The 72,089-nt window shown below is 35.1% G+C and overlaps 1 pseudogene; it reads right to left on the bottom strand.

The window, feature by feature from the left end:
* Positions 1-13,265: 13,265 nt before the first annotated feature.
* Positions 13,266-46,930, bottom strand: LOC100427248 (tubulin beta chain pseudogene; annotated as a pseudogene).
* Between the last annotated feature and the right edge of the window lie 25,159 nt (positions 46,931-72,089).

Genomic DNA, 72,089 nt, shown 5'->3' with positions numbered 1-72,089 from the left:
AAGAATCCATCCTATCTATTAAGTATAAACACATGGCAATACAAAGAGATTATTTACAAGCTTAATTTAGGCATGGGATTAGCAACATTCTGATACTTTCCATCAGTGCAACAGATAGCCCCTAAGAAAAAACTAGGTGACAACATGGGTGGTTAAAAATAAATGAAGAATAAAAGGACTTTTAAGGAGGAAATAAACAGCTTTTACCACTGCACCCTATTCAAAGGACTAATAGTTCAGAATCTGGCTGCAAATAAAACAGGTAAAGGGAAGTACAATTTACTTACGGTGAATCTTCTCCAGTGGGAATCAGAAATCCCTATTCCCAAGTGGGAATAGAAAATATCTGGCAGGTGCTCTGTGATTTTTAATGCTTTACATTCCCAGTCGTCTTTATTCTACCCTGGATTAGCTAAATGTCATAAATATATTGGCCCCAAAATGGAAGTTTCCTACTGCTTATACTAAACAAAGATGTTATGTAATAAAGAGAGAAATTAAAACCATATTCATTTACAATTGTTTCTATAATTTTAGTATAAATAATATACAATGGAGGATTGAAGAGCTTCCTGAATCTGTCTGTAGAGGTCATGTAAACTTCCAAGGAGATATCAATATTGATATGAGATTTAAAAATAAGAATGTACTTTAACTTCAGACAAGTAGGGTCTGCATAATTCAGATAGTGGAAGTATCAAGTTCAGGGCACAGAATCTACAGATATAGAATGTTTTGTTTGTTACAGATACTTAAATATTACTGGAATACATAATGCAAAGAGGCTATAAGCAGCAAAAATGTGATTAGAAGTCAGCAAAGGCTTCCTATACTTCACTTTCCCCATTTGTAAATACAGGAAAAGTAAATATGGGAAAACACTATTCCTTATAGTGTTCAGTGTTAAACCTTAAATGAAGTAACATTTATAAGTTATAACAGTATGTAAAAAATGTTAAGCATTTTTTGTTAATAAAATCAGAATACTTTTGAAATCATATTCTATAAAGGATGCATTTTTCATGTAGTCAGTAAATCTAGCATTTCTGTTCAGCAGAGTAATAAGTTGAGATTTGTTGTATATTAGGCAGTTTTACACTGATAGTTGCCTAGAATTCAACATTTCTTCTTTTCTCATTATGTATGTACATTTTGTTCATTATTAAATAATGCCATTTAAATTGCAAAAATGATGAACAGTTTAAATTCATCATAATTTCTAGTGTGAGGAAAATGCATTCCAGTGCATAATACTAAAAGTGTGATAGGAGAGTAATATAACTAATCAAAATTAAATAATAATTTATGTACTAATTTTTAAATGTTTTAACATTAGAATACATTAAAATTAATGTATTTTTTCTCTAAGCATATCTCACTATTTAAGCTATGCAATGAACCATTAGTGACATATATTGTACATTGATCCAGTAGATTCAATTAGCATGCAAGATAAATATGCATATAAAACACTATTTATTTATTTATTTAGTTAGTTAGTTTTTTGAGACAGAGTCTTGCTCAGTCGCCCAGTCTGGAGTGCAGTGGTGCGATCTCGGCTCACTGCAAGCTCCGCCTCCCGGATTCCCGCCATTCTCCTGCCTCAGCCTCCCAAGTAGCTGGGACTACAGGCGCCCGCCGCCACACACGGCTAATTTTTTTGCATTTTTAGTAAAGACGGGGTTTCACCGTGTTAGCCAGGATGGTCTCGATCTCTTGACCTCGTGATCTGCCTGCCTCGGCCTCCCAAAGTGCTGGGATTACAGGCGTGAGCCACTGCGCCCGGCCTTAAAACACTATTTAAAACAGTAACTATGGTGAAATTACACTATTATAGCCCTTCAAAATCTTGCCTCTTTTCTAGTGACTAAAGTAGTATGGTGTGTGCGTGCGTGTGTGTGTGTGTGTAAAAATGAATAAATATACGAATTAACAAATCATCTGGAAAGTTCCTAGTTTTTTAAAAGGATTTTTGGTCATGTTATAGATTCAATGTAGAATGAGTTTGCTTTTCTTAAAAAAAATGTGAATTGCTGAATATTAAATTTCACTGGTCAATACCAGTTACCAACTAATGTAATGAATCATTTTCTTTAAATATATCATAAAGATAAAATAGACTTAAATAAAACCTTTCAATTAATCCAGAATTATTTTCTTTTCTCTGTAAGATTAACTTTTATTTTCTAAAAATAACAGAATAGATTTTGCATCAGCATTTGGTTGGTTGTAGCCTCTGGGGAATTAGCCATATCATTCCAGAGTATTAGTTTGGAAATAGAAAAGACTATTTTTTTTTTTTTTTTGGATCCTGTTAAAATGTAGAGAGCTAAAATGTAAGAAGGGCAGAATATTTAATGCATATGATAAACTCCTCTTTGACACAAAATTAAAGAGTAGAAAAGTTTATTTTAATGAAATTGGCTCTTATTGCCATCTGTTTTTCAAATTACTTTAAAATACACTTTTCAAGATCATACTACAAATTGCAGTGCAATCAATTTGCACTTAATTTTCCTCTTTATTTCTCCCTGCTTTATACATTATCTAAAGTAAAATAGAGTCTAATTCCAAATCTGAACTCCCAAATTTATTTTCTGTTATATATTTTTAAAATATCATATATACTCACTTATTTTATTTACTTCCAATCACTTTGTTGCAAATATTGTTTCTTTAAATTTTTGATATCTATGAATCTCTGGGAACTTGATCTATTTACTGGAATTTAATAATATATCCTAAAGCTTGCTGATTAACAAAATAAAATCAGTAGGATATGGATAGGTTGTTCCAACCTCTCTATATCATTTTCAACCCCCCTTTTATATTATCTCCTGCCTGTGATAATGTTCTCAATCCCCTCCTTCTATTTCATGACTCCCCCAAATCTTTTTTTTTTTTTTTTTCTTTTTTGCAGTCCAAAATACTAAACACCAATCTCCATGGCTCTAGCATACACATGCTCTGAGCTTTCCACATAGCTGAATCTGGTTAAAATAAAAATAATACAAACACTTTTTTTTAGTGTTATCTGAACAATTTATTTAATATAATTTTCTGGAAACTCTAGAGTTGTGGCACTACTCTGTGGAAACCAGACCTTTCTCATCAAAATAACACTTTGCTAAGGAAAAATAAATAGACTTCCACAACATAATTGACAGGGAGAAAGACAAAGATTATAGTGCAAGGCACAGAAAAGACAACAAAATGGAGACAGTTCTGCAAAATGACATTAAAAGCAAGGAGGAAAAACAAACCACTATGCAAATTGGGGGAAAAGATGAATAGTTTAAGAAAGAGCAACAACTGATCTGTTTTTATTTGAATAAATAGGTTAGGTTATATGTACACCATTTTTATACATTAAAAGATGTGATAATTACATATAATTCCTTTACATTCTTTTACATTTATGGATAATTCCTGTTACTCTTATGGGTATAATTCTTTCTAAAATAGAAAATGATTTGTTCTAAGAAATTTGTTCTAACATAGAAAGTTATTTGTTCTTCAATATTTATAATGCTACTGATTTCTTAAAACTATAGACAACTTAAAAACATTTTAGTGACTTTCATTGTTTCATTGCATACAGGGTATTTTTATACCTTCATAATCTTATACGTAAGAAGTATGATTATAAAAAAAGAAAATAATTTGCTTCAATTTATTTTTACCTTGGAATTCCAATGAAATATAAGAGTTTACCTTAGTTTAGAATCTCACTATCTTCTAGAATCCACTCAGATAAAATAAAAGAATGAGAAGTAACTACATATTTTTCAGTGAAACAAGAAATTAAATATAAAATAAAAAAAAAATCAAACTGTTGTAAACCCCAAATAGCTGCTGTTTAAGAACAGCAGTAGCTTGAAATAACAGAGTATATATGCAGCCACTAGAGAAAATTATCGTGGGAAGAATAGAGAAGAATGGTAACTTGAGATGCATCCTGTATGAGTTAGATGTTTTTTTCTCCACCCCTGTCCATAGGCCCACCAGAAGCAATTTGCCATCAGCTTTCAAAGCCAGCAATACACCTTTACTTTTCTAAATCAGGAGTATGTAAACTCTCCAGCTCTAAGTCATAATCTTGTTTACAGAAATTTTGATCGCTTTTTACTTCTGTAAGATATAAAACTGGTCCATTACATAGGTGACATTATGGTGATTGGACCTAGTAAGCAAGAAGTAGAAACCACACTGGACTTATTGGTGAGACATTCACATGTCAGGGGATAGGAAATAAATATGACTAAAATCCAGGGGCCTTCTACCTCAGTGAAATTTCTAGAGGTCCGGTGGTAGAGGACCTGTCAAGATATTCCTTTTAAGTGAATAAGTTACCACATCTGGCCACTCCTACAATCAAGAAAGAAACACAATGCCTAGTGGGCCCATTTGGATTTCGAAGACAATGCATTCCTCATTTGTGTGTGTTGCTCTGGCCTATTTATTGAGTGACTCAAAAGGTTGCTAGTTGTGAGTGCAGGAGAAGACTCTGCAACAGGTCTAGGCTGTTGTGCAAGCTGTACTGCCACTTGGGCCACATAACCAAGCAGATTCAGTCATGGTTGAGGTGTCAGTGGTAAATAGGGATGCTGTTCGGAGCCTTTGGCAGGTCCCCATAGGTGAATCACGGGGGAGGGTACTAGGATTTTGGAGCAAGGCCCTACCATCTTCTGCAGATAACAATTCTCCTTTGGAAAGACAGCTCTTGGCCTGCTACTGGGCCATTGTAGGAACTGAACATGGGTCACCAAGTTATCAGGAAATCTAAACTGCCTTTTATGAACTGGGTGCTTTCTGACCCACCTAGCAATAAAATTGAGCATGCAGAGTAACATTCCATCATTGAATGGAAGTGGCATATATGTGTTCAGGCTTGAGGAGATGCTGAAGGTACAAGTTACACAAGGAAGTAGCCCAAATGCCCATGGTCCTCATTCCTGCTACCCTGCCTTTTCTTTCTCAGCCTGTACCTATGGCCTCTTTGGGAGTTCCCTATTATTAGTTGACAGAGGAAGAGAAGACCAGGGCCTGTTTTACAGATGGTTCTCTATGACATGCAGGCACCACCTGAAAATGGACAGCTGTAGCTCTATGGTTCCTTTCTGGGACATTCCTGGAGGACAGTGGTGAAGAGAAATCTTCCCAGAGGGCAGAACGTCAAGCATGCACCTTGTTTTGCACTTTGCCTGGAAGGAAGAATGGCCAGACATATGATTATATACTGATCAATGAGCTGTAGCCAATGGTTTGGCTGAATGTTGAGGCACTTGGAAGGAGCATGATTGAAAAATTGGTAACAAAGAAATTTGGGGAAGAGGTATGTGAATGAACCTCTATGAATAGTCAAAAATTGTGAAGATATTTGTGTCTCACGTGAATGGTCACTAACGGGTGACCTCAGCAGAGGAGGATTTTAGTAATCAAATGGATAAGATAACTCATTCCATAGACAGCACTCAACTTCTTTCTTCAGTCACTTCTGTTATTGCTCAGCGGGCTTGTGAGCAAAGTGGCATGGTAGAGGTTATGCATGGGCTTAGCAACATGAAGTTCGACTCAATAAGACTGATCTGGCCCTGGCCACTGCTGATTGCCCAATCTGCTAGCAGCAGAGGCCAACACTGAGACACAGATATGGCACCATTCATTCTTCTGGGTGATCAACCAGCTACCTGGTGGCAGGTTGATTACATTGGACCACTTCCATCATGGAAGGGGCAGCAGTTTATCTTACTGAATAAACATTTCCTCTGGATATAGATATGCCTTTCCCACATGTAATCCTTTTGCCAAGAGGTGCTTACAAAAGGCAAAGGAAATACAGAATGGATACTAGAAGAAGGTAGTTATTAAATACCAGCTGCAACCATGTGGCTAATTAAAGAAAGGAGGATGGTAATTTTTATGAGTATTTCCTCCTTATTTTGTTAAGAATAAATTTGTGCATATACACACCTGTATTAAGCAGATATCTTTGTTTTATTACCTTTATTATTTTTTATTATGTAACAAAAATTTATTGATTTCAAATTAGCATTTAAGTATTGTTAATTTTGGCCGGGTGTGGTGGCTCATGCCTGTAATCCCAGCACTTTGGGAGGCCAAGGCGGGCAAATCATGAGGTCAGGAGATCGAGACCATCCTGGCTAACATGGTGAAACCCCGTCTCTACTAAAAATACAAAAAAAATTAGCCAGGCGTGGTGGCAGGCGCCTGTAGTCCCAGCTACTTGGGAGGCTGAGGCAGGAGAATGGCATGAACCCGGGAGGCAGAGCTTGCAGTGAACTGAGATTTGCTACTGCACTCCAGCCTGGGCAACAGAGCGAGACTCCATCTCAAAAAAAAAAAAAAAATATTGTTAATTTTATGTAATCATATTTAGGTTAGTGTATTTTTAGTTGTATGAAGGATACTTTTATTATCTTAGCAGAATTATGACCTTATTATTGTCTTAAGTTGGATATTAAGTATGATTTAAGAGGATGTGTACAGGTGCCAAGCTGTCAAGGGACAGACTTGTAATAGTTAATATTAGATATTGACTTGACTGGACTGAGGGATGCCTCGATGGCTTGTGAAGCACTGTTTCTGAATGTGTCTGTGAAGGTGTTGCCAGAGGAAACTGGCATTTGAGTCGGAATTCTGGGAGAGGAGGACCCACCCTCAATATTGGTGGGCACCATCCAATGGGCTACCAGTGTGTTAGAACAAAGCAGAAGGAAAAAGGAGGTATAAGCTCACTTGCTGAGCCTTCTGGCTCTCTGTCTTTTCATGCCAAATGTTTGCTTGCTCTCCTCCTTCTCATGTTATTTGGCCTTTGGACTCTGGGACTTTCACCAGGAGCCTCCTAGGTGCCCTCAGGCCTTTGGCTTCAGACTGAAGGCTGCACTGTTGGTTTCCCTAATTTGTGGGCTTTTGGACTTGGACTGCACCATGCTACTGGCTTCCGCTTTTCCCAGCTTGCAAACAGCCTGTTGTGAGATTTCACCTTGTAATCGTGTAAGCCAGTTCTCCCTAATAAGCTCCCTTTTATATATACGTATATCCTATTGGTTCTTTCCCTCTGGAGAACCCTGACTAATGCAAACCACACATAGCTGGTGTTTAAGAACTGCAGTAGCTTAAAACAGCAGAATTATATATGCAGACACTGTAGAAAATTTTAGTAGGAAGAACAGAGAATGGTGACTTAGATTAGAATTATGACTAGATTTAGATAACTAATTAAATCTGATTAAAATGATTAAAACTGATTAAATGATTAGAGTTAGGTAACTAAAATACCCAGCAAATATACCTTCCCAGAAGTCTCAACTTATAGTGGAAATTACTTTGATCAGATATACAATTAAACTACATGCAAGCACTTGCCGGGAAGGGGGAAGAAGGGATATAAGCTACTGTGGAGTGCCCAGAGATGGTTAAATTCAAGAACATTAGTAAAATGCACTTTCTAAAAGTGAGAGGATAGTTTTAGAGGCTGGAAATTAGTAGGAGCTAGTAAAGCAAAGATATAGTTAAGGCCTCATGAGATAAGTCATTTGGAAGGAGGTTAGGTTTCTATAGGTGTAAGAGGTGTGGCCAGGTAGAGGTACACTATGTGTGTGAATGTATACACACACATATGTGTGTATATGTCTATATCTATATATCTGTATGCATCAGAGTAGCCACCATGGAGGGAGATTTTTAGTTAAAAAAGCTAGAAAGGAACTTTGGACCACTTTTCAGAAGAGGATAACATACATGAAAGTGACTCTTCCGCCTCTACTAAAAAAAAATACAAAAAAATTAGCCGGGTGTGGTGGCACATGCTTGTAACCCCAGCTACTGGGGAGGCTGAGGCAGGAAAATCGCTTGAACCCCGGAGGCGGAGGTTGCGTGAGCCAAGATGGCGCCACTGCACTCCAGCCTGGGCAACAAGAACAAAACTTCGCCTTGGGTGGGGGGAAAGCAGAAACAAAGAAAGTACCAAGCAAATGGCAGAAGCGGAAGAAAATTTAACCAAAAATTTCATGATGAAATTAAAACCAACAAACTTAATGAAGAGAGCCCATAAAACACACAGAAGAATTCAAAGAGACAGCCAAACAACAAGTGAGTGTGCTGCACATAGGAAATAGCAAATCTTATAAATGAGCACTAGATTAGGAGGCACACAGAGCAAATAGATACCAGACAAAGCACAATAAGAGGCAGAGAGGATAGAAATGAGAAAAAGAAAGAAAATAAGGCAAAATTAAGGAGATGCTTCAAAATCATTTAAAATGCTAGAGGACTCCAGCATAGAAAATGTACTGTAATTACAGTTGGAATCACTATAAAATCAAATCAAAGATACAGCCACCTTGTTTTGTCCTTGGTCAGGTTTTTGGAATCTGTTTGAAGCAAAATCTGCCCATTAAAAAGAAAATATAATCTGAGCTTTAACAAGCATATACGGTTTTTAAACCTACACTAACAACATAATTTATACAAGTTCCGTCACCCACAATTAACTCATGACCCCTTGGTGTCAACGTCCTCCCCAATTCCTGGTTTCTGGCAAACACTCATCTATTTTTAATCCCTATAAATTTGCCTGTTTTAGAGGTCATATAAATAGAACTTTATAGCATGTGGTTTTTAGAATCTGGATTCTTTCACTTAGCATAATGCTTTGAAATTCGTCTATGCTGGATGCAAGTATTAGTAGTTCATTTTTTGTTGTTGTTGCTAATTAGAGCTCCATTGTAAGGCTGTATCACTGTTTATCAACTCACTAGATGAAGAATATTTGGATTATTTCCTGTTTTAATTATGTACAAAATCTCTATTATCGTTAGCATACCTGTTTTTCTGTTAACATAAGTTTTCATTTTTCTTCAAGAAATAGGTATTTCTTAAGTGAGATGGGTGATTACATTTAACCTAGCAAAAGAGAAAAAAACTGATAGCCAGGATATATAAAGAGCCCCACAAATTAGTGTAAGTAAACAAGCCAGAAGTTTAATTAGGCAAATAATATGACTAGACTTTTCAGCAAAGAATGTATGTGTGTGTGTATATGTATACATACATATATAATAAACACACATATGGGTGCTCATTAGGAGGCTGAGGCAGGAGAATGGCATGAACCCAGGAGGCAGAGCTTACAGTGAGCCAAGATCGCACCACTGCACTCCAACCTGGGCGACAGAGCAAGACTCTGTCTCAAAAAAAAAAAAAAAAGTGTGTGTGTGTATATATATATATAATTTAAAAGACTGAGAATATTAAATGCTTATAAGGATGTAAGCAACCTGAACTCCCATCAACTGATGCTTGAAATGCAAAATGGCACAGTCCCTTCAGAAAACAGTTTGGCAGTTTCTTCTAAAATTAAACATACACTTATTATATACTTTTTGTGATTCAGTTGGTTGCACAACCATATAATTTAGAAATTTAAAGAAGGCATCATTTATTATATAACTAAATACAATAAAATTATGAGAAATAAATCTGGCAAAATTGCAAAATCTACATTGATATGATAAATACATAAAGACTTATGCAATATTTATGGTTAGAAACTCTTATAAAGTTGTCAATTTCTCCCAAGTTGATCTGTAGTTTCTGTGGAACTGTTACTAGCATACCTAAATAAATTTTCTAGGCCCTAGAATCTGAAATTGAAATTTGACTCAAGATAAGCTAAAATGCATCTGAGGAAGCACAACAGTTTGGAGGTATTGCCCTATTACAGATCGAGACTCACTAAAACATTGTAGAATTGCAAATAATGTGGAATCACACAGAGAAGACAGATCTATTAATTTAGCAGAATAGAGAACCAATCAAACATATATTTACACTTATCTACATTTTTTTATGGCAAATATTGTATTACAGTTCAGTAGGCAAAGAGTTGAATATTCCTGAAAATAATGCTGGTATAATTAGGTGACCATTAAGAAGATCTTGCCTGAAAACTAAACAAAAACAAATCTGTTTAGACTGGTTAAAAAATTAAAATTGGCCAGATGTGGTGGCTCATGCTTGTAATCCCAGCACTTTGGAAGGCTGAGGCAGGCGGATCACCTGAGATCATGAGTTCAAGATCACCCAGGCCAACATGGTGAAACCGCATCTCTACTAAAAATACAAAAAATTAGCCAGGCGTGGTGGTGGGTGCCTGTAATTCTAGCTACGCAGGAGGCTGAGGCAGGAGAATTGCTTGAAGCTGGGAGGCTGGGAGGCAGAGGTTGCAGTGAGCCGAGATCGCGCCATTGCACTCCAGCCTGGGTAACAAGAGTGAAATTCTGTCTCAAAATAAATAAATAAATAAATAAAGTAAAATAAAATTAAAATTAAAAGTCAAAAAAATAAAGCTCTTAATAGAGTACAAGGGACAATAAACTTATTAACTGCAGGTTGGAACAATTATTCAAGTAAGAAAATATATAATCTATAAATTAAATGATTTAAAAATTTATCTACTTTGATATCAGTAAGTTCTGCTCATCAGAGACCACCTAAAGAATGATACAAGGCAAAACACAATTTATAAAAAATGTTAAGATATAAACAGAGTAAATTCATAAATATCTCCTATGAGTCAATGAAAATAAAAAAAGGAATTATATGAAAAAAGGATTTATATATAGTGCCTATTGAAAAGAAAATAAATTGTGATATTTTAACAAAATGAAATTCTGTGTACAACATTAAGAGAAAATGAACTGTAGTAACATAAATCAACAGATATTTTCAACAACACAATTTTGAAAAGAGAACATGTTCAAGGACTTCATACACTATATAGAGCTCAAAAAATAAGAAAATATGAAAAATCTGTTTTTTGAGAATATATGCACATATAATAGAATTAAAACTGTAAAAAATAAGGCACAGGCTAATCATATCAACCTGATTAGTAGTTACTTCATGAGTTTTGGAGAGTTGGAAGGTGAAACAATTAGGAAAAAGACATGTAGATTAACACTATCGGTGATATTGAGAGAAGAGGAAGGAAGAAACCAGTCAGGCAGGCAGTTAGGGTGGCTCCTTGGCAAAAGTCCTTCCAACCAAGAACAGCCTGAAAATCAAGCTGCAGGCCTCAGATAAGAAAGAGCGCGTGTCCTTGAACTGAAAGGCCTATTTTGTGAGCCCAGATGAACAAATTCCACTTCTCTTTTGGACACATTTCTCTCTCTTTGGTTCATCTTTGTCTTGCTTCCTCCATATTGGTCCTTACCTTTCACTCATTTTATATATGTCTGTCTCCTGTGATTGTGGGCCAAATCTTTATTTGCATAAAGCGTAATGTCCCATCAGCCCCTGATTGGTCCCGGGCCAAGACCCTGGGCCACGCCTTCACTTCAGCTCCTGACTATTCCTGGGCCAAGGTTCCAGGTCAAGCCTTCACCTCTGCCTCCAATTGATTCTTTTCACTATCATGTCTTCTGAGTGCAGGCAGACCAGTCAGCACACTCTTCCCCTGTCCCACTCTGTAAAAACCCCTGAACTTAGCCCTGCAACTGGCAAGCCACTTTTTGCTGAGAGCATTTCTGTCACTTAATAAATTTGACTCTGCCTGACTCACTCTCTGGTGTCTGCCTGCCTTATTCTTCTTGGTCTTGGGACAAGAACCAGGAGTTTGCCAGTTGTGAGTGTAACCAAAATCAGGAGTGAAAAAGTTGCAGCAACATCCATTAATTTCAGTTGTTGGTGTTTCCCAGGTTACTTCCAATATGTTCTTTTTCTTATTATACTTAACATTTATATAATTATGTAAAGTGATTAAATGAAATATGCTTTGGCTTCATATCATCCTTAGTGAAAATATCAAGGTACAATACACACAAAGGGCATAATTTATTTTTAATACTAGTAGAAGATTACTCAAAAATTTATATTTCAGATAATCTTTTAATAATGCCAAATGTTGTATCTCATTGCTACTTTTGATATTTCAATTTAGATTGCCATTATTTTTATACCAAAATATGGTTGAGAAGAACACTTTAAAGAGGAGCAATACAACTGTATTAATTTTTTTGCTTCTTTTTATCAGTATCATCGTTACATTGAGGCCTCAGTTTCTAAACAAGAATCATTGAAAACTACTCATCTATTATATAAGGCCAAATTTCAGTATTGTAGACAATGGAACCTATAGTCAATTGAAGCAGCCTTAGTGAGAGAAAAGAAGCATGATAAATTTCCACTGCAATTGTCTATCTTGTAGATCTCTCACTTTACTGTTATTTCATTTCAAATGTTAGTATGGCCGTGGATTCACCTGCTACTATCAATTAATACATTACTCATTTATAAAGTTATTGCCTTTCTTATTCCCTAGATAAAAAGATAACTATAAATAAGATTTTTAACAATTTATTTTTAATCCTCAACAAATCATCTTGAGCACTCTACTCTGGAGACCGTTGATACAGCAGGTTGAACTCTTTCATTTATCAGAATATTTTTACAATTTTATTTTTATTCAGCCTTCCTCTCTGCCTTCTTTTCATGTTTAAGAACTGAGGGTAAATATCAACTCGGTAGATGAACTTGTGTGACGACACTAAGTCTGGGTCTTCCAGTTTTGCTGTGATTTTCATAACACCTTGTTTACTTGTCATCACATTTCAAAATCCCAAATTATTCATTTTTAAAATTTTTACCCATACTTTGTCTTTCTAATTAGATTACATAATATGTGAAGACTAAAACCATGTTTAGTTTATCAACTTTTGTGTCCATAGGACGTAGGTCAATGCTTGCCACATGGAAAACATTTATTACCTATTTATTGGACATAAATAATTGAACAAAAACCTTATTCCCACTGGGAGTACACTCAAATTTCTTAAATTAGCTAAATACTCAATGACATAATGGCTGGATTTTTAAAATGAAATTTGACCTTCCTTATGGTCTAAGTAAAATTTGTGATATAGATGAGAAATGACCCAATTTTCTTTAATTAGAGCTCGTCTATAAAATTATTTATGGGGCAATTGTATATGCAATACCCTATAGTTATCTTTAACAAAAAGCATAACACACTTTATATTTTTCAAATAACCTTCTTTTTTTTTTCTATAAGAATGCTTTATTAGGCAAAACCACATACTATGAAAATACTTTAAAATGCAATGAGTTGTGAGGTAAAGACATGAAGAACAAGTGCATAGGGAGACATGGCTATCCCAGAACACACTGTAAGTAAATAGAGAATCCCCATACTCCTACTATTTACCCAGTAACAGAAGGATCTAGGCTACCTCCTCCTCAGCACACTCCTCAAACTCTATCTCCTCCTCAAGTGTGGCATCCTGGTAGTACTCGTGGTACTCAGACACAAGGCTGTTCATGCTCTTCTTGGCCTCGGTGAACTCCATCTTATCCATGCCGTCACTCATATAGCAATGCAGGAAGGCCTTGCACCTGAACATGGCTATGAACTGCTGCGAGATGTGCCTGAACAGCCACTGGATGGTCATGTTATTGCTGATGAAGGTATCAAACATTTTTAGCCCCTGGGGTGGGATGTCACAGACAGCTGTTTTCACATCGTTGGGGGCCAATGAGCAAAGTAGATACTGTTTTTGTTTTGAACATTGAGCATTTGCTCATCCACCTCCCATGTGTACATGTGGCCTCTGAAAATGGCAGGCACTGTTAGGGAGGAGGGTCATAAGCAGCTATCATATTCTTGACGTCAAACATCAGCTGAGTGAGCTCAGCCATGGTCAGGGTACTGCTGACTGCCCCGATGGTCAGTGGGGCAAAGCCGGGCATGAAAAAGTGCAGGTAGGGGAATGGGACGATGTTCATGGCCAACTTCTTCAGGTCAGCATTCAGCTGGCCTAGGAAGCGCAGGCAGGTGGTGAACCCATTTATGGTGGCAGATACCAGGTGGTTTAGGTCACTGTAGGTGGGTATGGGCAGCTTGAGGGTTCTGAAGCAGGTGTCATAGAAAGCTTCATTATCAGTGCAAAATGTCTCATCTGCATTTGCCATGAGACTTAGAGAGTGGCATTGTGGGGCTCTAGCATGGTGTCTGACACCTTGGGTGAGAGCAGAATGCTGAGTGTGCTTATGATCCTATTTAAATGCTCTGAAAAACTATGATGAATTTACTTGTATAATCAGAATTCAGATAGAAAATTAAGACAGCTGTTTTGTTTTCAACAGAAAGAAAAGTAAAATAAATGAAAAAAGGGAAAAAGGCATTTTTAAACCACCTTTGAAATGTTCTTTGCTCTACGTCGAAATTCTTGTTTTGAGATTACTTAATGACTGATATTTATTGTTTCTTTGGCTTTCATTAATATTGCTATTGTATGTGGGTAAACATTGTCTTGCTATCATATTAAAGAGTAGATAAAGATTACCAAGTATCTGCATTCTATAAACACAGATTTGTATACATAGTGCGTATATATGGAAGTGTAATTGCTCAGGGAACTTGTTAATTATAATTTATTTTTTATGAAGATTAAGATAAATGTATTGTATCTGTGTTTACATCAAATACCTTGCTATATTTCATAACTGGCATTATTGATTTCAAAACCAAACAATTTTTTGGGGGGTAGAGCATCTCCTGTATATTGTAATATGTTTGGTAATAACACTGGGCCCTATCTGTCAGATGCCAGTAGCACTCTTACCCCAAAATGTGACAAGCCAAATTTTCACAGATATTGCCAAATGTGCACTGTGGGGCACAATTGTCTCTAGGTGACAATAGGGGGGTTAATCTATATCTATATTTGTATCTATCTCTGTGTATTCATCTATGTCTGTCTATATATCCATCCATTGGATAAAATTATAAATGTAGAAGCAGCTTACTTTCATTTATTTCTATTTTTAATTTGTCTCTATTTCTTTACTGTGTTCTATTAATTGTTGGTAAGTGGAGGTCAGCAAAATGTAAAGTTAAATTCCTCATGTCACAAATTTGCTCAGGTTTACTCATCTAGGTACACACTAAAATAAGTTTTGAGCACTAACTCTGCATAAGCCACCATTATAAGTTACAAAGATACTTTAAATATTACTAAGAAGTAGTTGTTCCAGTCCAGGAGTTTTTAACATAGTGCAATTGTTTCTATCACTTGTCTTTCCAGCACCAGTCAAGGTGTATGTAGTCTAACAGAAGGATGAACATTTTAGACATATTTAGATCAATACATTTTAAACTTAGAATAAATGCCAGTATGTAGGGAAACTACCTGAGAAAATATAAAAATATAGCTTTACTTTTTCTGAATATTCGTAATAAAGAATTTAAAAGTTAGACTCCTTGAATATTATCCATGTTGCAATTGTGTTTGCATTGCCTCTGAAATGTGGATAGGCTATTCTACATACTGTAAGATCCACATGAGCAGAGACCACATCTGCAATGTAGTCTCAACATTTTAACTTCAAGATCTGAACCAGGCCTTATACATAGAATATCCTCAAAATTTCTTGAATGATTGAATGCATGGATGAGTGAATGAATAAATTAAAACAATATTCAACTTAAAAGAAACTGAACTGAAAAAGAAAGGAATATTTCTACAGCTCTTAGAAAATATAGTTAAAGATACAATTTCCTGTGAAAATTATTGAAATTCAAACAATTTCAAATCCCCCCAAAAATGTTTTTATATCTGAGAAAAGATTTTATAAAAAAAGAATTAATGCAAAACAATTGGCAATTTTCTGTAAGTTTTATACAGCTATTTGACTTATACATGAAAGGCTCATAAATGATTTTTTAGTGTACTGTGATATAGTGATTTTCACAAATGAAATAGTAATTATAAAATGTCAGAATTTTTACTAATTTTGTAGTTTTATTATAATTGACGAATAATATTTCCCTCTTATTGTTTTACCCTTTTAAAAAATATAGTATTTTCATTTGCCAATTTTCATGGGGCTAAAAATACAAAATTCAGCTACTGTATCATCCGTAGTCATCAGCTCTATCATCCTCAAAACAAATTTTATACCAAATGATTAAAAATTTATTGTTGAATAAATAAATTCCTTCCAAACAGAACTAAACTATGTTGAAATGAATTATTTCTTATGCTTCCTTGTTCCTGGAAAATTTACATTAAGTAGATTTTTACTTCTTCTTACTACCCAAATTCCTTCCATTCTTCTCAGCTTCTATTTCAGCATACTCAGTTTATTAACTTCAGCTTGAAATTAATATGTTAGATTGCTTAATTTGGATATTTCTTGCTTTTTTTCCTTGTACTTGAGCATATTCATGGTTCTTAGCTCTTCCACTGGGAAACATCAATCTAAGGTCTTATTATTTGAACATTGCAATATCGGTGCAATATTCTGGTCACTTTAGAAGTCAGTTTAAAACTGACTTCACATTTCAATCATTATATTTCAGTATCTCTGCATTATATTGTTCACTTTAGAAGTCCGTTTACGACTTTTCCATTGAGAAAAATAAACTGTATTTTCAAGGAGTCAAATAGCCAAAAAGGTAAAACAGCTATAGCTGAAAAGTAATGGAGATAAATAGTCCTTTACATTTTATTCTGTGTAAAAGTGTTCATTCAATTAATTAGAAAAAAAAAAATCAATGTTTACAACATATCAGGATATAGATACAATTTAACTGATTTTATTCCAAATTACAAAGTCTAAAAATATTGTCATTGTTGCAATTTACCACTAATGAAATAACACATTTTTTACTTTTTTTTTTTCTATTTTCCCCTTTCCTCCTTTCTTTTCTCTTTTTCTCTGAGTGTATTACCTCATGGGATCACATCCTATAGACATTTGCCACAAGAAAACACCCGTTGTAAAGGACTGCTTCCTCTTGTTGCCTGCAGTTCCAACACATGTTGAGTTTGTCTGCAGCGTTAAAGCACTTTGTTAAAAAACATTTAGGACTTTCTTGTGGGCTTCAATAATTTCTTATATAAAAGACTTACTATACTATACTTCAGAGAAATCAGAAAATGAAGCAAATGCATTTAAACCACTTAGCAAGAGTCAGGTTCCTCCCAGCCCTATCACTATGGCCTAAACCAATAGAAATTCATTTCTCACTCTCAAAATGTCTGATGCAATTATTGTGCCCTTCCTTGATTTATAACTGGATAGTCTGGACCATTTGTGTCTTAAAGGTAGTGTTCCACTAGGAAATAGACAGGGATGAGACATGCACATATTACTTCAACTTAGATGTAACTGGTCACAGTTAAGCCCATGGTTCCAAAACTTCTACAAAGATGACTGAAATACACAGCAATAGCATATCAAATATTTGGCTTGGACTGTCAATGCCATATAGGGTTACCAAATTATGAATAAAATTTATGTATTAGCAAATTTAAAATTGGTTTTAAACTGACAGTAAAGTAAAATAGCATTGTTTTAAAGAAAATATTGATCTCATTTGTATATGTGTTTGTGTATGTAATACAAGGATGCTACTATCATGATGTTTCTCAAAGTTCTTTGGGATCAAGTTTACTTTCAGCTTATTGCACACTTATCCTTATTACGTGACCAAAATCACCAAGATGGTAGAGAAAGGAACAAAGTAATAGAGAGAAAAGTATGAATGCCAACTAGATTTTAAGAAAGTTTATTCAAACTGTTATATGACATTTGCTTTTCATCCCACTGTTCACTGTCTTGTCACATGACCAAATCAAGAAGCAAAAGGGTTTTGCAAACATTGTTAGCTATAATTTCTATAATTATGTAGAGGTAGAAATAGAAACATAGGAAAAAAGCAATCTCCATCACTATTAATCATAAAGTAGTAGAAAATGCAGGATCAAATTTTAAGAGGCAGGAAAATCAAGATATAAAGTTTTAATTTCTGAAAAGTATGAAACTTATTATAAGATATTCATTAACAAAAAGAATTTTCATATACTATGCAAACAACTAAAGATGTTTATTCCTTGTATTTTCTTCTGTGAATGGACCTATGTTTTTCTTTGAGTGAGCTGATAAGTGGTATACATACTTAGAATTCATTAATTATTTTCTCTTAATCTTGAAATTATCAATTTCATCTATGTATTTCATTTTACTTCTGCATTTTATTTTCTGTACTTACTCTTTAAAATAGGGAAATACTTATATAATGGCAATCTTTCCTTTCATATGTTTGTATAAATCTGTTTTTTGAAAATAGTACTGCTTTTAAAATAACATTACAATTCAAAACCATTTGAATGTCAAGTTCTTCTTTTAAATAATGAATGAAAATATTTTTAGTTGTTGTTAAAAGGTTACATTTCTGTAAGAGAATAAATAATGTTGATTAGCAGTCCTTTGTTTTACAAACATATGACAGATTGATTACAGAAAATTCACGTAAAAACCTGCTATTTTTGTTATTATAGTTGAAATTATGACAGAAATCCTATTTTGTTGCTTTATTTTCAAAGGACAATAAGTCCAGAAAGTCATAAAATTTGTCAAAGTTGTAAAGTGACATGTGAATGTAGAAATTCTCTTGCCATTACCTAGCACTTATCTGAACCAAGAAAAGATTTAAGCACAAAAACAATAGAGAAAACATAAATGATGATGATGGTAGTAAATACATGGAGCATTTAATTTCCTTTAGGCACTGTGCTAAGCATGTAAAATATATCAATTATTTTAACACATTGCATATGGTGGGGAAATTAAGACTTCTGTTTATGTATGTTATATTAAAGCATATATAAGTAATTTTTTCAAATCCCACAGCTAATAATCAAGAAAAAAAATGAATGCGTTTGAAGACCAGCTTAGAAAATATGGTGAGATCCCATCTCTATGAAAAATTAAAAAAATAGCCAGCTACTAAGCAGGGCGGGGCAGGAAGATCACTTGAGCCCAGGAGTTCGAGCCAGCAGTGAGAAATGATTGCACCACTGCACTTCAGTCTAGGCAACAAAGCCAGACCCCCATCTCTAACGTGTACGTCTGAATAAGTTTCAGAACACAATGATACTATCTAAGAGACAATAAAAGACCAGAATATGAAATGCACATAAGTTAGGAAAATGGTTCAAAATGTGTACAGCAAAACAAGTGTTTGAGTGTTTGTGCTTGTATGCACATATGGTAAAACTTTTAATTTATTATTATTATTACTATTATTGTTTTCTGAGACAGAGTCTTGCTCTGTCACCCAGAGCTGGAGTGCAATGGTGCGATCTTAACTCCCTGCAACCTTCGTCTCCTGGGTTCAAGCAATTCTCCTACTTTAACCTCCCAAGTACCTGGGATTACAGGCACGTGCCACCATGCCTGGCTAATTTTTGTATTTTTAGTAGAGACGGGGTTTCACCATGTTGGCCAGGCTGGTCTCAAGAAACTTTTATTTTAATATTCAAAAATATCATTAAGAATATAAAAAACAATAATTACTTTGGAAAAAAAGAGAATTGTATGACAAAAAGAGTGTGATATAAAACAGTTTTAACAAAAAGGTGAAGTTTACCAAATATGTGAAAAGTTTAATTCTCAGAGAAATAAAAAGAGTAAAAATAAGTGAAATTTAAAAATGTTATTGTTAATAAAAAAGTAAATAAAAATAAGATCTTAAAATGTTAAGACAGTAAAATAAAAATAAACAATAGTAATAGATATGATCAGAGACTGGCAACTTCACATACTGCTGGAAGTAAACTGGCTGACAAATCTAGCGACTACATACACCTTTGATTATTAATTTTGTATTCTAGGAATTTAATGTATATAATAACTAAACAGAAACAAAAAGATAAATAATTTTAATTAGCATGTTAATTATAATAATTATAATCTTTTACTTATTCAAAAACACACTAATAAAATTAAGCTTTATTTAAACAATTGATATATAGTATTTCACTTTACCTTTAATAATATCTAAAAATGTTCTAAATCACAAGTGTTCTAAACCACATATTAATATAAAAAGATAATCTTTCAGTTAAGATATCAAAATAAGCCATGTGATTCAGACACCACTGGCTAAGTCATAAATAACTAAATGATAGCTAGACATGGAGATAGACATAGATATAGTTAGATAGATAGATATCTAAAGGTTTCTTTTCTTTAAATATGAATCTAGTCCATTGACACTGAATATATGCTATGGTTTATCCTCCTACCAGATGAATAACAAAAAACACATAATACAAATATATGTCCAGAAGAAAAGAAGGCTGCATATGCAAGTAAAAACCATACCTTCCAAGAAAAATAGAGTTCCTAGAAAATAATTTAAGAAGACCCACACTATTAGTAATTGTCCCTTGCATTCAACGATTGAAACATTGTTAATATTACTTATTACAATTTTTTAAATAAGTTATATATTTCCATAAATATTTCCATTGTCTATCTCTATATCCTGCAATTGACTGTATAAAATATATACACATTTTATGTATAGTTATGTGGGAATGTATATGTACATGTACATGCATATGCTCTAGTTTGACTTTCTTTTTATACCAATAGTGCAACCCTCATCAAGCGTGCTTGATATTCTTTTCAAATAATTCTTTTTTTTTTAACTTAAATATATCATGACTCCTCATATGTTTCAGTATGTCTTTTGTCTTTATTCATGAAAACCTGTGATTTGTAGCCAGCTTCACTAACGAACACCTATATCTGGTTCTCCTTTTCTTCCTATGCAAAAGGGAAACTTCTCAGCCCTATTACAGTTAGATAGAGCTAATTCATTTTTCTCTGGACAAGGAAATGTATTGGAAGTGCTGCATGTCTTTCGGAGGGTAAAACTATAAAACTCCCTGTGAATAGTCCAGTTCCTTTCTTCTCCATCTTTTATAAGTATGGAGACCATATGTGATGGCTGAACTATTATCAACATAACATGCACGGTATGTAATGCTATGGGACTATTTTCTTTGCCAACTGTCCTAGAATTGCAGTCATGTTTAATTATTTTTAAACACTCACATTAATGGAAAGTCAAGTTCTGTCAAAATTATCTTACCAATATTCCTTACGTTTCCCCTCCTTTTCTCTTCCAGAGGTACTGATCAGATTATTGAAATTATTACTCGCTTTCCAGTAGACTCCTCACTATTCAATTCTTGCAATATATGACTGTGAAAATAAAATTTCTAGACATTGATGTTGAGGTATTTGTCTCATGCTAAAAAACATTTTTATGGCTTCCCGTTGATTATAATATACAACTCAAATTCCCAAGTATTCATGACCATCTCTTCATGGCCCCAGTCTACATTTCTAATCTTATAATAACTCACTCCCCACAAGCCCAGCTACTATAATCTTTATTTTAACTACACAAGAACTGCTTTATATTCTATGGAATTGCTGTGCACTAATACAATTTCAAGCCTTGCTATTTTCTTACCCAGTATGCTCCTGCTTCTTTGATTTACCAGTTATAACTCTCACAGTCACTCACATGTCACTTTCTCTGTTAAGTTTTCAAGGCTCCAACTCCTACTCCAAAAATTAATTTACATAAATTTCCAGCAGTCCACAAATTTAGGAGATGTACATGGTCAAAAGGATAATAAAGCACAGAATTTCATTTTTAGTTTATTTTGAAAGATAAAATGAAGTTCTAAATTATTTTTAATAATGTGATGCAATAATTATTAGAACAAACATAATTTCATGTACAAATTCAATGTGTAAAAAGATACAGAGTGAACAAATTGCAACAAAATGAAAGCTATGCCTGGGCCCTTAGTAGAAGGATAAAATAATTTGACTTGTGTTTATAGCATAGAGGATGTTTTATCATAATCTCCAGCATTTTATCACAAAAATAAGTGAAACATTGAAAAATTTAAACTACAATTATTCATTCACTTTCAGGAAAATATTGTCAGATAATACTCCATATAATATAAACAACTGTGAATGAGGGTAATAAATCTTCATCCTTGTAAGGAATTCTCACGATATTAAAAGCTGATAGATTAAAATAATATAAATATTTCACTTGTCTTTAAAAATCATTTCAGATCCTGTGATCAAGATATGGGATGTGGCATACAATATAAAATAATAATGCTATGCGGATGAACAAAATTTGGTGTAATTCCTAGTTTGGCAGCTGTTTCTTTTGGTCTCTCTGATCTTATTTTTGTTTAAATCTGACTATCATGAGGTAACCAGTAACTATACCTACCTGTTGTTTTTGTTTTATAAAGCACCACATTTCATTTCTATAACGCAGCAGTGAGTCTACCTAGCTACTTCAAGTATCTCTGGTTTTACAATTTTTTTTTTTTTTTTTTTTACTTCAGAAGGCTTCTTTGGTGCTATTCCATCTCAGAAGTCCTTGCAATCTTTATAATGTTTTCAAGGAAGAAACAAACAAACTCAAAAAACGTTGAATACATTTAAGAAAAATGCTTATTCTTAAAAGAATGCAGACTTTTGAATTTGGTTTGTCTTTAAAAATAAGATGAGTTCTTTTTGATATAATAACCTGACTACAAAATTGAATGTAGGTTTATATTGTTGTAAAAAAAATAACTTAAAATGCCTTGTCACTTCTAAGATAATGAAAGGAAAGTTCATGGAAAAGTTTTCTAAAATAAAAAAATCTTTAACAATTTGCATTTCTCACAGGTACACTCAATGGCGCTCTCTCAAGTATTGCTTTGTCTTAATGTTTGTATACTGGTGAAAATCGTTCTTTTTAGAGGAACTTGTTTTGTCCCCATTGAGCAAGTTTGCCACAGTGAAATAGGTGCAGATAATTGTAATGTAGCACAAGAATCCCTGTCCAATTTGTGGATTTAAGATAATTACATAATTAATGCAGAATCTTAGCTTATTAAAATTTAAAAGATAGTGGGGAAGGTGAATAGAAATGCCAACATTTCAAAAGTTGCTCCCTATATTTATTTTTTTGTACCTTAACTTATATAAAAAAAAGTCCTTGGTTTACAATTAATTTCAAAAACAAACATCAATACATGAAAATGTATATGAACAAGAAAATATGCATGCTGTTCAATTAGTACATATAAAATGAGATACCAGAGAGAAGATATTATAACCTATTTGAATACTACACTGAGGTTTAATACCTCTGTAAGTACTAAAGCTTATAAGTCATCCATAATTTATTTTCAACAAAGACATTTCTATGTAATTTCATTCCACTATTGCAAACTATAAATGTTCATTTCTACTAAGAAGGTAATGTCATTTATTATTTCTGTAAGTGAAAGAGTATGCTTGATGTCATCTAGGAAATAGATAAGTAAAGGTAGTGCTTTCATGGCACGCTGGTCCTGCATGTTCCCTTTTGAAATAACACCCTTCTTTCCTAAGTTTCAAAGTACTTGACATGATACTCAAAATTTGCAGTGTGGAACACCATTTTATTTTATTTTATTTTTTTGTTTTATTATTTTCTTGAGACGGAGTCTTGCTCTGTCACCCAGGCTGGAGTGCAGCGGCACGATCTCGGCTCACTGCAAGCTCCGCCTCCCAGGTTCACGCCATTCTCCTGTCTCAGCCTCCCTTGTAGCTGGGACTACAGGTGCCCGTCACCGCGCCCGGCTAATTTTTGTATTTTTGGTAGAGACGGGTTTTCACCATGCTAGCCAGGATGGTCTTGATCTCCTGACCTCATGCCGCCCGCCTCGGCCTCCCAAAGTGCTGGGATTACAGGCGTGAGCCACCGCGCCCTAACACCATTTTATTTTTTATTCTCATAATCTATAATCACTCTACATTGTACTTGATTCAAAAACAGTGTTGCAATTACGTTATTCAGGTAAGCCAAAATATATTGAACATCCACTATGCTTGCCAGTCGTGTGGATCAAAATAATATATTGTTATCCATTAGAGAGACGTAATTTAACAGGGAGACTGACATCTACTCAAATTATAACTATAAAATTGTATATGTTATAATAAAAATATATTAAAACGGTATAAATGTGAAAAAAAAAAACTTAAACTTCCTGTGGGAGTTTATGTCAGACTTTACAAAAGAAATGGGTTTTGAGTTGCGTATTGAAGTGGAAATTCATGAAGAGCACGAACAGCTGCTTTATCAAGTTGGAATCCCTATGAAGGAGAGATGCTTATACAATGGCTTGACCTTATCAAAGAAATTTCCTTACTGCTGTAATATTAATTGCATTAAGTGGCACATTTTTAAAGAATAGACTGAAAGGGCAGGGAGCTAACTGCAAGGCCAAACCTCCTAGCCCCCTCCTCTTCCATAAATTAAAAAAAAAAAAATAATAATTAGTCTGGATAGGTAAACTAAAACAAACATACCTATTAATCATTCAGTTAAACTTTGTGGTTTGTGAACACTGTTACATTTGACTTCTACTACTCTTATCCTGGCCAAACTGCCCCTGTAACATATAAAGTTTGTTTCTCTCTCAATAATTTGCATTCATACTCTGTACCTGTTCTGTTCTTACATCTGATAGTCATGTGTCTGGCTCTTAATCACCATTAAGGTTTCTCTTGCCAAATATCTTCTGTAGTTTTCCACAGACAAGCATACACTATTGTATTCATGGTTTGTGTTTTCTTAAGAGTCTCTTACCAACAAATCAATTTTATTCATTTGTGAAATTTTGTATTGTCCACATCTTTGTCCTAAGTGTAGGGAGAAGCATATGCTTAGCGTCAGTAGGTGATTAGTTTACATCATTGTCATGTATATTAGACAGTCAGAAGTTTCTGTTGATGACATCTTCGACAGAATAAATCAATTTTTTCAATTAAATTTTTAAGGTTCATGTAAAGATAAGTATATTGTTCCTTAACCTAATGAGAATAAATTTAAAATAAAAAATATTTTACTTTTAATCTTTTAAAATTACTTTTCAATTCCTAAAGCAATATACTCGAGTTAATGACTTACTGCTACTAAAATTAATAATAGAATATATTACTATTTAAATGATAGTGATGTAAAATGGATATTAATAAAATGTTTTAACATATTGTAAAAGCATTTTAATTCATTTTCAATGCCAATCAGAAATATAATTCTAACAAGCTTTATGTTTCCAAGAAGCACATCATAAATTTTAATATTATTATGTATGAGTAGTCAAGTCTGATATCATTTCACACATAAATAATTATAATCAGGAAATCAAAATTAAGAACAAAAATATATTCTCTTCCTTATGCCATTTTAAAGAATAAAATCAAGGAAAATATCATTTATTCCACATATGACCTTTCCTTCATTTATGAATATATATATTGCTTAAAAAGATATTAGGATTATTTACTATTATTTAAGATTTTTGTAAATTATCCTCTGCAATACATATTTACAAAAATTATGCTAAACATATTTTCCTGTAAAATCAGTGATTTTTTTTTAATGATAAAAATATTAGAGGCTATATTTTCCTCCAGAGTGTTAGACTTAGCTGGTTAAATAAATACAATATTTGTATATCAACATGTCATATAAAAGTGTGAGAATAAATTTTAACAAGTATGCTTTGGAATATAAGAAAGTTTGTGAATTTAAAAATCTGTAAGGTTAACTTAACCAGGATCTGTGAAACACCGCAAATTAAAATCAGAAAAGAACCAGCTGAATGTGATGGTAATGATAAATAAATCCCATAGACTCAACATATTCCTGAAAACTAGGCTTTTTATAGTAGGCAATTTTACAATACATTTTTTTTTCTATCTGAAAGCAATGTAGGATTTGAGTGGGTCTCTTCCAAAAATCAGAATTCAAAATACTCTGATCAGCTCAACACTGTCCAGCTCATTCTCTCTGATCATAAGCGGGAAATTTATAACTGAAAGGTGAAATTTTTCTTATAGAATCCATCTGTTTTATCTATCACTTACTAAACAAAGAGTAGGCAATTATTCTCAACAAACCTGCTTTTCATTCTGCATATCTCATCATAGGGTTTTGAAGTCAAGATATCTAAATGTTGTGAAAGACCATGACATTATCTCATCCATTTCTTTGCCTTAAATCAATACTCATTTAAATCCATTCCAAGAAAAACAAAAACAGACATTGTCACATGTCTACTCACTGGCAATATCCCTTATTATTCCTTATCATGATTCATTTTTCCTGCTTTATGAACAAAATTCGTCACCCAAGTGTCTGATATTTTCTTCTATTTTTCCTAGTTAAGAAAATACCTATTGTACTCCCCTTTGTAGAAACACTGTGAAAAGTAATGAACCACATCATTTATCTTGTTTTAATTTATCACCAAGGTTGTTCACACATATAACAACAACTATAGTCACCAAGATTTCACATCATGGGTCCAATGTGCTAGTTATAGAAACATTTATAAAAGAAATGAAAGATAATTAGAATAATAGTTAATGTTTACATAAGTAGCCTTGTAATAGAAATTTTTTCTCTTGCATTGATTCATTGGGCAATTTGATAATTGAATTAATAACCTTAGTAACATTGTTTCTCTATGCACTGGTCCTATTGTTTAGAAAAAAAATCTTAAATAAATTTTAAAATTAAAAATAGACAAATGAACAAAGTATGGCCTATCATTTTTTTCAAATATCAGAATAAAATGCTTAATGTATTATCACAATATAAGTTAATATTTTTCTTTATAAAGTGTATATAATTGTTTAATATTTACTAAACATCATTATTTATAACAGCATCAAACAAAAGGCATATCTTGGAGATATTGTGGGTTTGGTTCTAGACCACTGCAATTTATGTGGTTTGGCTCTGTGTCCCCACCCAAATTTCGTCTCGATTTGTAGTCCCCATAATCCCCAATGATCAAGGAAGAGACCTGGTGGGAGGTGACAGGATCATGGGGGCAGCTTACCCCATGTTGTTCTCAGGATAGTTAGTTCTTATGAGATCTCATGGTTTTTTAAGTGTTTGATAATTCCTTCTTCAAATGCTCTCTCTCTTTCACCTGCTGCCATGTAAGATGTGCCTACTTCCATTTTTGTCATGATTGTAAGTTTCCTGAGGCCTCATCATGCATGCAGAACTGAGTAAATTAAGCCTCTTTTCTTTATAAATTACCCAATCTTGAGCAGTTCCTTATAGCAATGTGAGAATGAACAAATATAGTAAATTGGTACCAGTAGAGTGGTGTACTGCTAGATAGATAGCCTGAAAATGTGGGAGCGACTTTGGAACTGGGTAATGGGCAGAGATGAGAAATGTTTGGAGGGCTCAGAAGAAGAGAGGAAAATGTAGAAACTTTGGAACTATCTAGAGACTTGTTGAATGGTTTTGACCAAAATGCTGATAGTGATGTGGACAATAAAGTCCAGGCTGAGGTGGTTTCAGAGGAAGATGAGAAACTATTGGAAACTGGAGTAAATATTACTCTTGCTGTGTTTTAGCAAAGAGACTGGCAGCATATTGTCTCTGCCCTAGAGATCTGTGGAAGTTTGAACTTGAGAAGATAATTTAGGGTATCTGGTGGAAGAAATTTCTAAGCAGCAAAATGTTCAAGAAGTGTCAGAGTGTAAAAGTTTGGTAAATTTGCAACCTGAACACGTGGTAGAAAAGAAAAACCCATTTTCTGGGGAGAAATTCAAGCTGGCTATAGAAATTTGCTTAAGTAATGAGGAGTCAAATGTTATATTCACCAAGAAAATGGGGAAAATGTCTCCAGAGTATGTTAGAGGTCTTCAGAGTAGTACTGCCCATCACAAACCTGGAGGCCTGGAAGAAAAAAAAATTGTTTCGTAGGCCAGGCCTAGGACCTTGCTGCTGTGTGCAGCCTTGCATCCCAGCCAATCCAGATTCAGCCATAGCTATAAGGGCCCAAGATACAGCTTGGGCTGTTGCTTCAGATGGTGCAAGCCCCAAACCCTGGTGGCTTCCATGTGGTATTTGGTCTTCAGGTGCAGAGGAGTCAAGAATTGAGGTTTGGGAACCTTTGCCTTGATTTCAGGAGAGGTATACAAATACCTGGATGGCCAGGCAGAAGTCTGCTGCAGAGGTGGAGCCCTTAAGGAGAACCTCTGCTAGGGCAGTACAGAAGGGAAATGTGGGGTCAGAGTCCCCACATGGAGTCCCCTATGGAGCACTTTTTAGTGGAGATGGGAGAAGAGGGTCTCTGTCCTCCAGACCCCAGAATTGTAGATCCACAAACAGCTTACACCATACACTTGGAAAAGTTGCAGGAACTCAAAGCCAGCCTGTGAAGAAGGCAGCTGCAGTGGCTATACACTGCAAGGCCACAGAGCTAAAACTGCCCAAGGCTCTGGGAGCCCACCTCTTGCATCAGCGTGCCCTCAATGTAAGACAGTGAGTAAAAGGAGATCATTTTGAAGCTTTAAGATTTAATGGCTGCCATATTGGGTTTTGGACTTGCATAAGGTCTGTAACCCCTTTGTTTTGGCCAATTTCTCCCTTTTGGCATGTGTATTACTCCATTTTCACACCGCCGATAAAGACATACCTGAGACTGTGTAATTTATAAAGAAAAAGAGGTTTAATGGACTCCCAGTTCCACATGGCTGGGAAGGCCTCACAATCAAGACAGAAGGTAAAAGGTACATCTTAGGTGGTCAGGCAAGAGAGAATGTGAACCAAGTGAAAGGGTTTTCCTCTTACAAAGCCATGAAATCTCGTTAGGCCTATTCACTACCATGAGAACAGTGTGGGAAAATCCGCTTTCATGATTCAATTATCTCCCACTGGGTATCTCTCACAACATGTGGCAATTATGTGAGCTACAATTCAAGATAAGATTTTTGTGGGGGCACAGCCAGAAAATGTCAGAATGGAAGTTCTTACCTAATGCCCATACCCCCAATGTACCTTATAAGTACCTAACTTGCTTTTGATTTTACAGGCTCCTACACAGAAGAGACTTGCCTTATCTCAGATAAGACTTTTGACTTGGACTTTGGGTTAATGCTGGAATGAGTTAAGACTTTGTGGGACTGTTGAGAAGGCATGATTGATTTTAAAATTTTAAAAAGATGTGAGATTTTAGAGGGGCCAGGAGCAGAATGATACAGTTTGGTTCTGTGTCCTCACCCAAATCTCACCTTAAATTTTAATCCCCATAATCCCCACATGTTGAGGGAGGGACCTGGTGGGAGGTGATTGAATTACAGGAATAGTTTCCCCCATGTTGTTCTCATGATAGTGAGTGAGTTCTCAGGAGATCTAATGGTTTTATAAGTGTTTGATAGTTCCTTCTTCACATGCTCTCTCTTGCTGCCACCATGTAAGATGTGCCTGCTTCTGGTTGTGTCATGATTGTTAAGTTTCCTGAGGCTTCCCCAACCGTGTGGAACTGTGAGTCAATTAAACCTCTTTTCTTTATAAATTACTCAGTCTCAGGCAGTTCTTTATAGCAGTGTCTCGATTCATTAATTTTTTTTTCAACAACTATTCAGTAAAATTCAGGTATAATATTAGGCATGGAAATATCAGACTTAATTTCTGCACTCCTAGAGATCACAGACCAGTTTACCAGTTACAAAATAAGTATTAGATGAGTGCAATGGAAGTGTAAAACAAAAATAAAATTCTAAGCCCCCCAACCAACTAAAAGGATCCCCCTTCTCATCCAAGGGGATTCCGAAGAAACCAGAAAAACTAGTTTAGACCATGATGAGAAGGGGTGTTTGGACATATCTCAGTATAGTCTCCTCCCTGTGGAATTCAGGTACAAGTGACCAGCATTAACATTACAAGAGAAATCTTAGGACTGACAAAACAGACTCCTTGTAGCAATAGGAACCAAAGTCCAAACTGACTCTAGTATAGTATCAAATAGCAGACTCTGAAAGAAATTAAGCTATTTTACCCCAAAACATATTTATCTGACATATTTTTAAATGACCCTGCAAAACTGTCTCTTGTGGGGGAAATTTGCATAATATAGAGAATCCCCTTCCCTTTCCAGATATTTTTCAGGTCCTGAAGAAATTAGCTGACAATCTTGTACCTTTTAAAGATCTGAATAGAAAACGTTGCCATCTATTGGCTCTAAGGGCAGCCACCTATGAGACATTATCTATAAAATAAAAACCTTAGTCTCCACAACCCCTTATCTTAACCCACACACTCTTTTCTATTCATCTCAGGTTTTAGATAATAACTCTTTCAACCAATTGGCAGTCAGAAAGTTTTTGAATCCATCTATGACTGTTAAGTTCCTGCTTTAAGTTGCCCTGCCTTTCCAGACCAAAGTATATCTTACATCTATTATTGACATTTTATGTCTCCCTAAAATGTAACCCAACCATCTGGTACACATGTTCTCAGGACCTCCTGATGAAATGGCCTCATTTGTCTGGGGTGATATCTGAGATTCATTGTCTCATGGCCACAGACATCTAGGACGTGGACACACAAGAGTGAGGTTAAGAGCAGAAGTTTAATAGGCACAAGAAAGAGAAGAGCTCTCTTGCTACAGAGAGGGGTCCTGGAGAATGGGTTGCTGTTTCTGCAATGACATGCAGGGGGTTTTATAGATGAGCTTGAGGAGCCGGTGTCTGATTTACATAGGGCACAAAAGATTGGTTGGACCAGGTGTGCCATTTGCATAGGGCCTGAAAAACTGGCTGACCCCACCTTAATCTTTTATTATGCAGATGGGTTCTCTGCGGGTGCCATATTGCCCATTCCTTTACTGTACACCTGTTAACAAAAAAAGGGAAGATGGAGCCTCCATGTTAGACATGTCTGGCCCCCAAGTAGCCCTTTTCTATTGGCATTGCTGCTGGCATTCCCCTGTGCAAGCTACCACTTTGCGTATTTATGTTTGCAGCTCCATTTTTCAGGCTGCTCTTTGTTAGACAAAATAATTTCTTGAGCTGCTTTTTGTTAGAAGGGAAATTCTGCCGAGGATTCTTTTACCCTCAGTATCTGCCTAAATAATTTCTTTCTAACTCCTGTATCACTGTGGCTGTGTCACGGCTCATGGTCCTCACAGTTAGCTCTGAATAGGTACACATATAACTTAGTCTAGAAAGGCCAAATCAAGCATTATATAAATTTAGAAAAAAATCTCTAACATAGAGGTATTTGTGGTGGACACTGTTAATAAAATACCCATGAGATCTCTGAAGGCAAGAGGAGAACTTTATTTTCTACAAGTATTCTGCATACTGGAAAGAGGCACTCTTTGGTGTAAAATGAAAGTGCACTTTGATATGGGGAGTAGAGAGTTAAAGATCATAAATGCAAAAACTGCAGGGCAGGGGAGGAGCCAAGGAAGTGATAACAGAGTCTTCATTGGATAACCTTTAAGCCCAAAATCATGAATCTCTATTAATTGGCTGATTTTTACGTAGTCCATCAGTTGGCACCAGGTTGCTTACTGGTGGTTGGCTGGGATATTACCAGCTGTATTACTTGCAGAAACTGTACTTTGACTTGGTTGCAGAAGAACAGGTTTTGCAACTCTTTCTAAGGACACAGGTAGCATGAGTTCTTTCTCACCATGTCATGGTCTCTTGGTTCTAATTTTACTTTCTAGTAACAGAAGATCCACTTTGTCTGTTACCTGGAATACAATTTGTCAATACCGAAGTAGATTAGGTGGCTCCTGAGTGAAGCAGAGGCATTAAATAATTTTTTACAAATTTTAATTATCATTATATTTGTATTATCTTCCACTCTGGAAGTAGTATAAAAGATGGACTGGGGTGAGGAAGGGTTAAGGAAAACTACTCAGAAGGCTAGAAGACCAATCAGAATGCCTTATGTTAATAATACTAGTGAGAGAGGATCTACAGCAACTTAATTTGAAATTGGAGTTAAAAAGATTAGTCAACTTTAAGAGACTGTGAGGTATAAAAATAAGAGAGATCATCATCAGTTACATGTGATAGTTAAGGAGAATTGAGGAGTCACACTTAACTATCAGGTTTTAGGCAAAAGAATGAATGTGTTGTTTCTATCTCCTCCTGGTGCCATGTAGGTCTTATGTTTTTTCATTTTAGTTTCAATTAAGATGTGTAATATTAAGTGGAACGTCTTATAGGCAAACTGAAGGTCTGAAATTCAGAATAGGAGTGGACTGAAAACAAAGAATTAACAATCACCCATAGATGGTTGAAAGCAAAGGCATTCATTAATTATTCTGTGACAAAATGGAAAGGAAATGAAGAACAAAGAACCTCAGAAAGCATCAAATTTAAGAAATAAATGGAGAAAAAAATTCCAAAATAAAACAATATTGAGCACATAAAATGGGAAAAAGCACACATTCTTGAAGACACCAAAAAAAAAAAAAAAAGTTTTAAAAAGTAAAATTATGGCCTAGTGCGGTGGCTTACACAGCACTTTAGGAGGTCAAGGTGGGCAGATCATGAAATCAGGAGTTCAAGATCAGCCTGACCAACATGGTGAAACCCTGTCTCTATTAAAAGTACAAAAATTAGCTGGCGTGCATGGTGGCACTCACCTGTAATCCCAGCAGCTACTCAGGAGGCTGAAGCAGGAGAATTGCTTGAACCCAGAAGGCACAGGTTGCAGTGAGCCGAGATCATGCCACTGCACTCCAGCCTGGGGGACAGAGCAGGACTCCATCTCAAAAAAAAAAAAAAAAAAGGTAAAATTATAACGAGAAGGATGTAAATGACAGTATAAATTCATGCAACAAGGTAAAAAAAATAGTGAGAAACTAGTTTAGTATTTAGAAGACTATTTGTCATTTTGGAAAAAATTTCTTTGGAGTTATAGAGAACATTTTCTGTAGTCGACAAAGAAATAAATGGAAATAATAGAAATGGAAACACGTACTTTGGGTTATTTTTGAAGAGGAAGTGTGTGAAAGCACTAGGAGAACACATAGTGTTATAAGAATTTGGAAGTAGTATGAGTGTATATAATGACGTGTTTATATGGAGAGATGCCGAAGTTCAGCATTATGGCTTTCAATTTACTGTCAAATGATAGGCAGAGTAATCTTAATGGGTTGCTTGAATTTTCAATCATTACAAAAAATGATGAAGTATGCTAAGGTGGAGCCACATAACATTTGCCTGGTAGCCTTACAAACTAAGCTGAGATTAAAAAAAAAAAAAAAATACAGGTAGGGGATTGATATTGATATGCAGGGCTCGGTTATTTTTTCAAAATTACTTAGCATCCTAAATGCACAATTTGAAAAATCAAAAAGCAGTAATTTAGTAGTGAAATTTTGTGTGGGTTATTTCAAAAGACTAAGTATGTGTGGCTTTATTTCTAGATTCTCAGTTAGATTTCAGTGGTGTATATGATATCTTTGGTCAGCACCACACTTTCTTGATATTGTTTCTTTGCAGGAAATTTTTATATTGAGAAGTGAGAGTCCTTGACTTAGTTCATGTTGTGCTGCTATAATAAAATATGACAGACTGGGAAATTTATAAAGAACAAACATTTATGTATTTCAGTTCTGGGAAGTTCAAAACCAAGACACCAGCAGTTTCATTTTCTGGTGAGGATTCTGTCCCTGCTTCCAAGATGGCACCTTGAATACTGCATTCTCTGGAGGAGAGAAATGTTATATCCTCAAATGGCAGAAAGCAGAAGGTAAAAAACAAAACACAACAAAAACCTCCTCAGGTAAGCCCTTTTATAATGGCACCTAGTACCAGTCACAAGGGAGGAACTCCTATGGCCTAATTATCTCTTAATGACCTCACCTCTTAGTCACATTAGCGACACCTCCATACTTGGGGGGACACACTCAAAACATAGACGTTCAACTTTATTCTTTTCCTTTCCAATATTACTTTGGTGAGTCTAGGCTCCATTAAATTCCATATATTCTTGGTATTAGCTTTTCCACCTCTGCAAAAGAAACCATTGGAACTTTATAGGTGGCATTGAACCTGTAGATTACTTTGGAGACCATTGCCATCTTGACAATGTTAAGACTTTCGGCCGGGCGCGGTGACTCACGCTTGTAATCCCAGAACTTTAGGAGGCCGAGGCGGGTGGATCATCTGAGGTAAGGAGTTCGAGACCAGCCTGACCAACATGGTGAAACCTCGTCTCTACTAATAAAGTACAAAATTAATCAGGCGTGGTGGCGCATGTGCGTAATCTCAGCTACTCCGGAGGCTGAGGCAGGATAATCGCTTGAACCCGCGAGGCGGAGGTTACAGTGAGCTGAGATCTCGCCATTGCACTCCAGCCTGGGCGACAGAGCGAAACTCCTCAAAAAATAAAAAATAAAAAATAAGACTTTTAATTTATGAACAGGGAATGCTTTTTCATTAATTTATTTAGGACTTCGTCCAGCAGTGCTTTGTAGTGTTCAGTATACAAGCCTTTCTCCTTCTTAGTTAAATTTATTCATGAATATTTTAACTTTTTGATACTATTATAAATGGAATAATCTCTTCTTGTGATGATTCATTGTTAGTGTATAGAAATGAAATTAGTTTTCACATATTCATCTTATATACTACAATTCTTCTCAATATGTAGTTAGTTATAACTTTTTATAAATATATATATTATTATTTAGGATTTTTTGAGAAGACAACGTCATACACTAATATAAATAGTTTTACTTTTTTCATTCAAACTAGGATGGCTTTACTGTTTTTCTGGCCTAATTACTTTGGGTAGTACTTACATTACAGTGTTGAATCGAAATGATATAGACACCCTTGTCTTGTTCTTAGGCAGAACATTTTCAATCTATCACTATGAGTATAATGTTAGTTGTAAGGTTTTAATAAATGCCCTTTGGCATGTTGAGAAAATCCCTGCTATTTCTACTTTGTTGGTGTTTTTGTCATGAAAAGGTCTGCCCTTTGGGTGTGTAGAATGGGTGCCAGAATGGGTGTGTAGTATTTTGTTTAAGATTTTCCCTCCATATTAATAAGTAGTGTTGTTTTCTAGTTTAATTTTTTAGTGACTACTTTGACTGACAAAAGGGTAATAATGGTCTTGTAGAATAAATTAGGAAGTGTTTTCTTTTATATATTTATTGGAAGACATAGGAAAAAAATTGACATTAATTATTCTTTATATGTTTGTTAGAATTCATCAAAGTAGACATTGAGTCTTGTTTTTTTCTTTTTTTGGGAGGCTTTTAATTACTGATTCAATCTGTACATTTGTTATAGGTCTGTTCACTTTCCCTATTTTTTATTTCAGTTAGATTCGGTATATTTTCTGCTTTTAGGAATTTGTCTATTTCATTGTGTTATCTAATTTTAGGGTTAAAATTCGTTCATAGCATTCTATTATAAACCTTTCTATTTCTGTTAGGTCAGTAATAATGTCCTAACATTTATTTCTGATTTTAATAAATGGAGACATACCTATTTTCTAGTCAGTATAAATAAAATGGAGAAGTTACAAACCAAAATGTTAGTGATACTGGTTTTAACATTATTTGATGTAGTTACTTTGACCAGTGTTCTTTATTTCTTGACATAGCTTCAAATCACAATGTAATATCCTTTCATTTTATCCTGAAGAACTACTTTTAGAAGGTTTTTTTTTTTCAGTTCTATTAGCAATGAACAATCAGCTTTTGTTTATCTAAGAATGTGATAGTTTCTCTTTTATTTTCCAAGAATGGTTTTTGTCAGATATAGAATTCTTGATTGGCAGTATTGACTCATTAAAAATCAGGTGTTAGTCTTACTGAATATTTTTGTACATGACAAGTCATTTTCCTGTTGCTGTTTGTAATGTTCTGACTTTGTCTTTTGACAATTTGATTATAATATGTCTCAAATTGAATCTGAATTTATTTTGTTTGGAGCTTGTTGAACTTCTTGAAAATGTAGACTCATATATTTTATCAAATTTCTTAGGTTTTTAACTTAAATATTCCTTAATTATTTTATCTCTCTCTTTTGACATTGCCATTCTTTATGTTTTTACTGTTGATGGTATTTCATAGGTCTCAATGTCTTTTATTTATTTATTTATTTTTCCTTTTGGCTCCCTAGGCTAGATAATTTCATTTTACCTATTTTCAAGTTTGTGATGATTTTTTTGCCTGCTTAACCCTACTGTTAATATTTTGGGTCTATTATTGTACTATTCAATTTTGTAACTTCCATAAATTTTTTTTTATAATGTCTATCTTTGTCTGTTTATTCACTGTTGAAACATTATTTTCCACTTTCCCTGTAGTTCTTCAAACATGGCTTCCTTTAGTTCTTTGATTACATTTAAGAAAATTAGATTAAATTCTTTTATCTAGTGAGTCTCTAGTAATGTTTGTGTTTCCCAGGAACCATTTCTGTTAATTTATTTTTCATTTCATGAATTGGTCACATATTTTTATTATGCTGAATAGCAGCTATAACTATGCCACCCTATTCTGTATAGTGTTCAGGAGTTTCCATGGCCTACTAGTTAAATATAAACTGTTAACATTGCAAATAACATTTTCTATTATAGTCCCAGGTTACACACATTTTCTTAGCTATTACTATTAGTTGTGTTCAATGTCTCTTAAAAGTAATCTAATTTAGGTGACACATTATGGTAGAAGTTAAAACAATTGTCACAAGGGCCAAATGTAAATGGAGAAGATTGACTGCAAAGGGTCACAAGGGAATTATTGAAGTAATAAATTTTAGATCTTATTTGTGGCCATTACACTAGTGTATAATTGTGTCAAAATTCATAAAATTATATATAAAAAAGAAAATTTTTATAAATTACAAAATCATACTTTAATTTTATACATGTAAATTATACTTAATAAAACTCGCTTTAAAAGATCTTCAATAGGATGTGTAGCAACAATTTCTATCATGATAAAGAACCAAAATGTTATTCTTTACTTTGAAATGTTATTTATAAGTGAAATTAATGAATGATGATAAATATCAGCAATATTTTATCCACTGCTTTCGAAGGACTGATACAACTGAAGTAATTCAGGCTATCTTGTAATCTTTACAGTCACTATGATATCCCTATTTTTTCTTTTAGTTTCAAGTGTACTCTATTAATATAGGACTTTATTGCACCATGAAAGTTGATTGAAAATAAAAAGTAATAAAATGTTACAGTTTACATAGATACCTTATCTATTAGGATGTTTCCAATTTCTTCATGGTATCTATTTATTATGAACGGTGTCAGTACTCTTGTATTTCACTTTTACCACATATCATACTGTTTTGTATGGTGTAATCATTTGGTAACCTGTGAGTGACATTATTCTAGATAATAGAGAATCTTTGAAAACATCACAATTTGGGAATGGGCTCTATTTTGATTTGAAATTTAGAAATAATAGATAGTGGATCAAAACCAAAATATGTAAAATTACATTGCAGAGAGGGAGAAAGAGCAAGATAGTCTATTAGAAACCTCTAGAGGGGAGTGTGAGGCAGGAGAATCACTTGAACCCAGGCGGTGGAAGTTGTGGTGAGACGAGATCGCACCATTGCACTCCAGTCTGGGCAACAAGAGCGAAATTCTGTCTAAAAAAAAAAAAAAAAAAAAAGCCTCTAGTGATTGTACCCCCTTCCTGAGAAGGAATACCAAATTGTACAACTCTCCACACAAAAAAAGCATCTTCATAAGACCCAAAAATCAGGTTGGGTACTAGCTCACCCACAGTGAGTTAGAGCACCAACTGGGCTCCTGGAGTCCTTGATTCCAGGCCATGGCACCTGAATGGCATTTCTGGACCTTCCCTGGGTCAGAAAGGATTCCACTGTCCTGAAGGGAAAAACTCAGACTAATAGAATTCACTACAAGCTGACTGTAGAGCTCCCTTGGGACTTGAGTGAGCATCAGCAGTAGCCAGGCAGTACTTGCAGTGGGCCTAGCAGGATGATTGCCAGGAGAGACTCCTCTGCCTGAAGAAAGGAGAGGAAAGAGTGGAAAGGACTTTGTCTTGAAGCTTGGGTAGCCACAGTAGAATTGAGAACCAAGTAGATTCTTAAGTTTCTGACTCCAGGCTCTGGCTCCTGGACGATATCTCTGAATCTGCTTGGTGCCAGGGGAATATGCTGCCCTGAAAGGAAGAACAAGAACATGGCTGGATTTGCCACTTAATGATTGTAGAGCCCGTGGTCCTTGAGTGAACATGGGTAGTAGCCAGGCAGAGGTTACTGTGGGCCATGGGTGAGACCCAGTGTTGTGCAGCCCTCAGGTCTGACCCAGCACAGTCCCAGTGGTGGTGACAGGGGTAACTTGTTTCATCCCTCCCCCAGTTCCAGGCAACTCAGCACAGGCAGACTCCATTTGTTTGGGAAAAAGTAAGAGACAAGATTAAGAGTCTCTGCCTGGTAATGCAGAGGAATTTTCTGGATCTTACCCAAGACAACCAAGGCGGTAAGTCTGTGAGTCTATAGAACCACATTACTGGGCTTGTGATGCCTGTAGAGCAGATATAGCTGCGGTGAACAAAGACATAGATCACCATACCCAAGTCTCTTTGAGTATGGGGAAAACCTTCCTAAGAAGGATAGGTACACAAAAGCCCAGAATGCAAAGACCATAATACATAAATAAATTTTCAATGTCCAGACACCAACTAATATTCACAATTATTAAGACAATCCAGGGGAACATACCCTCAACAAACAAACTAAATAAGGCAGCAGAGATCACTCTGAGAGAAACACAAATATGTGACCTTTCAGATAGAATTCAATAAAACTGTTTTGAGGAAACTCAAAAGAAATTCAAGACAACACAGAGAAGAAATTCAGAATTCTATTGATAACTTTCATAAAGAAATTTAAATAATTAAAAAGAATCAAGTAGAAATTCTGAGCTGGAAAAATTCAATTGCCATACTAAAGAATGCATTAGAGTCTCTGAACAGCACAACTGATCAAGCAAAAGAAAGAATTAGTGAACTTGACAACAGAATATTTGAAAACACGCAGTCAAAGGAGACAGAAGAAAAAGAATTTTAAAAAGTGAAGGATATCTACAAGATCAGGAAAACAGCATTAAGAGGGCAAATCTAAGAGTTATTGGCTTTAAAGAGGAGGTGGAGAAAGAGATCAGGCTAGAAAGCTTATTCAAAGGGACAATCACTGAAAAATCTCCAAACCTAGAGAAATACAATGATCTACTATAAGAACATCAAATCCCAAGAAGATTTAACCTAGAGAAGACTATTTCAAGACATTTAATAATCCAATACACAATGATTAAAATAATTTTAAAAGGATCCTAAAAACAGCAAATGAAAAGAAACAAATAACATACAAAGCAGTTCCAATAAATCTGGAAGTACACAGAAAAATGCAAAGCAAGAAAATAAAACATACCACCAAAGCATCGCTGTCACGAAAAGGAGTACAGGAAGGAAGGAAGAAAAGAAGAAAGAGTGGAAAAAACTACCAGAAAACAAATAACAAAAGGGTATAAGTCCTTACTTACTAATGTTAACATTGATTGTAAATAGACTATAATTTTGAATCAAAATACAGAGTAGCTGAATGGACTAAAAAAAAAGATCAAATTATCTGTGCCTAAAAGAAATACACCTCACCTATAAAGACACATTCATTGAAAGCAACGGGATAAAAAAAAATTCCATGTAAATAGAAACCAAAAAGAGCAAGAACAGCTATATTTATATCAGACAAAATAGATTTCAAGATAAAACCTATCAAAAGAAGCAAAGAAGGTCATTATATAATGATAAAGTAGTCAACTCAGTAAGAGGATATAACAATTTTATATTTATGCACACATCACTGGAATACTCAGATCTATAAAACAAATATTATTAGAGCTACAGAGAACAATAGACTAATATAATAATAGTTGGAGACATGAACACCCCACTTGGAGCATTGGACAGATCTTCCAGACAGAAAATCAACAAAGAAATATTGTACTTAATCTGCACTCTGGACTAAATGGATCTAATAAATATTAACAGAACTTTTCATGCAGTGGCTGCAGTATACACATTCTTCTCCTCAGCACATAGATCATTCTCAAGGATAGACCATATGTTAGTCCATATAATAAGTCAGAAAAAAATTCAAAAAAATTAAAGGTGTTGTATTTAATCTGGCCACAATATATTGAAATCAGAAATCAACCACAAGAGGAATTTTGAAATATACAAACCCATTGAAATAAAAAAAAACAAATATGCTCCTGAATGACCAGTGGGTCAGTGAAGAAATAAAAAAAAAATCAAAAAGGTTATTAAAAGCAATGAAAAAGAAACAAAACATATCAAAACCTATAGGATACAGAAAAAGCATTATTAATAGAAACGTTTATAGCAATAAGTGCCTATGTCAAAAAAGAAAAAAAAAACTTCAAATAAACAACCTAATTATACATCCTGAAGAACTTAAAAAGGAAAAGTAAACAAAACCCAAAATTAGTAGAAGAAAATAAGTAATATATATTAGGGTGGAAATAAATGAAATGGAAACAAAGGAATAAATAAAAGCTAATGAAGTAAAAAGTTTTTCTTTTTGAAAAGATAAACAAAATTAACAAACTTTTAGCCAGACTAATTAGGAAAAAAAAGAGAGAAGACCCACATAAATAAAATTAGAGATGAAAAAGGAGAGATTACAAATGACACCGCAAAAATTCAAAGGATCTTTAGAGGCTGCTCTGAGCCATTTGCCAATAAATTGAAAACCTAGAAGAAATGGATACATTCCTAGACATACACAACTTATCAAGATTGAATCTTGATAGGTTAAATCTATCTTGAATCTGTCTCGAATCTACCAATCTTGAATCTATCAAGATTGAATCATGAAGAAATCCAAAACCTGAACAGACCAGTAACAACTAATGAGATTGAAGCCATAACAATAAGTGTCACAGGAAAGAAAAGTCCAAAGCCTGATGACTTCAGTGATTAACTTTACTAAACATTTAAAGAACTAATATGAATTCAACTCAAACTATGCTGAAAAATAGAGGAGGACAGAATATTTCAAAACTCATTCTGTGAGGGCAGTATTACCATAACCTTACCATTTATATCCAGTATGGTTCCACAAGTGTGTGTTTTGTTTCTCTAAGTTGTTTAGAAGTGGGACCATACAATTAAGAATGTTAAAACTTTTTTTAAAAAGAATTGCTGATAAAAAAAAATCTGAAGAAAACGTGAAGTGGGGCAAACTTTGTTACTGTTCTTGTATCTCTGTCAGTTTTTAAAACATTTTTTGTCTTAGGCATCATGGCCCTCTAGCTGCTGCAGACACACTGAAACATTCCACCTCAGGCGTTCTTTCTTCCTAGCCTAGTTTATACAAATGAACATGTTTATCATATACCCTGATATGGTTAGGCTTTGTGTCCCCACTCAAATCTCATCTTGAATTGTAATCCCCAGGTGTTGAAGTAGATACCTGGTGAGAGGTGATTAGATCATGGGGGTGGTTTCCTTGATGCTGTTCTCATGATAGGGAGTGAGTTCTCATGAGATCTTATGATTTTGTAAGTATTTGACATTTTCTCCTACATACCATCTCTCTCTCATCTGTTGACATGAAGATGCACCTGCTTCCTCTTCCACCATGATTGTAAGTTTCCTGAGGCCTACCACCATGCTGAACTGTGAGTCAACTAAGTCTCTTTTCTTTATACATTACTCAGTCTTGGATAGTATCTTTATAGAAGTGTGAGAATGGACTAATGTACACCCCATTACTTAGGTTTATGTTTTCTGCCAGGGAACTGAGAAACACACTCTTACGCTTCAAATATTCCTTAGTTTACTAATAACTGAGGTCTTATTAGAGTCTACATGTGGTCATAAAAATGCATGTTAAATATATGGATAAAAATAATGTTTACCTGGCATCATAGTAGGAATGGAAAATACATTGATAAAGCACACATATTCTTGTAGTTATTTTTAAAGTTAGTTTTTCCACATTCTTACATGTAAGAAATTGTTTACAAAACTGCTTAATATTTTATAACAATTATAATTTCCTATGCCCAGGTTAAATAATACATAATACGTAGAAAAGTACATTGAATATAAAGTAAAACCAGTCTTAAAATATAATTGTATTGAGGTTTTTGTTTTTGTTTTTGTTTTTGGTTTGTCTATTCTCATAGCTTTTGTGTTATTTGAGAAACTGAGGAATGTTTTATATTTTATTTTATTTTATTTTATTTGACACATAATATTTGTATATATTTGTGGGGTACAATGTGATGGTGCTATATATGTGTACATTGTGGAATGATCAAATCAAGCTAATTTACACATCTATCACCTCAAATACTTTCTACTCTTTGTAGTGTGAACATATAAAATCCACTCTTTTAGCTGTTTTGAAACATGCAATACATTATCCTTAGAAATAGTAATCATGTTGTGCAATAGGTCATTGGAACTTATTCCTCCTGTCTAAAGGAGACTTTATACCCTTTGACAAATGTATCTTTTTCCCTATCCACCTTGCACCCCATCATCAGTCTGCTGGCCACAACACAGAGAAAAAGAACACTCTATACTGATGGCGGTATTGTAAATGAGTATAACTGTTTTAGACAATGTGGAGGTTTGCTGAATATGTCTGCAATCTGCGGAAGAACTATCTGCACTCTCATGTTCACTGCAGCATTAGTCACAATAGCAAAAATATTGAAACAACCAAAACACCCATCAACTGATGAACTGATTTTTTAAAATGTGGGATATATACACAATGGTATAATATTCAGTCTTAAAAAGCAGGACTTTCTGTCATTTGTGATAACATAAATGAACCTAGATGACATTATGCTAAGTAAAATGAGCAAGGTACAGGGAAACATATACATGACGTCACTTACATGTGGAATATAAAAAAGTCAAACTCATAGAAGAATGAGGAATGCTTTTATTGGAATATTTTCTTTTGTTTGTGTTCGAACAATTCCTCACTTTTTAAACGTTAGAAATTGCATACACTGGGGAAATGAAATACTTTTAGTCAAAAGTGTTCTTATAGATGACGTATTATTTTATCTGATCAGATTATGCTTATATTTCCTCTGCTTCTTTAAATTTTTATAAAAATTAACTAGATGAAAACATTCAAATTGAAAAATATATATTTTCAAAAACTAGATGACTGAAGGATAAGAGCAATAATAAATAATTATTTTACTAGGTGTGGATAAACTCTTACTTTTATTTGGATGTACCAAGAAAACATACTATAAGAAAATAGTCTTATCTCTAAAAACCGTGAATAGCAAGTTAACTCAATTAAATTGTTTTTGACTTACGTTTCTTTAAAATTAAGAACAACAATTTTTTTTTTTGTCCCAGAACTTTTTCTACAACAACACTCTGTACTCCCTGAGTATAATATGGGTTTGTAAAATTGGATACAGGATACATGCAGAAACTATAAATGAAGCAGGAGTTTACTGCCAAATATAGCTCTTATACAACAAAGGATAAAGGGCATATAGTGTGTTTTCCTTCAATGGGTGCAAAAAACCTGTTTCTACTTAATATTTCATTGAGTGGAATGATTTTTGACACACAAGTGCTTTTGACTGTCAACACTCAGCTGTTAGACTTCTTACATTACCCTCAGTTGAAGAGAACTGTCTCATACATACTTCATCCCCCCTTTCCAAGGGCAGCATGCATCCAGTGCCTATTCCATGCTTGATCCTATTGGGTCAACTCAGGACAAATGTGTAGCAGCATCCCTGCTTCAGAATTCCCTTTGCTCATGACTCAGGATTTGTTACTATGTTGCAGTCTGATGTCTCCTCCTGGTGATTTTGCTCTCTTCCCTTTCAGCACAGATGTTGATTCCAAGGTAACTGTAAAAATAACTTTCTTTCTACTAATATATATTTGAGTATTCTTTCTGAGAAAACCAAGTCCAAGGGGTCTTCTTAGTATCCCAGGGGGTCTGAGAAAGTAGATACTAAGAAGGAATTTTGGATGTGGATCACCTGCTGCTTGGTTGTGGTAAAGACTATTTTTGGCAGTAGATGAATGATGGATACCCTTTGGCATAAAATAAGAATGCAACTGTTAAACTCTCGAGGTAGGGAGATAAGCTGTTGCATTGGTGAAAAAAATACACTAGTAACTGTACTATATTATGGGCTTTAGATATATGAAGGAAATAGTAATTACAAGTTCAATGGAATGGTATATGGCTGTTGCTGGGGGCAACTGATGTTCCAGGGAAAAAATTTAAAAGGCTGAAGTTGATTATTCATCAAGTGAAACTAAATGTAAAAGCCAGAGAGCCCCTTGGTAGCATATGAAGTGTGTCTCATTTCCTGTAGCCAAAAATGAAGAGAAAGCTGAGTACCCATACCAGGCCTTAATCATAGAAATAGCAAACCTCTAGAGAAGTTTAAATTTTCAAACTAGCAATGCTACCTATGCGAAATAAAAACCCATGGCTGGGAAAAAGTAAAACCATAATACATGGGATGAGAAAATATAGAATGAGGCAATTGAAAACCTTGAAGCTCCATAATTCTCTGAATGCTTTGTATCTGCAGAAGGAAACTTTCCATATAGATAAAAGACAGCAAAACCTCCACGATTTATGGAAATGCAGGAGCATGTCTCTGGCTAGAAAACATTCTTCAAGAACGTGTCTCCTTCTCTCCAGCTAGGCCATAGGCAAATAAAAAGGGATAAGTCATACTATAATCCAGCCAGTAAAACTTGGGCCTGCTAAGGTAGGAAAGGAAACATATTCTGAGGGAACTGCAGGAGCAGCTCAGTCGGACAGTTTGCATGGAATTCAATAATGAAAGCCCCGGATCTGGGGGAGTGTTAGACACTGGAGGGTTTATGGATATGAAACCTCTCTCCTCAGATTCAGAATCTAATGCACTGGCAAGGCCCTTGTGAAATCTTGCTATAATTGCTCCTAGAAACCTAGAGAAAATGATGGAAAACAGTAAGTAAAAAAGAGACACCAGAACTGCTATGACATACAGTAAAAAAAAAGAAATCATAGACTCAGGAATTTGTCATGGATGTGCTCTGTAAGACTATAAACCCTGCCAATAACTACACTCTTTAGGTTATTAAGAATAGTCTGTTTATCAAAGCAATAAAGAATGTACTTGAGAAGGGCATCAGCTTCACTGGCAAACTAAATGAGTCTTTCACCTATAGGACAGATGGCTTTACACAACTGTTATAGGTTCAGTGACAGAAATGGGAATGTTGAGAGTCTGCAAAACAGAGGTCAGGTGGCACTTACCTATCCCAAGAAGCTGGATAAAGTTAAAAAAAAAGCATAAAAACCAAGGAGAGACCACAGAGGTTTGATCTATAGTATTGTGGAGATTATTAATAAAACGATTTTGATAAGCAACACTTTTTCCTCTGAACTTCATTTCATATGAATTATTTTAAAATATATTTCCATTTATTGATTTAATTATTACATTTTCTTATACAAACCATTTGGTGGTTCTCATAGAAGTTAAACCTGCATTCCTGTTTTACGAAAGTCTAATATGTAATTTTTATGTTATATTTTCTTTTGACAAAATATACATGGCATGTTATGTATTAGTCCATTCTCGCATTGCTATAAAGAACTTCTTGAGACTGGGTAATTTACAAAGAAAAGACGTTTAATTGGCTCACAGTTTCACAGGCTATATAGAAACAATGGCTGTGTGGACCTCAGGAAAATTACAACTAAACTCGAAGGTGAAGCGAAAGCAGATACGTGCTATATGACTGGCGCAGGAGGAATAGAGGGAAGGAGGAAGTGCTACACACTTATAAACAACCAGATTTCATGAGAACTCATTCACTATCATGAAAATAGCAGGGGGAAAATCTGCCCCCATGGTTTACTCACCTCCCACCAGGCCCCTTCTTCAACATTGGGGATTACAATTTGTAATGAGATTTGGGTGGAGACATAGAGATAAACCTTATTATTTCTCCTCTACCCCCACCAATCTCATGTCCTCCCATTTTAAAACATAATTACACCTTCCCAATAGCCCCACCAAAGTCTTAACTTATTCCAGCATTAACTCAAAAGTCCAAGTTCAAAGTCCCATCTGAAACAATGCAAGTTCCTTTCACCTATGAACCTGTAAAATCAAAAACAAATTATTTACTTACAAGATAAAATGGAGGTACAAGCATTGGGTAATTTTCCTTTCCCGAAATGGAGAAATAGGCTAAAACAAAGGGATGACAGGCCCCATGCAAGTTTGAAACCCAGCAGGGCAGTCATTAAATTTTAAAGCTCCAAAATAATCTCTTTTGACTCCATGTCTCATATCCAGTCCACAGTGATGCAAAAGGTGCACTCCCAAAGCCTTAAGCCGCTCTGCTCCTGCAGCTCTCCAGGGTGCAGCCCCCATGGCTTCTTTCACGGCTGGTGTTGAGTGCCTGTGGCTTTTGCAGGTGCACAGTGCAAGCTGCTAGTGGAGCTACCATTCTGGGGTCTGGCAGATGGAGCCCTTTTCCTCACAGCTCCACTAGGCAGTGCCCCAGTGGAGACCCTGTTTGGGGGCTCCAAACCCATGTTTCCACTCTGAACTACCCTAATAGAAATTCTATGTGAGGGCTCTGCCCCTGCTGCAGACTTCTGCCTGGATATTCAGGTATTTACATACATCCTCTGAAGTCCAGGTGGAGGCTCCCAAGTTTTAAATCTTGCACTTTGCACACCTGCAGGCTTAACACCATGTGGAAGCTTTGGTGACTTCTGGCTTGTACCCTCTGAAGCAACAGCCTGAGATATATCTGGGGCCCTTTTAGTCAAGACTGCAGCTAAAGTAGCTGGGATATAGGGAGCATTTTCCTGGCATTGTGCAGGGCAGCAGGGCCTTGGTCCTGGCCGTTGAAACCATTCTTCCCTTTTGGCCTCTGGGCCTGTCATGGGAGATGCTGCTGTGAAGGTCTCTGAAATACCTTGGAGGCCTTTTACCCATTGTCTTGGCTATTAACTTTTGCTCCTCTTTGTTTACACCAATTTCTGAAACAGGATTAAGTTCCTCCCCTGAAAATGAGTATTCCTTTTCCACCACATGGTCAGGGCTGTACATTTTCCAAAACTCTATGCTCTGCTTCTCTTTTGAATATAAGTTCCAGTTACAGATTTTCTCTTTGCTCACATGTATAAGCATACATGCTTAGAAGATCTTGAATGCTCTGCTGCTTAGAAATTTCTTCTGCCAGATACCCTAAATCATGTCTTTTAAGTTCAAAGTTCCATAGATCTCTAGAGCAGGGACACAGCAAGAGTGATCTTTATGACAGTTGTCAATAAGTACGTCAACTCCATCTGAGAATAATTCAGCCTGAACTTCACTGTCCTTATCACTATCAGCATTTTGGTCACAACCGTTCAACAAGTCTCTAGAAAGTTCCAAACTTTCAGCCAGGCATGGTGGCTCAAGCCTGTAATACCAGCACTTTGGGAGTCCGAGGCAGGCAGATCACGAGGTCAGGAGGTCGGGACCATCCTGGCTAACATGCTGAAACCCCTTTTCTACTAAAAATACAAAAAAGTTTAGCTGGGCATGGTGGCGGGCACCTGTAGTCCCAGCTACTCTGGAGGCTGAGGCAGGAGAATGGCATGAACCTGGGAGGTGGAGCTTGCAGTGAGCTGAGATCGTGCCACTGCACTCAAGCCTGGGTGACAGAGCAAGACTCCATCAAAAAAAAAAAAAAGTTCCAAACTTTTACTCATCTTTCTGTCTTCCTCTGTGCCCTTCAAACTGTTCCAACCTCTGCCCATTAGCCGGTTCCAAAGCTGTTTCCATATTTTCAGTTATTTTTATTGCAATGCCCCACATCTAGACACCAATTTTCTGTATTATTTTATTCTCACATTGCTGCAAAGAACTACCTGAGACTGTGTAATCATAACGAAAACAGGATTAGTTGGCTCAGGCCTCCACAAACTGCACAGTAAATAATGCTGCAGAGGCCTCAGGACATTTATAATCATGATGGAAAGAGAAGAGGAAGGAAGCATATCTTACATGATCAGAACAGGAAGAAGAAAAGAGAGAAGGAGGATATGCATACATTTATAAGCGACCAGATCTCATGAGAACTCACTCACTATCATGAGAACAGCAAGGAAGTAGTCTGTCCCCATGATCCAGTCATCTCCCACCAGGCTCCTCCTTCAACATTGGGGATTGCAATTTGACATGAGATTTGGGTGGGAACACAAATCCAAACCATAGCAAATGGTTTGAAGTCCATTTTATCTAATATAAGAACCATCATTCTGAGCAAACTATCACAAGGACAGAAAACCAAACACCATATGTTCTCACTCATAGGTGGGAACTGAACAACGAGAACTCTTAGACAGAGTGGGGAACATCACACACCGGGGCCTGTCATGGGGTGGGGGGAGGGAAGAGGGATAGCATTAGGAGATATACCTAATATAAATACAGTATAAATGTAGTATTGCTATATCTTTTTGCTGTGTTGAATGTATACAATGTCCTTTCTTGTCTCTTGTAACTGTCTTTTTAAGGTAAATCAGCACAATTCTGAGAACAACATTTAAAATGGATATAGAGACAAACAACAAAATTTTAGACACGACAGTTAAAATATACTAAGGTGGCATGTGCTACTATTGATGAAACTAGTAAGAAGAAAAATTTTAAGTTATTTGCCTAAATTGAAGAAAAAGTAAACAGAAATTCCAGCAATTTTTAATATAATAAAAGCATTAATATATTTTTATTAATTTCAAAAATATATAGGAATACAAATGGTAGGGTGGGCAGAAATATTTGCATATAATAAATATAATACAACTATAGTTTATTCTCTGTTTTAATAATTTCAATTATTTAATAAAAATTTATAAATCATACATAGGTCATTCACAAAAGTTGAAATGCAACTGGTCAATAAATCAAGTAACTTATGTTCAAAATCATTAAAATTTAGATGTACACATTCAATATTTTAAAATGTGCTAACAAACAATATGAAAGAATTTTTTTGAAATACTCTGGTAAGGTACAGAAATACGGAAACCCTGATTTGTCACTACTAATTTGTGAATTTGTGAATTACTGTACCACTTTGAAAATTAACTGGCATAGCTAGTAAAATAAAGCATATAACATTTATCTCAACAATAATTTCAGGAATCTCTCTTACATAAATCACATCATTAATATATTAAGAAATCATTCTTTTGATGTCAGTTAAATGTAAAAAATACACATTTTAAAATTAATTTACATTTGTCGGAGCTATATTAACTTTAAAAAGTTAGTCTCTTTATGTGAGCATTTTATCAGGGATAATTTATTTATGTGATAAAGATTCTGGGAAGACCAGAATAACACTGAGACAGCAGGATTTTAAGGACCTTTGAATCAGTGTTCATAGATTCTTAAACTAAAACTCCAAAGAGTTTCATTATGCTATTTATTTATTTATTTATTTATTTGGCAGAGAGACCTGAAAAACCTGTACATGTTGAAAATGCAAGTATGTTAATAATGCTACCGAGTCCTGAAGGTCCTCAGGTTAGACATTTCCATAGTTCCCAGTTATTTCGAAGATGGAAAAAGAAAACTTAAAGGCTTAAATATAACTGAGCTAGCAATTTCAATGGAAATGATTTTGCCTACTTGTCACACTGATGCAAGTTAAATTTGTGTTTTTCACAGGATTTTATTACATGCAAATGTTATCCTCCAATTTGAAATAATGACTCTCATATTATATATAATTTTCTATGATAAAAATTTGCAAAATGATTTTTTTTTTGTAGAAACTGATGTTTATTTTTTCCATTAACCTTATTTTCATGTTGTTTAAGAGTCTGTGGAAGAACAACTTAAGACCATTCAGTGGTTGTTCCTATCTATTCAGTGTCCTGAACAGTGGGAGCTGCAGACAAGTCTGTCATGGAAGGCTGAGCAGTCCAGTCTTCCGTGGGAACCTACTGAATAGGCACCTAGGTCACCTGCACACCTTCGGGCCAGTATGCAAGCTTGGGCTGAGCAGCAATGAATTCAGGAGCTAGAGCAGTTCATTCATCCTAAATTTGATCCCAGGTCACAGCATTTTCAGTAGCAGCCTACTCTTCCTTTTCAATCTTTTCAGGACCTTATTAGAAGTGGAGTTCAGGCACACCATCCCATGAGTATTTACAGGAAATGGTGCCACACATGCATAAAATTTTCCGGGCCAGCATCCACCACATCAGACCTTTGAGTAAGTGCCCTTGTTGTTGCATGGGATGGTAATGTTCCAAGGAAAGTTGCCTTGGGGCTCTGGCAGCAGGAGAGGTTAAGGTAAGGGAGCAAATGATCACTGTAAATCAAGTCTAGAATAATCTTTATGGCAAAGTCCTACCATGTAGGGAAAAGAAACTTTCCAGAGGGGAATTGTGAAACTAATTCCACCCGGAGAAAGGAAACTTGTCCTAGTGTCATCCTCCTCTATTCCCTCTTTCTCACCTATGAGAAAACAAAAGTAAAAACATAATTAAGAGTCATGGTAATAAAAGGTCTAGGCTTTTAAGGAGACTGATTGCAAATATGGCATGTGGGAAAGGAAGCAGAAATATACCACTACAGAAACACTTTTGAAAATCACAGCTGTGAGGCACAGGCCCAGTAAAACACTGAGATTTAATCAGGAGTCCATAATATTTTCCCAAACCTTAATCACTTTACCACCACACAGGGTTCAAATGTAATGACAGTGAATGGTAGTGGAAAATACAAGCATTCTCTATGGTATAGATCATTATACATTGTGTATCTCTATCAAAACATTGCATTGACCCTATAAATATATACAACTTTTATGAATCCATAACAATTTACTATAAAAAAGAAGAAAAAATCTTAAGTCTAAAGTCAGCCCAAAGGCAAAAACAAGGGCGCTGGAAGAATTTGAAGTCCCTGATACCTAAAGTTACAAAAAAATATTAAGAAGAGCTGAATTCCTAAATTGATTAATATAAATCTTCACATTATAGGACTATTTAACTGAGTTTCTACTGCCTGCCATAACAAAAATGTGTAAAACATTAAAGCATAACAACAACAAATAAATAAAAACACAGTCTAAAGACTCAAAGCAATAATCACAATCAGATTCAGAACTGTAACATAGATGCTGGAATAATCAGACAGGGAATAAAATAACTATTATTAATATATGTCAAAGGCTGTAAGGAAACAGTAGAAAATATCTAAAACAGGTGGATATTTTTAGCAGAGAGCCGGACACTCTAAGAAAGATTTTTTAAATGAAAAACACACTAAAAGCAATGAAGATTGTCTGTGATAATCTCATCACTTGATTCAATACAGTGCGGAAAGAATCAATGGTGTAAATATAGATCAATAGAAATGCCCCAACTGGAAATGCAAACAGAAAGAAGAGTGAGGTAAAGAAAACAAAAACAAAAACAAAAACAAAAAACAAGAACAAAAACAGAACATCCAGGAATTATGAAAAAAAAATTAATAAATATAACATGCATGTAATTGAAATATCAAAACAAGGAGAAAGAGAAAATAATGCAGAAGAAATAATTTAAATTAATGCCCAAGAAGTTTCCAAAATTAATGACAAACACCAAGATACAGAAAACTCAGAGAAAATCAAGTGGGATAAATATCAAAAGAAACAGAAAAAATATACCAGAAATGAAAGAGAAGTCATCTGATCCTATGAACATTAAACAATAAAGGAATACTATAAACAACTCTACAATCACAAATGTAATTATTTTTTTGAAATGAGCAACTATTAATCACTCTGATATAATTTGGCTGTGTCCCCACCCAAATCTCATATTGAATTCCCATGTGTTGTGGGAGGGACCCAGTGGGAGGTAATTGAATTGCTTGGACGCAGGTCTTTCCTGTGCTGTTCTTGTGAGAGTGAGTAAGTCTCACGATAGTTTTACAAATGGGAGTTTCCCTGCACAAGCTCTCTTCTCTTGTCTACCACCATGTGAGACACATCTTTCACTTTCTGCTATGATTGTAAGGCCTCCCCAGCCAGATAGAACTGTAAGTCCATTAAACCTCTATCTTTTGCAAAGAGTCTTGGGTATGTCTTTATCAGCAGGGTGAAAATAGACTAATACAACTCATACAAAGAAATTGATAAAATGAATAGTCTCGTATTTATTAAGAAATGAAATAAATATTATAAGACTTTCCAAAAAAGGAAGAACCAGGTTTAAACGGTTCACTGGTTAATTCTATCGACATATAAAGAAAAAGTAATTTCTATTTTCCCCAATCTCTCCTAGAATGCAAAGCCAAACAAACACATACAAACTTATTCAATAGAGGGCTAGCATCACAATACAGGTTGAAAGTCTCTAATTCAAAAATTCAAAATTGGAAATGCACCAAAATTGAAACATTTGAACATTGAAATGATGCCCCAAGTGGAAAATTTTACACCTGACCTCATGTGACATGTCATAGTCAAGATGTAGGCACACAAGTTTATTCAGCATCATCAAGAGATAAAAGATCCTTCCAGCCTCTTTCAGCTGAGATACATCTTTTCTGTGCACACCCAAGTTCCTCATACAAGCACGCCAAGGAGGATGATAAAATGGCATATAAACAGATTGAATGTGCCAATGGAAGATTCCCTATGATGTCCCACCTCAGACCAAGATTGACATGCAATATTCACTGTGATACTCTGCTTTATTTCTGCTCTGTTGTATAAAGATACTGTTTACAATGTCAAACAAGCCTAAAAATAACTATATAGATAATGGCAACTAGAAAAAGAAGAAGCATTTATGTTTATCTATAGCACAGCATGTCATGCTGCTGGAGAAACTGAACAATGGTGTAAGTGTGAAATATCTCAGAGAAGAGTATGGCATTGGAGTGACCACCATATATAGCCTAAAGAAAGAAAAACATAAACTGTTGAAATTTTGCACTAAAAGTGATTAGCAGAAATTAACAAAAATAGAAAAACTGCATAAGATTAAACTGAAGATCTTAGGTCAAATGATATTTCAGGTTCTAAATCCTTGAGGAATCACCATACTCTCTTCCACAATGATTGAACTAATTTATACTCCCACCAACAGTGTAAAAGCATTCTTATTTCTCCACATCCTCTCCAGCATCTGTTGTTTCCTGACTTTTTACTGATTGCCATTCTAACTGGTGGGAGATCGTATCTCATTGTGGTTTTGATTTGCATTGCTGTAATGACCAGTGATGATAAGTTTTTTTCATGTTTGTTGGCTGCATAAATGTCTTCTTTTGAGGAGTGTCGGTTCATATCCTTTGCCCATTTTTTGATAGGGTTGTTTGCTTTTTTCTTGTAAATTAGTTTAAGTTATTTGTAGATTCTGGATATTAGCCCTTTGTAAGAGGGATAGATTGCAAAATTTTTCTCCCATTCTGTACTTTGCCTGTTCACTCTGAAGATAGTTTCTTTTGCTGTGCAGAAGCTCTTTAGTTTAATTAGATTCCATTTGTCAATTTTGGCTTTTGTTGCCATTGCTTTTGGTGTTCTAGTCATGAAGTCATTGCCTAAGCCTATGCCCTGAATGGTATTGCCTAGGTTTTCTTCTAAGGTTTTTCTTGTCTTAGGTCTTACATTTAAGTCTTTAATCCATCTTAAGTTAATTTTTGTATAAGGTATAAGGAAGGGGTCCAGTTTCAGTTTTCTGCATATGGTTAGCCAGTTTTCCCAACATCATTTATTAAATTAAATAGGAAATCCTTTCCCCATTGCTGGTTTTTTTCAGGTTTGTCATAGGTCAGATGGTTGTATGTTGGGAGCAAGGCCCCCAACATCTGGCCATAAACTGGCCCCAAAACTGGCCACAAATAAAACCTCTGCAGCACTGGATATGTCCATAAAGGCCCTAACACCCAAGCTGGAAGGTTGTGGGTTTACCAGAATGAGGGCAAGGCCAGGGTGGAAAACTGTGTAAAGGCTTTCTTAAGCCACAAACAATAGCATGAGCGATTTATGACTTAAGGGCATATTCCTGCTGCAGTTAACTAGCCCAACCTATTCCTTTAATTTGGCCCATCCCTTCATTTCCCATAAAGGATACTTTTAGTTAATTGTGAGACCCCTGATTTCTCACTTCACACATCTATATTTCTGTGTGTGTGTCTTTAATTCCTCTTGTGCTGCTGGTTTATGGTCTCCCTGACCAAGTTGGTCTTGGCAGTTGTAAATGTGTGGCATTATTTCTGAGGCCTCTGTTCTGCTCCATTGGTTTATATATCTGTTTTGGTACCAGTACCATGCTGTTTTGTTTACTGTAGCCTTGTAGTATAGTTTGAAGTCAGGTAGTGTGATGCCTCCAGCTTTGTTCTTTTTATTTGGATTGTCTTGGCTATACAGGCTCTTTTTTTGGTTCCAAATGAAATTTAAAGTAGTTTTTTTCTAATTCTGTTAAGAAAGTCAGTGGTAGCCTGATGAGGATAGCATTGAATATATAAATTACTTTGGGCAGTGTGGCCATTTTCACGATATAGATTCTTCCTATCTGTGAGCATGGAATGTTTTTCCATTTGTTTGTGTCCCCTCTTATGTCCTTGAGGAGTGGTTTGTAGTTCTCCTTGAAGAGGTTCTTCACATCCATTGTAAGTTGCATTCCTAGGTATTTTATTCTCTTTGTAGCAATTGTGAATGGGAGATCACTCACGATTTGGCTCTCTGTCTATTATTCATTTATAAGAATGCTTGTGATTTTTGTACATTGATTTTTTATCATGAGACTTTGCTGAAGTTGCTTATCAGCTTAAGGAGATTTTGGGCTGAGACAATGGGGTTTTCTAAATATACAATCACATCATCTGCAAAAAGAGACAATTTGACTATCTCTCTTCCTATTTGAATACCTTTTATTTGTTTCTCTTGCCTGATTGCCCTGGTCAGGACTTCCAATACTATGTTGAATAAGAGTGGTGAGAGAGGGCATCCTTGTCTTGTGCTGGCTTTCAAGGGGAATGCTTCCAGCTTTTGCCCATTCAGTATGATATTGACTGTGGTTTTATCATAAATAGCTCTTATTATTTTGAGATACATTCCATCAATACCTAGTTTATTGAGAGTTTTTAGCATGAAGGGCTGTTGAATTTTATCAAAGGCCATTTCTGCATCTATTGAGGTAATCATGTGGTTTTTGTCATTGGTTCTGTTTATGTGATGGATTACGTTTATTGATTTGCATATGCTGAACCAGCCTTGCATCCCAGGGATGAACCCAACTTGATCATGGTGGATAAGTTTTTGATGTGCAGCTGGAATTCAGCTTGCCAGTATTTTATTGAGGATTTTTGCATTGATGTTCGTCAGGGATATTGGCTTGAAATTTTCTTTTTCTGTTGTGTCTCTGTCAGGTTTTGGTATCAGGATGACGGTGACCTCATAAAATGTGTTGGGGAAGAGTTCCTCTTTTCCTTTTGTTGGGAATAGTTTCAGAAGGAATGGTGCCAGTCCTCCTTGTACCCCTGGTACAACTCAGCTGTGAATCCGTCTGGTCCTGAGCTTTTTTTGGTTGGTAGGCTATTAATTACTGCCTCAATTTCAGAACTTGTTATTCCATTACTGGGTATATACCCAAATAATTACAAATAATTCTACTGTAAAGACACAGGCATATGTATGTTTATTGCAGAAATATTCACAATAGCAAAGACTTGGATCCAATCCAAATGCCTATCGGTGATAGACTGGATAAAGAAAATATGGCTCATATACACCATGAAATACTATGCAGCCATAAAAAAGGATGAGTTCATGTCCTTTGCAGGGACATGTATGAAGCTGGAAACCATCACTCTCAGCAAACTAGCACAGGAACAGAAAACCAAATGCCATATGTACTCAGTCATAAATGGGAGTTGAACAATGACAACACATGGACACAGGGAGGGAAGCGTCACACACAGCGGCCTCTTGGGGTGGGGGTTAAGTGAGGAATAGCATTAGGAGAAATACCTAATGTAGATGATGGGTTCATGAGTGCAGCAAACCAATATGGCACTTGTACAACTATGTAGCAAACCTGTATGTTCTGCACATGTGTCCCAGAACTTGAAGTATAATTAAAAAAAAAATGAAGATCTTGATTATGAACTGAAAGAATGAACACAAAAGCAAAATGGAATTATCCACTACCTACAAGAAACTGACTTTAAAGAAACAAAAGGGTTCAAGTGTAAGAACAGATAATGACACCTATCAATAATCATACTAATATTAATTTTTGAAAGTCGATATTAATCAAAAGAAAGCTGGAGAGGCTATGTTACTACTTACCAAGTCTGATTTCAGAGAAAAAATATTATCAGGGACAAAATGTATCCTTTAATAATATTAGAGGGTAAATTCATCAGGAGAGCATAACAATCTTAAGCAGTATACACATAGTAACAGAGACTCAAAATGTCTGAAGCAAAATCTAATGGAATGTGAAGAAGAAATACATCAACCTGAAGTTGCAGTGAGAGTTTTTAATACTCTTCTATCAATAATTGGTAGAAGTAGACAGAAAATTAGCAAAAAAAATAGAAAAATTAATTCAATTATAGTAGTCTACCTATTATTTTCAAGCACAAATAAAATATTTATGAATATAGAGCGAATTATGAGCAATAAAACAAGTCTCAACATATTTGAAGTGAATTTAATCATAGAATGGAAAGAAAGAAGGAAGAAAGGAAGGAAAGAAGGATGAACGGATGGATGGACTGACGGAATGAAGAAAAGGAGGAAGAGAGGGAAGGAGCGAGAAAGGGGAAAAGAGAGAGAATAGGCCTTAATTTGAAGACCCAACAATTATTTTTGGGAAAAAAAATAGAATTTATAATTTATAATTTATATATTGCCGGACTAAAAGCAATATATAATCTGAGGATAATATAAACTAATTGGAATAAACCTAGTACTACCATCAATAAGGTTGTATGAGGGAAGAAATTTGAAATAACTATTTTGATGACTCACATTTCTAATGAAATATCATGTCAGGATAGGAATCATTTTATATTCTATCAAATATTCATTTAAAAATAACTAAAATATAAAATGATTAATATTTTATGAGGAAAAAGAAAATAATCTATATAAAATAAGATAATTATCTCAGGTACCATGCAAATGTATATTTCAGTTAATATTTTATTTGAAGTTCAATTACATAATAACATTGTTTGTATGAGTTAATGTCTAAACATAATTTTTTATCTGATTCTATCATGTAGATAAAATAATGCAAATTAGTTTGCCCTTATTGATAATGCAAAATGGTACATTCTTAAAGTGAATAAACTCATAAAAACCTGCTTCATTCAAAACACATTGTAAGTTAACAAAAATCTAGAACTTTTTCAGTCCTATTTCTGTTCCATCATTTTCATTGTACAACACACTCACGGTAACATACACATTTTTCTTTTTTGATATGGATGCTTGCTTTTTTGCCTAGGCAGGAGTGCAGTGGTGCAATCTCTGCTCACTGCAGCCTCCGCCTCCCAGGTTTAAGTGATTCTCCTGCTTCAACCTCTTGAGTAGCTGGGATTACAAGTGTATACCACCACACCCAGATAATTTTTGTATTTTTAGTACTGATGGGGTCTCGCCATGTTGGCCAGGCTGGTCTTGAATTCCTGGCCTCAGGTGATCTGCCTGCGTTGGCCTCCCAAAATGATGGGTTTACAGGTGTGAGTCACTGCACCCAGCCAACATATAAAATAAATGTGGGAATTATCAACGGAGGAGAAGAGCCTTGAAGTAAGAGAGAGTAAACTAGTCTATTAAAAAAAAAAGAAAAGAAAAGTTAGGTTTTCTGACATTCTCATTTAAAATGAACTTACATATAAAATACAAACAGTTTCCTATTACTTTTTATTTCATTTTATATTGCAAATACAAGTCATATGCTTTACAGTAAAATACAGAAACATGAGAAAAAGTTAAAAATAGTTTTCTTCAATGTGAAATGTTTACTATACAAATTAACATTTATTCAACTTTTGACAATTTTCCCTATGAGATGAAAAATATAAATCTACTATAGATATAAATGTTCTATGTTATATACGAACATAAATGACTGCATAGATATACATATAAATGTACATACATATATAAAAAGAAGTTGATACCATTGTAATGCCTAAGGTTCTTGCCTAGCCATGCCAAAAAATTGGTGTGGCGGCTGACTGCAGTGACTGATAGAGACACGGACCGAGAAAGAGAAAAAGCTGTAGGCTTTATTGAGCAGAGTGAAAGTACAAAGCTTCCACAGCGGGGAAGTGTTGGCGGAATTGGTTCCTTCTGGTGAGTTCTTGGTCTCATTGACTTCAAGAATGCAGCTGCGGACCCTTGCAGTGAGTGTTACAGTTCTTAAAGGTGGTGTGTCTGGAGTTTGTTCCTTCAGATGCATCTGGAGTTTCTTCCTTCCAGTGGGTTTGTGGTCTTGCTGACTTCACTGCAGGAGTGAAGCTGCAGACCTTGGCAGCGAGTGTTACAGTTCTTAAAGTTGGTGTGTCTGAAGTTGTTTGTTCCCCCCAGGGGATTCATGGTCTCACTGACTTCAGGAATAAAGTCGCAGAGCCTCGTGGTGAGTGTTACAGCTCATAAAGGTAGTGTGGAGCAAAAGAGTGAGCAGCAGCAAGATTTACTGTGAAGAGGGAAACAACATAGCATCCACAGTGTGGAAGAGGACTCTAGCGGGTTGCTGTTGCTGACTGAGTGGCCAGCTTTTATTCCCTTACTTGGCCCCACCTACATCCTGCTGATTGGTCCATTTTACAGAGTGCTGATTGGTCTATTTTACAGAGTGTTGATTGGTCCGTTTTTACAGAGTGCTGATTGGTGCATTTACAAACCTTTAGCTAGAGAGCAAAGTTCTCCAAGTCCCCATTGGACCCAGGAAGTCCAACTGGCTTCACCTCTCAGTATGGTAATATGAAAACCCTGAAGATGCCAAAAGATATATTTCCATTTGTGTCATCTTTGATGTCTTTCTGCAGTGTTTTGTAGTTCTCCTTGTAGAGACTTTTTACCTCCTTCATTAAGTACATTCCTAGAGTTTTATTTTTTTGTAGTTATTGTAAAAGGGAATGAGTTCTTGACTTGATTTTAAACTTGGCTATCATTGGTGTATAGCAACAATACTAATTTGTGTAACATTGATATTGATTTTCTGACCAGAGATTTAACTGATTAATTTATCAGATCTAGGAGCATTTGGAGGAAGTCCATAAGGTTTTCTAGGTATAAGATCATATAATCAGCAAACAGAGATCATTTGACTTCCTTTATTTCAAGTTAGATTTTCTTTATTTTTTTTCTCTTGCCTGAATGCTCTCGTTAGGACTTTCAATAGTTAAGTTGAATAGAAGTGGTGAAAGCAGATATCCTTATCTTGTTCTAGTTCTTAGAGTGAATGCTTTCAACTTTTCCTTGTTCAGTATGAGGTTGGCTATGTATGAAATGTTATATATTGCTTTTATTATTTTGAGTACTTATAGATTAGAAGAATCAATAATGTGAAAATGGCCAAACTTCCCAAAGCAATCTAGAGATTGGATGCAATTTCTATCAGAATGCCAACACCATTTTTCACAATATAAGAAAAGACAATCTTAAAATTCATATGAAAGCAAAAAAAGAGCCCAAATAGCCAAAGCAATCCTAAGCAAACAGAACAAATCAGGAGACACCACATTACCTGACCTCAAATTATACTACAAGGCTAAAAAGTACTCAAAACAGCATGACACTGGCATAAAAGTAGATATAGAGACCAATGGAATAGAATAGGGAGCACAGAAGTAAGTCCAAATACTTACAATCAACTGATCTTTGGCAAAACATACAAAAATATAAATTGGAGAAAGACACTCTATTCAATAAGTGGCACTAGGAATGTTGTATAGTGACATGTGGAAGAATGAAACTAGATTCCTATCTCTTACTGTATATGAAAATTAACTCAGGATGGATTAAAGACTTAAATCTAAGACCTGAAGCTACAACCATCCTAGAAGAAAGCCTAGGAAACACTTTTCTAGACATTGGGACTAAGAGTCCAAAAGCAAATGCAACAAAAACAAACATAAATAAATGGGACTTAATTATTTTGCTGCACAGCAAAATAAACCACCAACAGAGTAAATAGACAACCTATAGAATGGGAAAAAATTTCATAAACTATGCATCTGACAAAAGTCTAATATCCAGAATCTATAAGGAACTTAAAAAACATTAAGAAGCAGAAAACAACACCATTAAAAAGTAGGCAACGACATGAACAGACACTTCTCAAAAGAAGACAAACAAGCAGACAAAAAATTTATGAAAAAGTGCTCAACATCACTAATCATAGGAAGTGCAAATCAAAACCACAGTGAGATATTGCCTCACACCAGTTAGAATGGCTATTATGAAAAAGTCAAAAAACAAACACACACATGTTGGCAAGGTTGCAGAGAAAGGAAATGTTCATATACTGTTGGTGGGATTGTAATTTAGTTCAGCTCTTGTGAAAATGGTTTGGAGATTTGCCAAAGAACTAAAAATAGAATTATCATTTTATCCAGCAATCCCATTACTGGGTATATACCCAAAGGAAAACTGATCATTCTGCCAAAAAGGCATCTGTGCTCACATGTTTATTTCAACACTATTCACAGTAGCAAAAACATGAAATCTGCTTAGGTGCCTATCGATGGTGGATTGGATGAAGGAAATGTGTTACATATGCACCATGGAGTACTATGGAGCTATAAAAAGAATGAAATTATGTCCTTTGTAGCAACGTAGATGCAGCTAGAGGCCGTTATTCTTAGTAAACTAACATAGGGACAGAAAACCAAATGCTGCATGTTCTGATTTATAGCTTTCCCACTCAGAATACTCTTGACTGATTTATTCAGTAAAAAAAAAAAAAAAAAAAAAGATGAAAGAGATAACCTTAAGACACCTGCTTCACGTAACAAGGAGATCTAGGGTGATCAGATTCAGTGAAGGGAAAAAATAAGATATAAGACATAAGCAAAAAAAATTCAAAATTTTAGAATACACTTTCAACTATTTACAGAGAAATATTGTTCTATTGTGAAAGCGTATGTTAGGCATGAAACAAACTGAAGTAATTATCTGGAAATAACAAAGATGTCTATAATCAATATTCCTGAGATAGTCTCAGAAGCAGCAGCCCCACAGAAGATGGAGCTAATGCGAGCTTACTAAATACTAGAAAGCAGCAAGATTAGCAGAAATGAAGTAAAGGGCTGATTCCTCAACGGTAAGATAAAATTGAAGAAAAGAGTGAGGAAGTCCTGAAATAAATGGAACGATCGTGACATACAATGTAGTAAACTCTAAAGTAGTAAAATAGGATTACTAACTTACATACAAGGTAGCAATCATATTTTTAAAGTATTATTTTATTTTTTTTTTAAATATTTGATTCAAAGGGTACACGTACAGGTTTGTTACATCGATATATTGTGTGATGCTGAGGTCTAGACTTAGATTGAAACCATCACCCAAATAGTGAACATAGTACCCAATAGGTAGTTTTTCAACCCTTGACCTTCTTCTTCCCTTCCCCATTTCTGGGTCCCCAGTGTCTATTATTCCCATCTTTATGTTTGTGTGTACCTAATGACAACAGTAATAGTAATTTCAATAATTTGAAGTTATTTCTTTTGGTCAATCATTAGTCTGTTGAAGGAAGCATTAAAATACTGTTATATATTGTGACCTAAAATTTGTGATGTCTATCTTTAATGATGTATGACTAATTTGGAGATAAGAATAATGCACATAAGAATATAAGTACATAGATTATATCATAATAACATTGTTTTAAGTGGCAAAATTTCAGTAAGCATGAATACAGCAGTCTACTGACAAGGATTGACTGTAAATTGCTAATACTAGGGACAAGTTTGAAATACTACAGATAAGTAAACTAGACTCAGATTACAGAGTGCATTGACATCTCCCTAGATGAATTTCTACAAAACTCATTGAAAAGTTCACATAATTATAGTTTTGAATATGTTTGAGAAAAGGAAGTCGTGAGAAGGGATAATCAACCAGAATATGCAGAATTATTGAGGAAGAAGGACAATGTCAGGTTAAGTACCTCGAATGCTCCTAAAACACTTAGTCAGAAAGAGATTAACATCCAGTCTAGATTAATGGGAGTAGTAACAAAGAATAAAAAGTGAATCTAGTATATTGATGATTTAAATAAATTAGAAGAAATAATTAATGTTTATTGCTGTATTGTAAATGCTACTGTTTTCAAGGACTATCAAATTATAAAATCATAGAAAGATGATGAGTAAAAGAGTTACCTTATTGCCAGTTACTGGATCCATATCTGAGAAAGAGAGGCTTTACCTACAATGAAACAGAAGGGGATCTAAAGGATAGGAGAAACGGAGTAGGTTTGTCCAGCAAAATTTTGAGGATAGAAGTGTATTAAATTTGCTTAAAACTGATTATCACTAATAATGACAGGTCTGCGATGTGTTTGGTTGCAGAGAAAGAGTTAGGTCAGGGTAGAAAGGAAGGCACACAGTGATTTATCTTTATCAACAACTAGGAAGACAGCTGGTTACAAATAGCTAGCTCATATTGCAAGCAATTTAAACAATTCCCTAAATATAATAGCAAGAAGATGAGGTTTTTTGAAACCTAAATTCAGATCAAATATGTAGACAATCTATCATAATTATTTATGTCACCATCATCTTTTATGTTGACATATGCTAAAAACCTGTTCCCTAAAATGATCACTCTGAACAAAATACTTCAGAGTCAACTAAAAATAAATCATACATGCATTGAGAATTATGTTATATATTTCTTCAAAAATGGCTCTCAAATCACGGAGTAGTGAAGAGTGGAAGTAGCTAATAATTTGGTTTCTTGGGTATAAACTTTCCTCTGAAGCAAGTTTATGTAATTTAAACACTTAACCCTTGAGCCTGACTTCCCTAATTGGTAAAATGGAAATAATGACCCTTCCTTGAAAGCATGTTGAAAATTAAAAGCTTCATTATTATTGTTATTCATTTTAATATGTTGCATTATATGTAACATGGCCACTTAAAAAAGAGAAACTACAAATAAAATTATAGTAAATTTGTATTCTAATTAAATCTGGCTAGCAAAATAATACAATTTAATATGTGAAATTATTCTTTCAAACTGACAAGAGGGCATGTTCCTTATAAAAGTCTATTGGTCTGAATCTTACATGAAATATATTCATAATATATACCTTTATACATGTATTATATAAACGGATGTGTGGTAAATGTCAATATAAAGTCAATTACAAATCCACACAGATGTATAAGAAGATATATTAACAAAATATAAGTCATGATAAATCAGACAAGTTCAATTAAAGATATTATTTAAAGTATGCCACTAGTAAGAGTTATTAGCTAGGTAGAATTACATTCACATAACAAGTTTTAAAAAGTATGGCCTTTAGCAAAGAAACTCACCTCTAAGTTTCCTGACCAAGAGAAAAGAAAGAGAGGTGGAATGGATATTTGTATTGTGGACTTAAAAGATGGGAATGAAATGAGGTAACATCTGAAGGCGGCAAAGACTGACATGTAGTAGGCAGCCTATAAACTTTAGCTTTGCTTTGTCTCGTTTTAACTTAAGAAAAACTAAAGGTGGAAAGATTTGAAAGGTTATAATTGTCTTAACCAAGAATGTGACCTATCTTATATTATCATTCCGTAGTAAGAATCTATAAAACTTTAGGAATGAAATATTTGTTGTAGGAGGGATCTGTTTAAATCAGTAATTTTCAATGCCCTTGGACTTTACAAAGTCACAAAGTCACATAAGAGAACACTGCATGGACCTAGACTTTTTTTTTTTTTTTTTTTTTTTTTTTTTTGCGACGGAGTCTCGCTTTGCCGCCAAGCTGGCGCAATCTAGACTCGCTGCAACCTCAGCCGCCTGGGTTCCAATGATTCTACTGCCTCAGCCTCCCCAGTAGCTGGAACTATAGGCCCCCACCACGACGCTCAGCCGAGTTTTGTATTTTTAGTAGAGATGGGGTTTCACTATGTTGGCCAGGATGGTCTCGATCTCTTCACCTCGTGATCCGCCCGACTCAGCCTCCCAAAGTGTTGGGATTACAGGTGTGAGCCATTGCGCTGGCCAGTGCCCTAGACTTTCTAACCCATTTTAACCCATACCTCTCTGATTCTGATGCCTTTTTTTTTCCTTTTTTCTTTTCTTTTCTTTTCTTTTTTTTTTTTTTTTTTTTACCATCTCCTCCTCATTCTACTTATCTACCCCCACTACTTATTGTGACTGTGAAGCACTCTGACTTTTTGAAATATTGCATTGCTCAGTTTTACCGCATTGGATTAAACACAGAGGCCTCACTCCAAAAGTTAAGACTCTTCATTTTCTAGCTGATACAATTCACAAACATCTCTTCAAGAAAATTATTTTTTTGGTTCACGTAGCTTATTCTCTACAAGAATTTTCGGTGTTGAATAGGTTTTTTCTCTTTACAATGCTTGAATTTCTACTGTGGCATTAGTTTGGGACTGCTTGTTAGTTGGCAGGTTTGAGTAATTCAGAAACTAAATATATAACAATTTCTTCTTTATAGAAAGATAAAATCTCAAAAAAAGTTATTTCTTTATGACTAAAGACTATGAAATTGAAAGCAATCATGTTTTATCACACTAGTGCCTTAAATCTATCTGAATTTGACAGATAAATATTTTGAAATGTATTGTATATTTAAATAATGCTTTTTCCACTCACTAATTTTAATCTATGTTAACTTGAAAAGATTTAAATTGGAAGGTCAACTTCAATTTATACATAAGTAAGTGAATTTGACAACTTTGATTATGACATTTAACCTGCAAGTGGAAAGGAGAACTGAGAATTAAAATGATAAATAGTTAACTATAGCAAATTACAAATGTGTTCACAATGATTGTGTTAGAGTGGTATTTCTTATTTCTTTTCTTAAGCTGAAAAACATTTTTAATTACTTCTGACTTCTATTATGTTCCATTGACACATATATCAATAGTGCTTTGATTAAGTTTAGTTTCAAATATGGCATAAACAAATAATATGGCAAAATTTTATTAGTTTACACACTAGTTGTTTAAACAACTAGTTTAAAACAACTAGTTTTTGGATTTATTTTAAATCCAAAAGAAATAAAACTTAATTACAAAGGGCAGATAGCAAAATGTAACACCGTTAAAATTTCTACCAACTATCCTAATGTCTAACATGTAGTAAGTATCTGTTGATCTATCAAACTAAGTTTTTGAAAATGCATGGCTATGCCCAAAAGGACAATTATTTGCTGAAAAATTATACAAATATAACTTAATGAACAAAATGTTTCTGTTTTGAAAATTAATATGTAGTATTTCCTACTGTCATTGATAGGCATGCATGTAATTTTTTGTCTTATATTAAAAATAATTATTAGAACTCATTAAAAGCTTGCTGTTACTTTATACTTACAAGCCTCTATAAATGTGGTTTCAGTTTAGATATTGTATTTTTATTTAATTAAATTAATGCATAAGAATTTCCTTTTATAATAAGTAATGTCTAATGCCTGAATTTCAATTTAAAACTTCTTTTTTTTTTATCATAGGAGCATATGCATATGTTATTTGACATTTGGATATGGCAAATTTGTACTTCGAGTTAATGTTTTAACATACTTATTTTTTTTTTTAATAGGGCCTTTTGTAGTTCAGAAAACTAAAACTCACATATTACATGTGTTGGTGTGCACGTTTAGAGAAAACATATTTAAATATAAAAGTATTTTGTTATTTACTAATATAAACAATTTCAAAACTAAAAAAACTTTGTATTATGAATACATTTTATTTGATTTTCTACAGATTAATGATGAATGTTTTAAAATTATGGGGTTTTTGCATTTATTATGCTTCAGGTGATTAGTGAAAATCTTCAAGAAATAAAACTTAATTATCCATTAATTTTTTATCCAAAAAATTAAAAGATTTCTAATTTCATTATTAGTTAACTCTTTAAGGTCTAAATAAGGTTTTAAATCCATATTAATATGTACAAAAGTAATATAGTAATCATATCAAGTATTTCACTTTGACAAGTTTAAATTAAATCGTATTTAATTTTTAATGTCTTTGCAATCTTACACTGATAATAAAATGTCTCAGGTAAATATGATAATCTTGTTTTCAAGTTTATCTGAAAAGAAAGAAATATACAGTAATCCAGAAGGAAAATGATGTAACTGGACCAAACGAAAAGGAAACCTGTCGTGGCAAAATTTCAATATTGAGGGAAATGATGGAAGCTTAAAAGAGGTAGATTACTTTAAAAAAAAAAAATGCTGACATGAGGGGGCAGAGCAAGATGGCCGAACAGGAACAGCTCCAGTCTCCAGCTCCCAGCGCAAGCGACACAGAAGACAGGTGATTTCTGCATTTTCAACTGAGGTACTGGGTTCATCTCACTAGGGAGTGCTGGACAATCGGTGCTGGTCAGCTGCTGCAGTCCGACCAGCGAGAGTTGAAGCAGGGCGAGGCATCACCTCACCTGGGAAGTGCAAGGGGGAAGGGAATCCCTTTTCCTAGCCAGGGGAACTGAGACACACAACACCTGGAAAATCAGGTAACTCCCACCCCAATACTGCGCTTTACCAAGGGTCTTAGCAAACGGGCTCACCAGGACATTATATCCCACACCTGGCCGGGAGGATCCCACGCCCACGGAGCCTCCCTCATTGCTAGCACAGCAGTCTCTGATCTAACGGCAAGGCAGCAGCAAGGCTGGGGGAGGGGCGCCTGCCATTGCTGAGGCTTAAGTAGGTAAATAAAGCCGCTGGGAAGCTCAAACTGGGTGGAACTCACAGCAGCTCAAGGAGGCCTGCCTGTCTCTGTAGACTCCACCTCTGGGGACAGGGCACAGCTAAACAACAACAACAACAACAAAAGCAGCAGAAACGTCTGCAGATGCAAATGACTCTATCTGACAGCTTTGAAGAGAGCAGTGGATCTCCCAACATGGAGGTTGAGATCAGAGTTTGGACAGACTGCCTGCTCAAGTGGGTCCCTGACCCCTGAGTAGCCTAACTGGGAGACATCCCCCACTAGGGGCAGACCGACACCCCACACCTCATGTGGTGGAGTACACCACTGAGAGGAAGCTTCCAAAGCAAGAATCAGACAGGTACACTCGCTGTTCAGCAATATTCTATCTTCTGCAGCCTCTGCGGCTGATACCCAGGCAAACAGGGTCTGGAGTGGACTTCAAGCAATCTCCAACAGACCTACAGCTGAGGGTCCTGACTGTTAGAAGGAAAACTAACAAACAGGAAGGATACCCACACCGAAACCCCATCAGTAAGTCACCATCATCAAAGACCAGAGGCAGATAAAACCACAAAGATGGGGAAAAAGCAGGGCAGAAAAGCTGGAAATTCAAAAAATAAGAGCGCATCTCCCCCTCCAAAGGAATGCAGCTCATCACCAGCAATGGATCAAAGCTGGACGGAGAATGACTTTGATGAATTGAGTGAAGAAGGCTTGAGTCCATCAAACTTCTCAGAGCTAAAGGAGGAATTACGTACCCAGCACAAGGAAACTAAAAATCTTGAAAAAAGAGTGGAAGAATTGATAACTAGAATAATTAATGCAGAAAAGGCCATAAACGAATGGACAGAGATGAAAACCATGACACGAGAAATACGTGACAAATGCACAAGCTTCAGTAACTGACTCAATCAACTGGAAGAAAGAGTATCAGCGATTGAGGAGCAAATGAATGAAATGAAGCAAGAAGAGAAACCTAAAGAAAAAAGAAAAAAGAAATGAACAAAGCCTGCAAGAAGTATGGGATTATGTAAAAAGACCAAATCTACGTCTGATTGGGGTGCCTGAAAGTGAGGGGGAAAATGGAACCAAGTTGGAAAACACTCTTCAGGATATCATCCAGGAGAACTTCCCTAACCTAGTAGGGCAGGCCAACATTCAAATCCAGGAAATACAGAGAATGCCACAAAGATACTCCTCGAGAAGAGCAACTCCAAGACACATAATTGCCAGATTCACCAAAGTTGAAATGAAGGAAAAAATCTTAAGGGCAGCCAGAGAGAAAGGTCGGGTTACCCACAAAGGGAAGCCCATCAGACCAACAGCAGGTCTCTCGGCAGAAACTCTCCAAGCCAGAACACTCTCAGTTTTATGTCTTGGTCTCGTGTTTATCTACCACAATGACTTGCATAGAATCCCATTAAAACTGACATAATCCTTTGATAATTAATTTTTTTAATTTAAATGATAAATTTAACAAATGCATATGGTACAGCAAATCAATACCAAAACTTAAAAAAAAAATACTAGAGATCTTATTTTCCTTCTCTTACTGAGTCAACTCAAATATAAACATGTTTTTAATATCTTATTAAAATACACACACAGAAATTACTTAAGCATATTTCTATGCACTTTACTTTTTCACTTCATAATATTATGCATTGTGGTATATACATTTTAAAATTTATTTGGCTTCATAAGCTCTTTTTATAAAACATGCATAATATTTGATTTTATTTTACCTATTCTACTTTTGAGTCAAATCAATTCCAGTTTTGTTTTGCAGTACAAACTACATTGCAAAGAACATCTTTCAGAGTACACCAAATATAAATTGGTTTTACTTTTTAGAATGACCATTCTGCCCAATTCAGTAGACTTTTTATCAAGAGATTATGTTTGACATTGAATGTAAATGAATTTCTATTGAAGAAACTCGTAGAATAATGTCTGAATATATGTAGATCTAACATGCAACAATATAATTCAATTTTCATTTTATTTTATTTTTAGTTTTATTTTTGAGACAGAGTTTCACTCTTGTCCCCCATGCTGGGGTGCAATGGTGCGATCTCACTCACTACAACCTCCTCCTCCTAGGTTCAAGTGATTCTCATGCCTCAGCCTCCTCAGTAGCTGGGACTACAGGCGTGAGCCACTATGCCCGGCTAATTTTGTAGAAATGGAGTTTCACCATGTTGGGCAGGCTGGTCTAAAACTCCTGATCTCAGGTGATCCACCCACCTTGACCTTCCAGAGCTGAGATTACAAGCATGAGCCATCATGCCTGGCCAATTTTCATTTTAACAAAGTCATTTTTTGTGAAAAAATGCACATTAGAATCAGCAAAGATTTTTTGAAATACACTATCCCTTACTCTTTTTTGTGTGTGATTGAAAAATTTTGTGAGGGCATCTTTTAGCATATGTATGTTAGTATTCCATGCTAAAACAAGAGAAACCAATTTGCTTGCTTAGTGCTTGCAGAACCTAATAAAGAAATAGACCTCAGGAAACATTGGAATGAAAATGCTGGAACACTGACATTACTCTCTTCATTCATTCATTCTTTAAAAAAAAAAACACACATTAATTCATTTGTATTATGACTCTTCTGTGCTCCAGGGACAACGCTGAGACATTTGACATACAATGGTCTGATGGTCAGTAAATTGTCTGGCTTTTAATGTTTTCTTATGTTTTGGTTTTCCTTAATTTATTCTCTCTTAAATATTCTCTCATTTTTTTTCTACTCCTTTTTCCCTCTCTCCTTTGGTTTTTCTTCTTCTTTTCTTCCTCTCTAATTTTTATTATCCTTTTCTTCTCTTGAGCAGAAAATATGATCACTGATAGGGCCAGAAGAAGATACAGATATGGCTATCTGAGAGAAAATGTTTGTGCTTCCCCCCAATAAAGTAACAATACGTCCAAGAAAGAGAATATATGGTTCTGTTTGACTGAGGCTTATCTCTAGGCAATCAATTGTGGCTGGTGGGTGATAATTAGAGTTGGTGACTACTAAAGTTTGAATTGTGTTAGATGACTGCTATTAAAGAAAATATTTAGAATATCATAGTCCTAGGTACAATAATGTCTTACAAATTCTCATAATTTTTGTATAATGTGTAAGGAATGTTCAGTTTTCTACATATGGCTAGCCAGTTTTCAGTTTTCTACATATGGCTAGCCAGTTTTCCCAACACCATTTATTAAATAGCAAATTATTTCCCCATTGCTTGTTTTTGTCAGGTTTCTCAAATGTCAGATGGTTGTAGATGTGTGGCATTTTTTCTGAGGCCTCTGTTCTGTTCCGTTGGTCTATGTATCTGTTTTGCTGTTTTGGTTACTGTAGCCTTGGAGAATGGTTTGAAGTCAGATGAAGTGACGCCTCAGGCTTTGTTCTTTGTGCTTAGGATTGTCTTGACTATATGGGCTCTTTTTGGTTCCATATGAAATTTAAAGTAGTGTTTTTTCTAATTCTGTGAAAAAAATCAATGGTAGTTTGATGGGGATAGCGTTGAATCTATAAATTACATTGGGTAGTATGGCCATTTTCACAATATTGATTCTTGCTATTCATGAGCATGAATTGTTTTTCCATTTGTTTTTGTCATCTCTGATTTCCTTGAGCAGTGGTTTGTAGTTCTCCTTGAAGAGGTCCTTCACATCCTTTGCAAGTTGTATTCCTAGGTATTTTCTTCTCTTTGTAGCAATTGATAATGGGAATTCACTCATGATTTGGCTCACAGGTTGTCTACTATTGGCATATAGGAATATTTGTGATTTTTACACATTGATTTTGCATCCTGATACTTTGCTGAAGTTGTTTGTGAGCTTAAGGAGATTTTGGGTTGAGATGATGGAGTTTTCTGAATATACAATCAAGTCATCTGCAAACAGAGACAATTTGACTTCTTCTCTTCCTATTTTAATACCCTTTATTTCTTTCTCATGCCTGATTGCCCCAGCCAGAACTTCCAATAATATGTTGAATAGGAGTGGTGAGAGGGCATCCTTGTGCCAGTTTTTAAAGGAAATGCTTTCAGCTTTTGCACATTCAGGATAATATTGGCATGGGTTTGTCATAAATAGCTCTTATTTTGAGATACGTTCCATCAATATGTAGTTTATTGAGAGTTTTTAGCACGAAGGGGCGTTGGATTAAAGACTTAAACTTAAGACCTAAAACCATAAAAACCCTAGAAGAAATCCTAGGCAATACCATTTATAACATAAGCATGGGAAATAAATTCATGACAAAAGCATCAAAAGCAATGGCAACAAAAGCCAAAATTGATAAATGGAATATAATTAAACTAAAGAACTTCTGCACAGCGAAAGAAACTATCATCAGAGTAAACAAGCAACCTACAGAATGGGAGAAAATTTTTGCAATCTATCCATCTAACAAAAGGCTAATATACAGAATCCACAAAGAACTTAAAAAATTTACAAGAAAAAACTGAACAACCCCATCAAAACGTGTGCAAAAGATATGAACAGACACTTCTCAAAAGAAGACATTTATGCGACTAACAAACATATGAAAAAAGTTCATCATCATTGGTCACTGGAGAAATGCAAATCAAAACCACAATGAGACACCATCTCAAGTCAGTTAGAATAGTGATCCTTAAAAAGTCAGGAAACAATAGATACTGAAGAGGATGCGGAAAAATATGAATGCTTTTACGCTGTTGGTGGGAGTGTAAATTAGTTCAACCATTGTGGAAGACAGTGTGGCAATTCTTCAAGGATCTAGAACTAGAAATACAGTTTTACCCAGCAATCCCATTACTGGGTATATACCCAAAGAAATATAAATCATTCTACTATAAAGACACATGCACACATATGTTTATTCCAACATTGTTAACAATAGCAAGGCTTGGAAACCACTCAAATTCCCATCAATGATAGACTGGGTAAAGAAAATGTGGCACATGTGAATATTATGCAGCCATTAAAAAGGATGAGTTCATGTCTTTGAAGAGACATGGATGAAACTGGAAATAATCATTGTAAGCAAACTAACACAAGAACAGAAAACCAAACAGCATGTTCTCACTCATACGTGGGAGTTGAACAATGAGAAGACATGGGCACAGGCAGAGGAGCATCACACACTGGGGCCTGTTGGGGGGTGGGGGGCTAGGGGAGGGACAGCATTAGGAGAAATACCTAGTGTAGATGATGGGTTGATGGGTGCAGCAAACCACCATGGCACGTAGATACCTATGTAACAAACCTGCACATTCTGCACATGTTTTCCTGAGCTTAAAGTATAATTAAAAAGAAAAAGAAAATAGCAGTAACAACAACAACAA

This window comes from Macaca mulatta, chromosome 7, assembly GCF_049350105.2.
Source record: "Macaca mulatta isolate MMU2019108-1 chromosome 7, T2T-MMU8v2.0, whole genome shotgun sequence".
Lineage (NCBI taxonomy): Eukaryota > Metazoa > Chordata > Mammalia > Primates > Cercopithecidae > Macaca > Macaca mulatta.
The sequence above is the reverse complement of the archived record's forward strand: the minus strand, read 5'-3'. Positions and strand labels throughout refer to the sequence as shown.